Here is a 72,089-nt window from a genome sequence, read left to right on the forward strand (position 1 = left end):
GCATCCTTTTGATTTACCCGCTTCACCTTGGTTTGTCAGGTTTTGGCTATCGGCCACTCTGATCCATTTCCTTGGGTGAACTGACAAAAGAGGAATTGAGGCTTGGATTTGGACAATGGATGGTTCATTATTTCAACTGATTTGTCGCTTGCTTGAGCATTGTTGGGGATAATGGCTGGTATAGTGATGCAATGATACAATTCGTGGTTATAGTTGTGATTAAGTTGTAATTGCACATGTACATATGTATCTTGGCATATCTGGCGTCAGGCTCCATATGCCGACCAGTCAACTAATAATACTATAATACTATAATACTAATACTATTTATGACTTTACGTCTGCGTCTGTTCGCGTACCCTTACTCAATGTGTGCTTAAATTAAACTTAAATTAAACTTAAATTGAACTCAAATGCAATTCATACTCTTATTAAACCTAAACCTTGCTTACATCTAGCCTATCGCTAGCCTATTCTTAAGCTGCGCCCTTCGCGTTGCTGTAGTCTAATCTATTTTATTAGGAACAGATAACTTAAATTTATAATAATAATATGAAGTTAAACAATGCAGATTAAACCTACCACTAACCTACTTACTTTGCTATTAACTTATCACTAAATAACACTATTACAATGTTAGCGGGGATGTGACGGATAGGTGTACGCTGGGGGGGGATATGAGGGTGGATAGGTGGGTGCGTATAGCTGGTTGTATGGATGCGGTGCGGGGTAATGCGGGGGGTACGGATAATGCGGATAGGCCGTATAAGTCGAATAGGTCGGATATGGGTAGGATGGCTGATAAGTTGGGTATTGGAGGTGAATTGGCTGTGGTTGTTGATGTTGTTGTTGATGTTCTTGTTGTTGTTGTTGTTGCTGGCCTGGCGGGTGTGTTTGCATCTCCATTAGGGGTGGAGGCTGCTGATAACGTGGCTGCGGTGGTGCTGAGGCTGTTCTTGTTCGTCTCGGTCGTGTTAGCCTTCGGCGAGACCATCGATATGGGTTGCGCCGCCCCGAGAATGCCTGACTCAGATGCACCACTGCGGCCGCGTGTCGCATCATCTCTTGCTGGATGCATTCTACCCGGGCGGACACTGCCCTTTCTACTGATCCCGAGATGACTGCATCCAGTTGCTGTAATGACCAATATTAGGGTTAATTAACTATTGCAGCTATTGGAAATTGTTGTATTACTGTATTTACGGATTTACGGTTATGGTCAGGGGTTACGAGTATTTCGCATTTAGGATACAGTGTTTTCATCCGATTTATTATAATCAATTACGGTTAATCATTGAGTATACGTTAGTCATGCCTAATTTCTTTGGAATTTGGGTACAGCCCTATTAATACTATTATCTTAAATTTCACTGATACTTAGGGTCGATGCTAACTTTGTTCCGGGTCTGATCCAATAATCATTCGTCCTGATTTCAATTCAAGCTGGTTTGTTTGTTTGTTTTGTTAGACCTAGATCTCAACTACTAGGCCTCTAAACTACTTGGCCTTTAAACTATGCTGTTTGGAATTCAGCTTCCTTGAATTTTGATTGGCTGACATTTTCAAGTTAATTGTGAGTCAATTGCACTATGAATCCTGATTTGTGACTCGAGGTGGTTCCGGATTAGGAAGTGGAAGTTTTTAACCCCGGGCTGTTACATTTGACTCGAGGAACATGATTTTGATTTATTATTACAATTTCATTTGGTTTGATCTAAATTGCATTCCGGCATTGATCTTGATTCTAATTGAGCTGAATTGGGGGTCCTGGCCCTATTCTCAGTTTGTGCGTTACTTGCAGTCCCGTCACGTAATTTAATTCCAACTTACTTGAGTTACTCAAATTAATTGATTTTATTTTACTCTAGCGATAGCCTGACTCGGATTTTAAGACTTATGACTTATGGGAACCTTCAATTTATTTAGTTAATCTCCAATCTTAATCTTGTAATTAAGTCGATTTCGTGGCAACTTTCGCTGCACATCCGAACTCTCGCTGATTTTAATGTAGGTGCTTTAGTTGTTGTCTGATCCTGCTTGTGCACATTTATCTATTTCTTTATTTTCTGTCTATCTATTTGATTTTAATGGATTTATTATTAATTCGACTTCGACCTGGTGCTGTTATAATTTCATTTTGCTACTTTCACGCCGTGTAAGGCGCTTTTGTCTAGGTATGCTTAGGGGGGGCTGTGTTGTGAGTAATTTTTTAATGATACTTACGTTCGGGTTTACTATGATTGTTCCTGGCCCAGTGCCTGTACCTGCGGCGGAAGTCGAGCATGAGGCTTCGGTGTTGATATCTGCCCCCTCTGTTGTGTTGGGCCCTCCTCCGCTCGCTCCGATAATTGCAGGTAACAGGTCGTTCTTCATGCTCTCCATTTTAATTCGCCTGTTGATACCGGGCTTGAACTGTCAGCGGACCTGTTGATCATTCACTTGTTTAGGTATTTATTCACTTCCTCACTTATCAACTTATTCATCTTACCGTGTATCGCTTAGTATTACTCTTATTTATTACTTAAACTAATTTTGCTAGTAACCTAGTCTGCTGACCCTACTCGTTAATCACTGTTTTGTTTTGTTAAGGTATCGATGTGATTGCGTTGCACTTCATTCACTGGTATGTACCCATGTCTTATTGAAGGTATTTCCAATTACCTTCTGTCTTCCTTTTCTCCCTCTCTTCACTGCACCCTTCCTGTCACCCAGCTGTTGATGGCTGCGGCTGCCTTATTGCTCCTGCTTTCTTCTCTTCTATTTCCCCTTCACTTTCTGTTAATTGTTTCATTACTGGATTATTGGACTGTTATGTGGGTGCTGTGAGAATTGTAAGGATGAGTATGGCAGTGTAATTATGTGATTGAGCATTGACTGGCTGGCTGGCTGGACTATTGGTATTGGTTTTGTATGATGGGATAAGGTAGTCGTTGGGGATGGCAATCATGCCATTGTATGAGTTAACAGTAGTGGGCTGGTGATTGGCCTACCTGTTGTAGATTGACGATTATGTTGCTTGCGGCTCTCGATGCAACAGGTTGACGATGCGTGGCGGTGGTAAGTTGGGAACTGAGCAAGCGAGCGCCCGAGGATGCTGTTGGCAATCCCCTCCGTGGCTTTCATAGAAGGATGGATCTTAGCTGAAACGGCTGGCGATTGGTGGCCATGACGATGCGCCCATTGGCTGGGACGGGTGCATTACTGAGGTTGGAACGAGGAATGGTCAGGGAGGGGCGCGCCCTTCCCTTCCCGCCGTTTTCTGGGTTTGTGGTGGGCGACATCCTTCGTTAGCCCACGGCCTATGATTGTGTGAGTAACTGAATAATGGATATGTTTTATAAGCTTAGTGGAATTGATTATGATCTTCAGTTAATTATGACCTGAATCCGGCCTTAATCTGTCTTATTATTATACGGCAATGTTCGACAGGAAATTGGCTTAATTTCAATTTAACTTTGATTTCAATTGATTGACCTTATGTAAGACTCTTATGTAGTATGCAGTTTCACAGCAACCACATTTTCCCTCCCACTCAATTTCACTTTGGTTAGTCTCAATCTCATATGCTCTTTATTCATTCACTCATCGTATTGTACTTTTACTTCAAGTCAATGCTGTCATCCATTTGACACTATGGTGATCTCCACTGCAAACTTCGTTTCTACTCCCTTAATTCCAGCGGAACTACATTTAATCCATTGGTTGTCCCCGACGGTAAATTCCTTTAACTTTTACAATTCTGATCTCAATATTCATTCATTGGACCTTGATTTTGATTCTTTATAGTCATGTTCTCAGTCCTGGCGCCTATTATGGATCTCATTTACCTGCGATTCGCACCTTGTTGGGAGCGAACCGAGTTGATCTGTTTTATTTGTTTTGTTTTATTCATTTTATTGTTTTCATTTAGATCTGACTATGTTAAATTATTGAATTAGATGGGATTGCTCTGCTCGTATGGCTCGTCTTCATTTATTATTATCTTTCATTTATTATTCTATTTCATTCTACTTCTAGCCTGTTTTATTCTTCATTTACGATGCTGTGTCTACCATTGTATTCACCGGCGCGGCCCATGCCAGATGTAGGTCTTTCACACTATACCTGGGGTTGACCTTGCCTGTCTATTTATTTCGGCATTTTTAGCACTTTAGAATTCCAGGTCTATGACCGCTCGGATACTTGACTTGCGTACCCGAGCCATAGAGCCTGGTCGTTGCACGTGTTGTTTTGATGATATTTCACTCGACTTAGACTGATAGCTTATCTTGGCTATACACTTTAAACAGAGAATATAACGCCTAACTTTTGACGGGCTAATTTCAAGTCAATTTATTGTACCTCATATTGCTGGTTGGTCTCCCTAATTGTTTATCGTATATGCGCTTGCAACTATTACAAGCATTGCATGATTCTATTTGTATCTTTGGAATCGACTTGATCGGAATTTAACTTGGTAATAATTGCAGTTTGGTGAATTCTAATTGAATCTCATTCTGTTATTGTTAGTTATTTCAATTAGCGGCAATTGTCCTAATGGCAATTAGGCTGATCAAATTTAATTTTCGAATCTTCCAATTTTCCTAATTTTCTAATCCCTAATCCCTATCTTCTTGTCTCCGCCTTGTCTTTAATAACAAATTTCATTTCACTTCATTTCATTTTGTTCATTTTATTTATTTGTCTGTGACCCCGTTTCAGTCTCTTTGAATCCTGTATTATTCACTATCATTAAACATGACTTTTGTACGGCCGATTGCGATTAATTAAATCTGCATTTGACTTTATCCTGGTGTGTTTGTACCCTTCTCGGGCTGTAGTCGTTCCGGTACTTGACTTAATGATCTTGGGTAGGTATAGCTGTCGCATGGGTGGTAGGGGTCGTATTTCACTCGACCCTAATCGGCGGGGCGTCCGTTCTGAACGGCTGTTTATCGTCGTGTTGAGGGACGACGCTTGATGATTGTGGTGTTTGGTGAGGTCTTGGCATAAATCTCTATTTCTTCCCTTGAACAACTGCGCGCTGCCCTGCCGGCTGGCTGCCGACGGGTCCTATGCGTCCGAGCGCGCGTGCGAGCTTAAATACGGGGCTTGCGCGTGCGGCGGAATCCTCAGTATCGGCGGATGGCATTAGATGCCTATGGGTGGGTGCTGGGTATGGCTGATTAGGGCTGATGGGGTAATTACAATAATACTGGTGTTACATGCGATGATGAATTGTATGGTCTTCCAATTGATATATGTGAGTGATATTTGATTGATTGCTGTATGTTGCTTGTTGCACTGTACGGTAATGTGCTGTATTCTTTGGCTTAATTACATTACTTGATATTCCTATTAATACCTGCTTTGTTGCCTTAGCTAACTTCTCTCTCTTCCTTCCTCCTTCTCCTCCTTTACTATAATTAATGCTATCATCTCTCTTATCTCAACCTAGTACAGTATTGCCTCGAAATAAGCAAGTGGTCTCGACTTCGAAATAAGCAAGTCGCTATCCCCTCTTCTTTGTTTGAAGTCGCCCGCAAAGTGAGAGGTACGAGAAATGAGTGAGAGGTCCATGAAAGCGCGAAGCCGATGTTTAGGGTAATAAATTTCACGCTTGACTGAGCAGTGACATCGGTTAGTAGAAGAAGGATGGAATATATGTATATCATGCTTTCTATCCTTGTTCAAAAAATAACATCGCTGCTCGGCCGATCACTTTATGATTTGCCGCTACCTCGCGTTTTCTATCGTCCCGTTTCGAGAACAAAGTCAAGCCGAATAGCTACCTCCCTCGAAATAAGCAACGGTTCGGTCCCGAGCCACTTGCTTATTTCGTGGCAATACTGTACCATTGTAAATTAAGCGGCTATTGATGGGTGTTTATAGGGCGTGTTGATTTCAGTTAACTCTTCATGGGATTTAGGACGGTCTGTGTTGATGGAAATGTAGGGAGTTGTTGATGGTTTAAATTACCCTTCATTATTTCAATTTAAATTATTTCATTTTATTTACTTATTTGATCAAATGTTCTTTGTTACTATACTATACAAGGCGGTCTGTCCATCCCTCATTCTGGTTGGCATCGCTTTGGTAATCTTAGAATCATAATCTTAAATTATGTCCTTTAATCTATAATCTGTAATTTGTAAAGTGGTGGTGATGGAGTTAATGATGTGTACGGTCGCATTTGAAGTATAGTTCACTTGTATTTAATTCAATTTATTTTGTCTTACACTTACATCGTATTCCATGGCGGTCATGTGTGACACGCGTTTCACACTTTCATTTTGTGTTTCTCCAAGTTGTCAATGCCTTTAGCGGTTTCACTCGCGTTCAGTTTCATTCATCCATTCGCTCTTCATTCATTCATTAATGTTGATTAAGTTACATTGATTGATTTGGTTTATTTGGTTTATTTTATTGACTGGTTTTATTCTCTGATTTTCCTCTGGGCTAGCACAATGTGCTGTATATTCTGTCTATTCCTCTCAGATGTGATAGTAGTTGTGCACGGTTCCTGTCGGTGGTTAAGTATTAATACACTGCAATGGCTTTACTTTATTTATTTTATTTGCACATTACCTTGGTTTTGACATACGATACTGGTCTTACTGGTGTCTTATCCTTCTTTATTATTCCTTGCATATTCTGACATTTCTTATGATGGTTTGTATTGCCATTTGTCTCTACTAAGTTACTCTAAGCTTGTGTCACGCTTGACGCTATTATTTTACCATCTCTCGGCCTGACATCCGCTATTCGACTCTGGATATTGGTTCAGTGCAATTCAATTTAAATTTAGTCACTATATCTGTGCATGGTTGGACTGTTCTCCATGACGACACGACATAATAGTGTGGTGTTCCTGTAAGAGTTGCGCCATCAAGATGTACCAATCCGGTTATTTATTATATGACTTTGCAATTGCAATTGCTATATTACCTTACCTTCTCCCTCTCGCTTCTTTCATTCTTCTTCTTCTCCTTGAACCCTCTTGAACTCTCCTGAACCCTTTTTGGTAACCCTTCCTCTCAGCAAATCTTTAGATGCTGGTTTTGTAAATCCTGCTGAATCTCGCTGACACTTTCCTGTTTTGACACATTGGGTTAAGATTACCTTTTGTTAATGACCCCACCCATCATTTTAATATGGCTTCTCATGGTTTATTTTATATATTATTTTACTTAACCTTCATACTTTATACTTACTGGTATTCTGTTGTTTCCTCTTCTTGATTTACTGCAATTCATCTTCAATGGGCTAGTTGATTCTCGTCTCTCTTTATGTAGGCTCTTGTAATTTTATGACCTCCACATCTATCTACGCAGTGCGGAATCTACGGCTTTCAATATGTATGTTTCCAATACTAGAATTGTTGGCTCTGCTTTAACATAATATGCTATATTGATTTATTGTGGGAATCACACAACTTACTCAACTTGATGGCATTAACTATGTTCAGCTATTATACACTGGTTCATCGTTGGTATTAACTTTACTTTGGATGTAATAATTATTTCATGCACTATTTTAGTAGACCTAATAATTTATACTTACAATTCGTTCTTGCTATTGTTAACCCACTTAGTTATTGTTTATTGTTTATTATGTAGGTCCATGTTTTGCTCAGTTCCTCCATTATTGTTCTTTCCCTTTATTATTATTATTATTATTATTATTCTAATTGTAAATGTGAATTGAATTGGTTGATTGATACAGCTTTCCTGATTGACTCGGCATGGTTCATGCATTTATATTGAGGTTCGGTCAATTTTGGGATCAGTTCATCTATTTCATTTCTTTATTCATTCTTACGATAATGCCACCTGTGTATACTTTGCTGACGACGGCTGCAAATGGTTTGGCAGTATAACGTTTGAATTTCCTATAATCAGGCATTATGTCGGACTCACATCCCATACTTCATGTTTCTTTTATTTACTTGTTGTCTTCATTTATTCTAGTTCTATTTATTATTTTATTTTATTAACTAATAATATTATTTGGTCGAGTATTGTTTGTATGGGCATATGGGACTTTCCTGACCACATGCGTCATGTGTTATTTGACGTTATTTCATTTACTGATCCGATTTTGTTAAACGTTTTATTCCTGCGGCGCGATTTGTAGTAACACAATGTGCCCTGCAAATCACGTAGTCTGTGGATCTTGATTGGGTTGATTCCACTTGATTTTCTTCCCCCAATGTTTCGCAGTTTATAGTTCATCTCATTTCATCCCACCCTATTATAAATATATGATGTATATTATATAATTAATTACTACTGTAATAATAAATTACAACTATAGTATTGATTCTGATTTTATTAACTAAGGTATCCCCCGCGTATCTCCGGAAGTCTATTTGATGTTCACGTGGTCATACCTTCTGCGGAAAGTACTGTATACCAGACTTATCTTTGATGATGATAAGTATGATAAGTTTGATGATAAGTTTGATGGTAAGAAGGGTCCCTAGGATTGTGCGGCCGTACGATGGATGGTTTTTGCGAACGGTAATTGTGTTGTAGCGGGCGGCTGGTGCGCGGTAGGTAACTACTGCGCGACAGATAATTGATCGGTGGATAACCGTTACCGTTACGAAGTTAACGGCCGAATACTATATGGTGGATAGGATATTTGCGGTTGGCGGTTGGTTGGTAATATTTTGGGACTGCGGTTGGTTACCGACTAGGGTTAGGGATAGGGTTAGCTTTCGGCCTATCTTCGGGCAGTATTATGTGCTTTATTACGTGCTTAATTCATTATGATGCGTTTGATACCATTACCTTTGTAGATGCCTTACTTCTGGTTTCCATCGCGATGATTTATTTATTTATTTTATTTATTTATTTCATTTATTTCATTTATTATTATTTCATTATTTTTATTTCGTTTATTTCGTTTATTTCGTTATTTCGTCTATTTCGTCATTTCGTCTATTTCGTTATTTTTATTTCGTTTATTTCGTCTATTTCGTCTATTTCGTCTATTTCGTCTATTTCGTCTATTTCGTTTATTTCGTTTATTTCGTTTATTTCGTTTATTTCGTTTATTTCGTTTATTTCGTTTATTTCGTTTATTTCGTCTATTTCGTCTATTTCGTCTATTTCGTCTATTTCGTCTATTTCGTTTATTTCGTTTATTTCGTTTATTTCGTTTATTTCGTTTATTTCGTTTATTTCGTTTATTTCGTCTATTTCGTTTATTTCGTTTATTTCGTTTATTTCGTTTATTTCGTTTATTTCGTTATTTCGTTTTTCGTTTATTTCGTTTTATTTTCGTTTATTTCGGTTATTTCGTTTATTTCGTTTATTTTCGTTTATTGCGGTTATTCTTATTTCGTTATTTCGTTATTTCGTTTATTTGTTATTCGTTTATTTCGTTTATTTCGTTTTTCGTTTATTTCGTTTATTTCGTTTATTTTCGTGTTTATTTCGTTTATTTCCTTTATTTCGTTTATTTCGTTTATTTCATTTATTTCATTTATTTCATTTATTTCATTTATTTCATTTATTTCCTTTATTTCGTTTATTTCGTTTATTTCGTTTATTTCGTTTATTTCGTTTATTTCGTCTATTTCGTCTATTTCGTCTATTTCGTTTATTTCGTTTATTTCGTTTATTTTATTATATTTATTTATTGAAAGTCTGTTGGAAGTCTATTGAAGTATTTCGTGTCTCGTTTTTCGTTTCTCACTTTCGAATGTTACTATTCTGTATAATTAATTGATTAATTTGACGGTTTGATGGTTGGTGGTTAATTTGATGGCCAATAATCATTACGGTATGAACTAGGGAATTTTATGAACATTAGGTGTCTATGTTCTATGTTCTATATTCTATATTCTTTATTCTCTATAGTTTATGATCGCACTCCTTATCTGCTTCGCCCGGTTTCCTATCTTAGGTGGTGGTATGATCATCGGTCACCGGTGATGTGGTGCGATATGAAGTGTTAAGTGATAAGTGTTAAGTGTTGATTTTCTAATCTTGTAATTATGTGTGCGGATGTGTGCTGTGACAGTGCGCGTTTCAGTGCGCGTTTCAATATGCTGCACTGAGATATATTGCGATGCATTGCAGCGTATTTGTTAATGTGCTGCCATTCCCATTCCCTTCTCCTCAGTTCTGTGTTTATGCTGTATTATATATTATACTATATTATATTGTGTTATGTCATATAATTGTGATTATGATTATTATTGTATTATATTATTACATTATGATCATATTTATACATTTATACATTTATACATTACATATTTATTCATATTCATATTTACTTATGTTTATACTTATATTTACATTATATTACTTTTAACCTTCAATTTACAATCCGCGTTCAATTGTGTTCAATCTATTACCAATTAGGTATTGAATATATTACATATTATTATATTATTATCTCAGACTTTGGATTGTGTTCAGCTATTTAGGTTATATTAGTTATTAGGCCATACTTAGTCAGCATTCTGCGCTAATTGTATTGTATTGTATTATAAATTTTATCTCCTGTTATATTATTATAATTAAATAAATGTACAGGGTGACTAATGATGACGTATGACATATTAAACTGCATTGAATTAAATGACTGATCCTGATCATTAACATGTGTTTGTTTCATTCACTGCATCTGCGGTGATTATATCCTTGATCTTCGATCTCTGATTATATTATCTGTCTCAGTCAATGGGTCTTATATTATATTATACTATGAATTTAGTAGAATTTATCTGGATTGAATGGTTTAATGAGTGTATATTGTACGCGTATACTGCGTTTACAATCCTGTTACATATCTTATAAGGATGGGTTTGATTTTGGCTTCTTGGTTTCTTAGCTTCTCTTATAATATCACACATTGTTCCTAAGCCTTCGGGGATACTTTGGGTTCCTGGGCATTGTCAATCAATGTACACTACACTTTAAGATGTAAATGTATCATACATCTTTAGCGCTCTGAGATATGAATGACGTTGACTTGGTTATTGGCCTGCTGTTTGTTGCTCACTATTCTTATTCTTATTCTTATTGGTCATTCTGACATGATATGTTCCAGGGACTTCTTTTCTTCAATTGAGTATTGAGTATTCATGTCTCGCGGTCCATGTTTCTATAATAGCGTTCACTGCTCATCTTGTAGCTCTTCGTACCCCTTCAGGATAATGTTTTGTTTTGCATGTTTTGCATATTTCGCACATTTTGACTAACGCAATTCCAATGCTGCTGTGACGGATGGTGGATCTGTAAATTTGAATTTGAATTTGAATTTGAATACTTGCGGTACCTCATGCATTGATTTATCGTATCTTAATTGCAAGTCTAATTATGATTTTGATTGGGAAGTGTTGGTTCAGTATTGGTTAATATGGTGGGTGTTCAGGGAAGCATACGCTGCAGTAGTCTTTTCTTTTCTTTCTGGCGGGATACAATGTCTTCATTGTTTTCTATACATACATATAGGCACCATGGTTCCTTAAATTCTTTGAAATTCTTGATTTTTTGGACCTTGGATTTCATTGATGGATCTCATTGATTTCCTTATAACAATGTCCGGTTTGGATTTAGTACCCAGGATTGGGGGTTTAATGGAATTGTATCATTTAAACTGACTATAGTATGAGAAGTTGAATACGTTACTTACATTAGTATGCTTTATTGAATTGACTGGATTGGCTACATTTGCGTGTTCTTGTTACATATTATATATATACATGTTTGTAAATTTTGAGCTATTCTCTTCATATTAGGGATTAGTTGCTTCTACTTCCATATTATGGTTCGGTAGCACTACGGTTGTATGTGGTGTTTTATTATTGATTAATTTTGTTCATCATGCGGTTTATTACATTGACTTACTTGTATCTGTATCTGTATTAAGTTTAACTTTAATATCATACTTATCGGAGCGGTATGATGATTCAGTAACAAACTGCGCAATTTGTGGCCGTTTAGATTGATTTGATCTGCTTTGTTTTATGCTGATTTACGTCTCGTGTTGCTCCTTGTATTGTGTCAGGTGGATACTTTCTTCTTCTATTAAGCGTTACATTTGCCCCACTTCTACTGGCTGGCGTAGGGTTTTCTGCAAACGGATTAATATTATGATTTACGGTTTTGAATTATGAGTTTTGAATTTTGAATTTTAAATTTTAATTTAGAGCTTGGGATTTAGAACTTAGTATCATGATGCTCTATGGTGTTAACAGCTATCTCTTCTTATTATGTTTATTATATTTATTATCATTCACGTCAGAGGATATACATTGCTACTTATCTGTTGCTGTTGGTGATTTGCTAACAATAATTAATAATTTATTTATTTTGTTCATTAATAATTTATTTATTGTTCATTACCATCATTTGATGATCTGATTGTTTCTTCACCATCTTCGCTTATGAATCAAGTTTGGGGTCGTGGTTGTGTGGAATGCTCTTGCAAGCAGGTTTAAGCAATGTCAATAATTTCAGACAATAGTTTTAATTAATAGTGTTATGCTCACCATCTATTTCTTTCTTTCTGCTTTATTCCCAGCCGATCTTTCTTCCTTCCTTTGAGGATGTGGTACTTCTCTCATTAATTGATGTGATAGGAATATATTATATTACGTATTGCATACAATGTTTGGCGTTAGCATCATTGACTAGCCTGCTCAATTTCGTGATGCTCGTCTTCTAAATGCATCTGATTCATTGCAGGAATACTTGGTCACGTGTGGCACAGTCTAGTAGTTTATAATCATGATCATAATCTTGGGGGATTTAATCTACATTATTTCAGTTATCTTGGCTATCTGGGCCTCGCAGGAGGGATCCTCAGCTTCGCTGGTCTGAGCACTTCATTCAGCTCTCGGTTCACTTCTTATTATCTGTAATTATTCTTCTGTAATTATTCTTCTTCTTTCAGTCACCTTGATAGTTCTAATAAATGATTATGAGGAATTCCCTGTCGCACATGCATTTATTTATTATGGGGTGAATTTGTCTCTTCGTTTTGAAGTGATGCGTGTGCCTACCTCATATTAGAATCCGCTGTTTGTCATACTCCATACTTTATATTTTACTTTTACTTCTGACAATAATTAGTATCATTCTATGTTTTACTTCCTTCTCTCATGACTGGCATCTGCTATCTGCTATCTGCTATTGTCTGGCATCTTTTACTCTTTTCTTTTACTTTATGTTTCGCATCCTGGTTTATTTCGTTTATAATTCATCTTGAATTTTATTTTAACGAGGTGATTATTTTGTGTGCTAGTACTCTTTACTATTATTCTATTATTCTTATTCTTCTTCTGCTGCTAGGTTGTTTGGTTGTATGTTGACGTTTGAGGTTATTTGCTTTTGCTTTGCTTATGTCGAGTTCACACATGCTCGCTTGCTTATTCACTCACTATGCTTGTTATGTTTAGTTCACATGTCTTCATGTCTTCATGTTCTCATTTTATTTATTTATTTATTAATTATTTAATTTTATTATTTATTTATTATTTATTATTTATTATTTATTATTTATTTATTTATTTATTGCTGCTTATTACTGTTTTTAACTGTTCATTAATTGCTCTGTTGCATTAGATGCAGATGCATATATATATATATGCCGATTTTCTGGTTTGTTACCTACCTACCTACTTACGTTTAATCACGATTAATCAGGTTTATTATGTTTATTATTTTATTATTCATTTGTCAGCTGCTATGTATGGTCTGTTTATGGGCTTCATGGGCTTATTGATTATTCACTATTTATTGTTGCATTTTGGGGTATTGGGGTTTTGGATACGCTATGCCTGTTGAGCGTTTGTGTGTGTGGGTGAAGTATGTAAGGAACAAGTCATCGAGGGTAGCAGCGTAACAAGACACGGCACGGTCTACCGTGGTAATATGGGGTCGCGGGCCATGACCGTGCTGAAGAAAAATGGCCTGTCCTGGTAAGTTTTGGGACAGGTGGGCGTGATGACGTCTAGGATAAGCCACATTATCATTATCAGCCTACCATGGTGGACGAAGATTGGCACGATCAGCCGTGGAGATACGATGTCCCGGTTCATGATCGTAGCTGAAGAAAAATATGTTCCTGCCTTTATTGGCAGGTCGGCGTGATGACTTCAGGGATAAGGCACATCATCAGCAACCTACAAGGTGGATGAAGATTGGCACGGTCTACCGCGGAAATACGATGTCTCGGGCCATGACCGTGCTGAAGAAAAATGGCCTGTCCTGGTAAGTTTTGGGACAGGTGGGCGTATGGCACGACCACCCGTCGAGTGGGAATCCTCCGGTTCCTGGCCGTGTCGAAGAGCAAGCTCCTGCCCCGGCAGGTGAACACATGGCGCGACCACCCGTTGAGTTGGATTGGGATTCCTTCAGTTCCTGGTCGTGGCCGAAGAAAAATCCTGTGCCTTACCGTAGCAGGTTGAAAATGTCCTACCACTGGATCGGAGGTGCAGCGGCGTGGATCCTCAATCCCCAATGGCTGCCTAGCGCATGGCGGATTGAGGGAGGACAGAATAACGCGAAATGCGTTGAATTGCCAAAGCGCCGTTGTGGCTCTACGTTGGTACACTTTATATATTCTAACGAGTGCAAAGGTACCGGCGGCCCACGTTAGGGGAGAGGTTTCAGTGGGTAGTATGTCTAGCCTCGGGCGTGCCCACTCTAGGCTGCCCGTCTAGGTCGCCCCTTCAGGGCTGTGGCCTATATTCTCGGGCTAGGCTCAACCCCTTGAGGGTTGGGGTGCCAGGTTGCCCCCTCAGGGCGGACATGAGTCCCACACTGCCCGGGGCCCCTCTAGACGAAGGCCGAAAGGGGATCAACCCGCGCGTGCGCAAACGCATGTCCTCTTCCAACAGAAACAAAAAAAAAAGGATCCACGGACCTGGCCAAGTGTACTGGCCGGGCGGGGAGGTGATACCCCGACGTGGGGCGTCCCCAAGTGGCGGATAGGGGAATGCTCGCCATGCACTTTTCGGAGTGCATGGAGGATAGGAGTGAAATAAAATAGCTCCCGCGGACCAAATACCAAGGGCAGGAAAACCCATCAAAACCTCCCCTGTGACTGGGGGATAGAATACAGACACGGTAACCCCTGCCTGTCGTACAAGGCGACTGAAAGGGGGGCGTTTGCTGCTGTCGGAGTAGCCTCGCAGATGACCCGGGGCGATGCCGGTGGGATCTACGGATCCTGGCAGGGCCCCCCTTGCCGGTAAGGCCTGGGTCGGAGAGGCGAAAAGGCGGCTGCAGCGTCGTTGAGTTCTCCAGGGGCCAGGCAGCGTGGCGGTTTGGTGCGGGTAGCGAACCCGGAGTGCCCAAGCAATTACACCGTAACCCTGTGGTCCCGTCTCGCTGGAACGGGGGGCTTGCCTTCATTGGCCGGCCTGCGAGGATGACATCCTCTATAAAAAATCCCTAACCCCAAGCTGCGGTACGCGGTGACGAGGGGGCCCCTGGAGTCAGCGCGAGGGGTGGCTGATGGGTGCATCAGTCTCTAGCGGTCAACCGCGGGGTATCTGGCGACCCCCCGGGTGTACTAGCCTTACCCGGGTAAGGCGGCTCTGCCCGGGTGGACCCACAGACCGACCCACTCGTGGGAACACTATGGATGACTTGAAACTAAAAACACCAACAACAACAACAAATACTGAACGGGTCATACCGACGACGACTGCGGCTGTTCAACAGGACGCGAGACGGAAAACGGGCGCGGAGGATATGGCGCAGCCCAGCACTAGCAGGGTAACGGATGCGCGCCGCCTATCCGTCCGATTAACTAGGGCGGATGTGGAGTGGCCTCCCCTGAGGCCGGTACGAGGAAGGGCCGGAGTTCCGCCGGCGGCCTCTGATGCCCCCGCATCCAGAGAGCGTGAGATGGACTTGGACTCGGACATGTCACTCGCCTCGGCAGTATCTCCGGAGGTACGGCGCACGAGCAAGAGGGGTCGCACGCCGACCACGGGCCAGTACTCGCGGCGGCTAAGCAGAGAGTCCTGGATGTCCAGCGCCGGGAACTTGACCTGCTGGAGGAGAGGAGGGTGCTCGATCCTAACGAGGACCCTATAGAACCCAGTCGGGGTAGCAGGTCCCTCCCGGACCCTGAGGACCTGGCGGAGGAGGTCAAGAATGTCCCCACGCGCGACCTTATTGCGCAGTCCTTGGAGTTCTGTCGCGGCATCAACAAGGTCCCGGGCGTCACCAAGGGGCTGAAAGGGACATTTGTTCGCAAGCTGAGGATGGCCTCCCGCTACCTTAAGGCCATCCACACGGAAGCGGGAATCAGGGCTGCCCCTGCCAGGGCCGATAAAGAGGTGAAGGAGCTTCGGGAACAGCTGAAGCTGCGGGAGGAACAAGTGGCTGCCCAGGAGGCCCAAATCAACATCCTGCAAAATAGCCTGGCAGACATTTCGTGCAGGGTCGCTGCCACAGAGGTGCCGGCGCCTGGAGGCCCCGGGCCTTCCAATAGGTCGGCGAGGCCCGGCTCGCCGTTGTCTGGCGAAGAGGCGGGCAGGAAAAGGAGGAACGACGCAGTCGAAGCTTTCGACTTACCGTCTTGCCCGCCTGAATGTCCCGTGGTTCAAGTCCCGATCCCAGCTGCTGCACCTGGAAAAGAGGAGGGAAAGGTTGGTGGCCTCGAGTCCGACCTGATGAGGGGACTTGCGGCTCTCCTCGAAAAGGGCCTGTCGGGGCTCCGGGCGGAGTTCAAAGCCGCTATTGCAGCTGTCCAGCCCCCGCCTAAGAGGGCGGAGCATGTTAAGGCGGGAGCTGCGGCTGCAACCATCCCCACTGCATCGAGGAAGGAAGCTGAGAGGCGGCTGCGGAATAGGGCCCTGCCCGACACGGAGCCGTTGCGGGGGCCCTCCTCAGCACCCGACCTACCGGCATCATTTGTGGAGGATAGAATGGCCCGGATTGTCGAAGAACATCGGAAGACGGCGGATGGGACCTGGGTGACGGTGGTCGGCCGCCGCGCTAAAGCTGCAAAGAAGAAGGCGGCAGCGGTCAAGGCCCCTCCCTACCAGAGCTCCAAGGTGGTTGCCCAGAAGGGGCAGAAAAGAGGGGCGGCACCGGCGTTTAAGGGGCAAGGGGCCCAGCCTGCCAGGCAGAAGGCCCCCCGCCCTCCTCGTACTGCGGCGGTCACCATCAACCTAGCTGCCGAGGCTAAGGTCTCATACGCCGAGGCCATGCTCATGGCCCGGGAGCGGGTCAAGTTGGAGGAGCTGGGCATCACGGCGTTGATGCCCAGAAGAGCTCGGACCGGTGGCTTGGTCCTCGAGTTACATGGGGAGGACAGGACGGAGAAAGCTGCCAAGTTGGCTGACCGACTCCGCCAGGTGTTCAGTGGCACCGAAGTGAGGGTTGCCCGCCCCATAAAAATAGGCGAGGTTAGGGTAGATTCGGTTAGACTCGATCACCCCGGCGGAGGTGGCGGCCGCATTGGCCGCTGCGGGGGGTTGCTCCACTGAAGAAATTAAAATGAGGGAGATTCGCACCTCCCCCCAAAGGATGGGGACTGTCTGGGCGAGATGCCCTCTAGCGGCACTCAAAAAGTTATCCGTCTCTGGGAGGGTTCTGGTCGGGTGGTCCTCGGCCAGAATACAGGCGCTACCACCGCGGCAATTGCAGTGCTATCGCTGCCTGGAAAGAGGGCATGTTAGGCAGAGATGCACTTGCGAAGCTGATAGGACCGACCGCTGCTATGCGTGCGGAGAGTCGGGCCACGTGGCCAGCAAGTGTAGCGCCACCCCGCGGTGCCCCCTCTGTGCGGACCTGGGGCGGCCCGCGGGGCATCGATTGGGGGCAAAAGGTTGTGCCCCCTCCTCCTCCCAGAGGAAGAAGAAGAGTGCCGTTGAAGGGGCAGGAACAGCCCCCAAGGAACAGGCATCAAGGACCAAGCCTGCGGAGTCGAAGAAGGGGGGCAAGAAAAATCCCCCTGCCAAGTCGGCGAGTAAAAATGCCGCGGAGGCGGCTCGTAAGGCCTAGGTATGGGGCCCAAGGGCCCTATACTTCAGGCCAACTTGAACCACACGGCCAGGGCTCAGGACATGTTGTTCCAAACCCTGGCCGAGTGGAAGGCTGGGTTGGCGGTGGCCGCGGAGCCGTACCGAGTCCTCGACAGACCAGATTGGTTCGGGGACGAGGACGGCTCCGTGGCGATTATTGGCACCGCAGTGCCCCCACACGCCGCCCCACTGGAACGGGGCCGGGGGTTCGTCGGCGTGCTGTGGGGTGAAATAGCGGTGGTGGGGCCGTATGCCCCGCCCAGATGGGCTCTCGCGCAATATGAACAGTACCTAGACCGGGTGGGGGACTTTGTCTCCCGTTGTTCCCCCCGGCCAGTGCTAGTCCTCGGGGACTTTAATGCCCATGCGTCACTTTGGGGCTCCCCGAGGACAAACGCGAGAGGCAGGGCGGTCGTAAATTGGGCGGCGGTGCTAGGACTCCACCTGCTCAATGTGGGGTCCGTTAGCACCTGCGTGCGCGCCCAGGGGGAGTCTATAGTCGATTTGTCTTTCGCGAATCCCCTGGCCGCGCGTATGGTGCAGAGATGGAGGGTGGTGGAAGAGGCGGTCACACTTAGTGACCATCTATACATCTGCCTCGACCTTACCACCACCGCCCGCCTCCCCTGTGGACCACCACCGCTACGGTGGGCGCTGAAGAGAATGGACGAGGACGTGCTGATGGCTGCAGCCCTCGCTCTGGCCTGGCTGCCAACACCTGCCGGGCCGGTCGCGGACATTGGGGAGGAGGTAGAATGGTTCAGGGGAGCCATGAAGGCGGTGGGCGACGCCGCCATGCCCCGGGCCATGAACCTCCCCAGGCGGGCAGCCTACTGGTGGACGGGCGAAATTGGTGATCTGAGACGAGATTGTCTCGCAGCCCGTCGCCAGTGGCAAAGGGCCCGCAGAAGAAGGACATTCCGCGACCCAGCGAGGGAGGAGGATCTGTACGGGCAGTACCGAGTTTTGGAAATTGCCCTGCAGACGGCCATCATGGAGTCTAAATCCCGGGCATGGGACGAGCTCCTAGGCTCTCTCCAGAAGGACCCATGGGGGCGCCCATACAAAATGGTGATGTGCAAGCTTAGGCCCTGGGCGCCCCCGGTCACGGAGCGCCTCGACCCCCGATTTTTGGGGCGGGTAGTCGACACTTTGTTCCCACGAGAGAGGGAACACACCCGCCCCCCGCCGGACCACGGAGAGGTGGTTTGGTCCAACGAACTGGGGGTCACGGAGGAGGAGATGGCCGGGGCGATTAAACGGATGGGGGCCCGAAACACTGCTCCGGTCCCCGACGGCGTCCCCGGCCGTGCCTGGGTGAAGGCTCTACGCGTCCTCGGTCCGAGATTGAGACGCCTCTTCAGCGCCTGCATTAAGGAAGGAGTCTTCCCAGAACAGTGGAAGACGGGGCGGCTAGTCCTCATCCGGAAGGATGGGCGACCCGCCGACAGTCCCTCGGCCTACCGGCCCATCGTGCTGTTGGACGAGGTGGGGAAGTTGTTGGAGCGGATTCTGGTATCCCGCCTCGTCCAGCACCTGTCCCAGGAGGGTCCCGACTTGGCCGAGTCGCAATATGGCTTCAGGCGGGGGCGCAGCACTATCGACGCAATCCAGTCGATGCGCTCCCGCTGCGACTCGGCCACGTCCCGGGGGCAGGGTGGCGTTAGGCGTTAGTCTAGACATCGTCAACGCCTTCAACACCCTGCCTCACGGGACGATAAGGGGGGCGCTGATACGCCACAAGGCGCCCCCCTACATGAGGAGGATCGTCGGCGACTACCTCCGGGACAGGAAGATAGTGTACAGGGGCCGGGATGGCCAGATGCACGAGAGGGACGTGGACTGTGGCGTACCCCACGGTTCTGCGAAAGGTCACACACCTCGGGACCTGGGGTGCGACCCGGTCTTGCGGGTCGAGCTCCCGACCGGTGTGAGCCTCACGTGCTTCGCAGATGATACGCACGTGTTGGCCGTCGGTCGGGGGTGGAAAAGGACTAGCCGCCTCGCCGAAATTGGCATCGCTGCCGTTGCCGCGGGGATCCGGCGGCTGGGGCTTCAGCTCGCTCCCCACAAAACCGAGGAGATGTGGTTTTACTCGCCTCGGCGTGGGGTTGCGCCACCGCCCTAGTCGGTAGTCCATGTGAGTGGAGTCGACGTCCAGGTGGAGAAGGGCCACAGGTACTTGGGCCTCTACCTGGACAGCCACTGGCGCTTCGAGGAGCACTTCGGTCGTCTGGCCCCCCGACTAGACAGGGCCGAGGGACTGTCGGCGGGTCGCCCATCCTTCCGGAGGAGGACTAGCTGCCCCGTCTTCCACTGTTCTGGGAAGACTCCATCCTTAATGCAGGCGCTGAAGAGGCGTCTCAATCTCGGACGGAGGACGCGTAGAGCCTTCACCCAGGCACGGCCGTGGACGCCATCGGGGCTCGGAGCAGTGTTTCGGGCCCCCATCCGTTTAATCGCCCCGGCCAGCTCCTCCTCCGTGACCCCCAGTTCGTCGGACCAATCCACCTCCTCGTGGTCCGGCGGGGGGGCGGGTGTGTTCCCTCTCTCGTGGGAACAAAGTGTCGACTACCCGTCCCAAAAACTGGGGGCCGAGGCTCTCCGTGACCGGGGGCGCCCAGGGCTTAAGCTTGCCCATCACCATTTTGTATGGGCGCTCCCATGGGTCCTTCTGGAGAGAGCCTAGGAGCTCGTCCCATGCCCGGGATTTAGACGCCGTGATGGCTGCCTGTAGGGCAGTCTCCAAAACTCGGTACTGCCCGTACAGATCCTCCTCCCTCGCTGGGTCGCGGAATGTCCTTCTTCTGCGGGTCCTTTGCCACTGGCGACGGGCTGCGAAACAATCTCGTCTCAGATCACCAATTTCGCCCGTCCTCCAGTAGGCGGCCCGCCTGGGGAGGTTCCTGGCCCGGGGCATTGCGGCGTCGCACACCGCCTTCATGGCTCCCCGGAACCATTCTACCTCCTCCACAATGTCCGCGACCGGCCCGGCAGGTGTTGGCAGCGAGGCCAGAGCGAGGGCTGCAGCCATCAGCACGTACTCGTCCATCCTCTTCAGCACCCATCGCAGCGGTGGTGGTCCACAGGGGCGGCGGGCGGTGGTGGTAAGGTCGAGGCGGATGTATAGATGGTCACTAAGTGTGACCGCCTCTTCCACCACCCTCCATCTCTGCACCATACGCGCGGCCAGGGGAGTAGCGAAAGACAGATCGACTATAGACTCCCCCGTGGGTACGCACGCAGGTGCTAACGGACCCCACATTGAGCAGGTGGAGTCCTAGCCCCGCCGCCCAATTTACGACCGCCCTGCCTCTCGCGATGTCCTCGGGGAGCCCCAAAGTGACGCATGGGCATTAAAGTCCCCGAGGACTAGCACTGGCCGGGGGGAACAACGGGAGACAAAGCCCCCACCCGGTCCAGGTACTGTTCATATTGCGCGAGAGGCCATCTGGGCGGGGCATAGAGCCTCACCACCGCTATTTCACCCCACAGCACGCCGACGAACCCCCGGCCCCGTTCCAGTGGGGCGGGATGTGGGGATACTGCGGTGCCAATAATCGCCACGGAGCCGTCCTCGTCCCCGAACCAATCTGGTCTGTCGAGGACTCGGTACGGCTCCGCGGCCACCGCCAACCCAGCCTTCCACTCGGCCAGGGTTCGGAACACATGTCCTGAGCCCTGGCCGAGTGGTTCAAGTTGGCCTGAAGTATGGGGCCCATTTAAATACAATTCATATTGTATTTAAATAAATATTTAATAATATTTAATTTATATATTATAATGGGAAAAATTAATATTATTTAATTGTATTGTATGTCTTTATTCAATTCCCAATGGGATTATGAGGCGCTTTTGCTAGGAGCGGTCCTGAACCTTTACAAAAATAATACTCCGCTTGCCAAACCTGTATCAAAAATATAATCTAAAAATGAATTAATAATAACAGGCACTTACGCCATATGTCTTTACCCAAATATACCTTTTCGGTCAAATGCTATATTTACAATACTGCATCTGTATCACCTTATCACTCTATGCCCTATCCTACCTATTCTTGCCTTCCCCCCTTTTCCTTTTTATTCTATCAGTCTTAAACTATCTTCCCTCCATTTATTTTCCTGCCTTTCTTATTTCTACCTCCTTTCTTTTTACTTTCCCTTTTCTGTTCCTCTTACTTTCTGTTTTGTACTCAGTCTGGTACCCTGAACTTAAAATGAAAGTAACAGTGTAAATAAAAATGAAATTAGAAATAAAAATAAAAATAAGAATATTATAAAAACAAAAAAGGGTAAATAAAAAACTAAAGAAAAACTAAAGAAAACTATAGAAGCGTCTTGCTATAAATCACCATATCGAAAAAGTAAGAAAAATAAAATAACATAAAAATAAAAACAGTACAATGATAATAAAAGTAACGACCTATTTTCTGTCCTACAAAATTAACCTAAATTGTCCCTGAATTCGCACATACTTTGCTATCCTCAGTTATTCTATTCTTTTCTTTACTTATGCTAAACTTAAACAGAGAACTTAAGAATAAAAATAGAAAAAGAAACTATAGAAACGCCTTGACCGTAAATCAAAATCAAAATATTCAATGAAAACAATAATTGTGATAATATCAATAACAAAACTATAAACTGTCCTACAAAACTAACTTGGATTGTTCCTGATTTTGCACCTGCTTCACTTGCCTTAGCTAATCTATTCTTTAATTCGTTTATACTAAAACCAAAACCGAAACTAAACCTTTAGTTTTAAGCTTTCACTCTCTTCTTACTCTTCTCTGCGCTCCGTCCTTATTTTCTCTATTCTCTTCTCTTCCTCTCCTTGTTCCTTTCTTCTCCTCCTTCTTCTTGTCCCGTCTTCATCACCTTTTCGATCCTGTCCCCCGGGAGTTCCTTTCTCCATCCTCCTTTCTCCTCGCACCATACATGTTCTTCTCCTTCCACCCAGATTCTTCTATTGTTATAAACTACCCATCTTCCCCTTGCCCTCTCTTGTTTTGCCTTTTCCTTGATCAGCCATCTGATCTTTCTTTCTTCTCTTGAAAGGTCCTCATCCACCTCCACCCCCCACCTTTCCCAGATTCCATTCCTCATCCAGACCATTTCTTTCTTTCTTTCTTCTTCCTCCAGCTCTGTTATTACTATTTTTCTTCCCCCATCCCCTTCTCTTTCTATTGCGGCCTTTATAATTGCCCTCGCCCCCAGTTCTTTTCTTAGGATCTTATTAATGTTTGACATCTTTTCCTCCAGGCTCTCTCCCTGTACTCCTTTCCAGACTAAACTTTTCTTTCTTCTTTCACATCTCACCCTTTCCATACTCCTGCTTTCTTCTTTTTCTGCACCCTTGCACTTCTTTTCTTCATCCTCCTTTTTCTCTTTTCCTTCTTCTTTCTCCCCTCTTGTGTTCTCCGTTCTTTCTCTGCGCTCTTCTAATCTCCACTCTCTTATTTCCTCCCTTAGCTCTTTTATTTCCTCCCTCAGTTTTCTCATCTCCCATGTCTGCGCTTCTCGCGAATCCATTTCTTTCCCTCTCGTTCCCTTCTCGTTTCCTCGCTTGTTTGCAATTTACAAATTTGTAATTTCAATTCGCAGTTTGTTTCCACGTTAGATTTGCCACGTGTCTTTTGTGCGAATGCCTCGAGTTGCTTCCTCACCTCCTGAAATCTTCGTGATTCCACAGTGTTGCCAACCTGTTTTTACTTTCTCTTGTTGCCGCTCCTCTTCTTTTCCATCTCCCTTACTAATTGGTACCGTCAGTATAGTCGGTGTCTCTCCGCTCGACTTCCTCTACTTCTCTCACTCTTCTTTCCTTTTCCACCTCTTCCATCCACGTTTCCCCCTCTCCGTTCTCCCCCAGCAATTCCTTTACTTTCTCTTGCCATCCTTCTTTTCTCTCCTTGTTTGAACCGCACCCTTCCCACACATGCCCCCACGATTCTTGCTCCCACTTGCAGTGTCTGCATACCTTCTTCTCCTCGCTTTCCTAGTATTTTGCTTCTTTTACCTCATTTCCTAACCTGAATCTGGCGACTCTTCTCCATCTTTCTTCCCTCCAGCCTTTCTCTAGATATTTTGGAATTCCTTTACCCTTGATCGCTTTGTACCATTTGTTATATTTCGACGCTCTAATTTTGTCCCATCTCTCTTCCTCCTGTAGTCTTAAGTCTGCTTCTTCTATTTCGTCGAAGCTCATTTCCCCTTCCCTCCTTTTTGTTTCCAGCTGCGCCAATTCTATTCCCCTTTCTGCGAAAAACTTTCTTCTCTCTTCCTCCCAATTGTTCTTTGCTGCCTCTCGCTGTTCCTCTCTTATTATTTCCTCCCAGCATTTTCTTGCCACTTCTCCTCCCCTCCCCTCCCACTCGCTCTTTGTAGTTCCTCTCTCAGCATGTAACCCGGGGTGCACGATTCCACCCCTAATATCCATCTCAGGTACCTCTCCTGCAGTCTTTCTACTTCTCTCCATTCCCTCCACCCCCACACTTCAGCGCCATACGATATTACAGTCCATACTAATCTGTCCCATACCCAAATCCTCTTCTTCCAGTCTTTTCAAAATCTTCTTTTCCCAATCCCCCACACTTGTCTCATTACCACGCTAGCTCTGCTCACTCTGTCTTTTACGTGTAGTTCGCTCCCTCCGTTTCTTTTAAACGTGTATCCTAGATACTTGAACGCTTCCACCTCTTCCATTTTCTTTTCCTTCCAGAGCCAGTCTCTCTTCTTCCATCTTCCTCCCCCCTTTCTGAATCTCATCACCTTTGATTTTTCCCTATTCAATTCCAGCCTCTTCTTGTCCAGGTATCTCTCTAGCTTCTTTAGTAGCACTGCCATATCTTCTTCTTTCTCCGCCATTATCACCACGTCATCTGCGTAAGCCAGTGTGCATATTTTCCTCCCCCCATTCCTCCTTTCCTTATTTCCTCTTCCATATCCGCCGTCAGCAGATTATATAGAATTGGACTTAGCGGGCACCCTTGCCTTAGTCCTCTCGCCGTCCAGAAGGGTTCTGACATCCCTTCGCTCGTCCTTACCCTGCTTTTGGTTTCTCTCAATACTTCTTTTACCCTTTCTCTTAACCCTTTCCTTACCCCTCTTTCCCTTAGAGCCTCCATCAGCACTCCCCTATCCACCGAATCGAAGGCGGCTTTTAGGTCGACAAAGCACGCCACCACTTTCCCTTTCTCTTTCTTAATCTGCCTGTTTACTACATAGTTCAGTGTGAATATATTATCCATGGTTCCCATTCCTTTTCTGAATCCTGTCTGGCTGTCTGGTATCATTCCTTTGTCTTCAGCCTCTTTCCTTATTCTCTCCGTTAGCACCGCCGCGTATATCTTGTACAATGTTGGCATCAGGGTCACTCCCCTGTAGTCACTGGCTTGTTTTCCTTTCCCTTTCTTTCTGATTGGTGCAATTATACCCTCCTTCCATCCCTCTGGCCACCCTTCTCCCTTCCATACTCTGTTGCAAGTTTCCCAAATCCATTTCGATACTTCCTCCCCTCCGTACTTCCATACCTCATTCGGTATTCCATTTCCGCCTACTGCTTTCCCATCCTTCAGCTTTGCTACCGCTCTTCTGATTTCCTCCCTGCTTATTTCTTCCTCTTGCGCCCCCTCTTCTTCCTCCTCCGGCTTTCTCTCGCCACCCATCACTACTTTTTCTTCTGTCCCACCTAACAGGTTCATAAAGTGGATTTTTCACTCGTCCTCCTTTATATTTGCGTGAACCTGTTCTCTTTTCTTCCTTTCTCTGTTCACTATTCTCCATACCTCTCTGTCTGTTCTGGCTTCCTCCACCTCTTTTATGAACCTCTCGTTTTCCTCCCTCTTTTTATCTTTGCATAAACTGTTGTATTCCCTCTTTGCTTTCCTATAGCTTTCTCCCTCCGTCCGCCCCTTCCTCCACTCCCTTAGTACTCCCCTCAGCTCCCTTTTCCTTTTCTTGCATTCCTCATCCCACCATCCTTTTTTCTTACTCCTCTGCTCCTTTTCTCTGCTTTTTTCTAATCCTCTTTTGAATTGCTCTATCATTGCTTCCATATCCTCTTCAATTTTGCCGTCCCTGCTTCTCCTCCAGTTTAGTTCTTCCCTGAACTTTCTCCTCCCCTGTTCCGTCCAGTTTCCTCTCGTTGTTGTTCTCCTTTTCTTTTTTGCTTTCGTCCTTTGTATACCTCCCGCCCTCAGTTTCACTATCACCGGGTGGTGGTCTGAGTCTACACTGTCCCCCACTTCCATATATACAATTCCTTCCCTCCCCACTACTTCCGCTATCACATAGTCAATCACCGTGTCTCCTCTGGCCCCTGTGTAGGTAAATTCTCCCTCTTCATCCCCTTCTACGTTCCCATTCACAATTGACCAGCCCGTCTCCCTTAAAATTTCCAGCAATTTTTTTCCGTCCCCGTTGATCTTCTTGTCCTTGGATCTCCTATCTTTTCCCCCTCCTCCTCCTACCCTTTTTCTTGTGCTCCTCCTTCCTCTCCTGTTCTCGCATTGAAGTCACCCCCAATTATCGTCCTTCCTTCCCCCTCAATTTCCTCTAGCCATGGTTTCAGCTCCTCTATCTTTGTTTCCATGTCTCCGTTTACGTACACCCCCACCAGCCTCCAATTCTCTTTCCCCCCCTTGCATTCTGCCACCAATATGCCCTCTTTTTGTTCTCCTTTTCTAAACTCCCCTTCCTCCCCTATCATCTCTTCTTTTACCCCCATTAGCATCCCTCCCATTGCTCTTACTTTTTTGTTCCTTCTGCTCGCTAATTGTACCTCCCACCTGTACCCTTTTGGTAGCCTGTCTTTCATATTTTCCCACCCCCTTTCCTCCAACCATGTCTCTATGAGTATTACCGCGTCCCATTTCTTTATTGTTTCCCAAAAATCTTCATCTTTACTCCCGCACAGTTCCAGAATCCTACTGCCCATACTCCCCCTTCCTCCTCTTCTTTGTTTTTCTTCTCATCTGTCCTTTTACTTATTTTTCTATCTGTTGTTCCCTTCTTCTCGTCCCTCCTTCCGCTCTCTTCTTTCCCTCCCTCGTCCGCTGTTCCTTTCCTTCCTCTTTTCTTTTGCTTGCATGGTCTTTCGAAGCTTTCTTCCGCCTCTATATCCCCTTCTCCCCTTCCCCCTTCCTTTGTCCTCCTTCTTGGTAGGCCTTCCACTCTTTTCCCTCCCAGTCTACCAGCGCTCCTTTTTCGTCATCCCATCTCCACCATTTCCCCTCTATTCTTATTTTCCCGTGGTCTACCCACACGTATTTTCCTTTCTCTCTTTCTTCTCTTCCGATTTTTCTTCATGTCCATTGGGTCTTCCTCTCCGCCCACGTTAAGTCATCTTCTATCCTTTCTTCCCGCCCTTTTAGCCTCTTTTCATTTTCCATTATTCTCCTTTTCAGCTCGCTCGACTTTATTTTTACAAGTATCATGCTAGCGTATTTCCCTTTTTCCACCCCGCCAACCTCTTTCGCTTCTTCTATTGCGTCCTCCACCCCAATTATCTTTAGTATCTCCTCCGCCTTCTCTTTCACCCCCTCTCTTCTCACTTTCGTTCCTCTGATTATTATGTTTTTCTTCCTCTCCTCTCTCTCTTTCTTCTCCCATTTCTTTTCTAGCTCAATGATCTTCTCATTGACCTTCTCACCTCCTAGCTCTTCTTTTCTTTTTTCTATGGACTCCTGCACCGTTTTATGCACTTTCTGTTCTATTTCATTCCATCTTGCCCCCTCTTCTCCTCTCTTTTCTAATTCCCCAATCTTTTTTATCAAAATTTCTATCTTCCCTTCCATTTCTCTCTTTTGCTCCGCCCACATGACCTCTCTTCTCATCGTATCTTCTTTTAGTTTCTCCATTTCTCCTCTTATTTCATTTCCCAGGGCCCTCATATTTGCCTCCACCCTTCCCATCCTCTCTCCCAAATCTTTTCCTAAATCTTTTATTAACTCTTTTATTTCCCCTACTCCTCCTTCGCCTTCTCTTCTTTCTTTTTTCTTCTCTGGTGACCTCCCCGTCAAGCTACTTTCTCTAAACATCCAATCATTTGTTTGCCTTCTCTCTTCGTCCCCTTTTTCTTTCGGGAGTCCCTCTTCGTTTCCTCCCTCTGTTTTCCTTTTCCAGATTTCCTCTAAGTTTGACATACTTCCCAAGCTTTGCTTTCTTTCCTTTCTCAGGACCTCTATATTGGAGGGGCTGCCTCTTTTCCCCCTTTTTCCGGTTTCTCGGGTTCCTCCCTCGCCTCCCCTTCTTTCTTTTCCCTCGCCTCGTCCTCCATTCTCTGTGTTCCCGTCCTCTTCTCTGCTCCTTCTTCTTCTTTACCGGCCATCCCTTTGTTCCTGTGGCCACCGCCCTCCCTCCCCCAGGTGTCACTACTTTCGGCCTCTCCTCTCTGCTTGCCGCTCTTTTCTATCCTTTCTGGGTTCTAACCTCCAAACACTTCACTTTCTTATCGTCTAATTTCCTCTCCTTTCTCTCAAAATTGTTTTCTCCCTACACCTTCACACTATCTTTTCCCTTCCCGCTCACCCTCCTGCTGTCTTTATACTTTATTTCTTCACTTTTACGGCTTTCTCACTCTTTATTCGCACCGCCTGGCTAAGCCCACGTTCGCACACGACCGTTGCCACAACGGAACTCCCTAATATTATTTAATTAATATTGTATTTAAATAAATATTTAATAATATTTAATTCATATTATTCTGAAATAAATATTGAATATTTTAATTCTATTTATATTATTTAATTTATATATTATATATCTGATAGATATTGGTCTGTGGGAAGGAATATAATATTATTTAATTAATATTGTATTTAAATAAATATTTAATAATATTTAATTCATATTATTCTGAAATAAATATTTATTATTATTATTATTAGTTGTTGTGAGGCTAGCCGGGCACTCAGTCCTTGTGGACCATTGTACCCGGGCCGCTAGGCAGCCTCCTTACTGACTGTGCCTTGGCAGCTGGGCTTCTGTTGCGAAATTTAGAAGCACCGGCACCAGGCCAGCCGAAGTGCTTAAAGATGCGGGTTCCGAGGTCCCCAGGATTGATCCTCTCAGGGCCCTCAGCTCCCTGCATCTTAGAAGTACGTGGAGAGGTGTTTCGTCCTCCTCCTCGCACATCGGGCATTTCGACTCCTCTATGAGTCCCATGCGCGCGAGGTGTTTCCTCGTGTACCAGTGTCCTGTCACTAGTCCCACGAGCATGCGCAGTTGCGCTCTGTCCAGGTGGGTTAAGGTGTCCCCCAGCTTTTGTGACGGTCCCTCAAGTAGGGCCCTCGTGTGTCTCATGCCGTTAGCGTTATGCCAGAGCCTGGTAAATTCCTGGTTCAACCGGTCCTTAGCCAGGCCTTTCAACGCGTGGGTTGAGACTCCAATGGGGTACTCATGGCATGGCTGGGAGCTTATCGCCCCTGGCGTGCCAGTTCGTTGGCCTGGGATTCCAGCATGACCTGGTACCCATATCAGCTTAACTCTGTTTTTCAGAGATAGCTGTCTCAGTGTCAGTGCACAGTCCCTGACTAGCTTCGACCTAACTTCCACTTTGTGGAGGGCTCTTAGCGGGGCCAGGCTGTCACTGCAAATATAGATGTGTTCTCCTGAGTGGGCCCTATCCAAGTTGTATTTGGCGCAGGCCCAGATGGCAAACACTTCTGCTTGGAAGACCGTAACGTGGTAGTCCAGCTTGTGGGTCATTTCGACCCTTGGGCTTTCCCCCGCTACCCCGGCTCCGGTGCCAGATCCGGTCTTGAAACCGTCTGTGAACCAGACTAGTCCCCCCGGAGTCAGGATGTCGTTAGGGTCTTCCAGCCATTCCTCCTTTTCTGGGATGATTAGGTCGTATTCCCGTCTGAAGAGGTACTCCGTCCTGCAGCGGTCTCCCCCGTGGGTCAGAATTAATTCCGATCCCTGATCCCTTAAGATCTCGGTGTGCCCACCGCTCGACGGGTACCATTCTTCAGCTTGATACAGGCGGATGGCCGCTCTCCAAGCCGTTGCCATCACTACTAGATGGGGTGGCTTGATATCGAGCAGCGCACCCGTTGCCATGGTGGGCGTGGTGAGTAGCGCACCTGTTATCCCCAGCAACGCTATTCGGTATACTTTTTCTATTGTCCTTTTGTGTACTCCCCTCTTCATGGAGGTCCACCACACAATCGAGGCGTATGTTATAATAGGTTCAAGGATGCCCTGGTATATCCACCTGACCATCCTTGGTTTGAGTCCCCATGTGGGGCCAAACATTCTGCGGCAGGCCCAGTAGCTGCTAATTGCTTTCTGGGTCTGCTTATTCACATGGTTCTTTCAGGTGAGTTTTTTATCTAGTGTTACTCCAAGATATTTTACCTCATCTGTGAGTTGTAGTTGCGTCCCAAAAAGATGAGGAGCCTTAAAATAAAAGCGTCTTCTTCTTGTAAATAGGACCAACTCCGTTTTACTCGGGTTTACCGAGAGCGAGTGTGATCGACACCAGGATTCCACAAGTGTGATTGCCTTTTGCAATCTCCTCGCTAAATCTAGTGGGTATCTGCCTCTGACCGTGATCGCAAGGCCTTCGGCGTAACCCTGAACCTCAAAGCCTTTTGTGGTGAGTATACGCATGAGTTCGTCAACCACGAGGGTCCACAGCAGGGGGGACAGGACTTCTCCCTGCGGGCAGCCCCTCGCGACGTCGGCCCTCACCGTCTCCTCTCCCAGGCTTGCTGTGACTGTTCTATTCGTCAGCATATTGTGGATCCATCTTACGACGGAGTCCTTAATATTGTATCTCATCGCGGCTTCCTGTATAGCATCGTGAGGGGTATTGTCAAACGCCCCCTCGATGTCGAGGAAGTTGCAGGGAGCAGTTTCACCGTTGGACAGTGCACCTTCGATAAGACCTACCAGGTTGTGAAGTGCCGTCTCGGTGGATTTGCCGTTTTGGTAGGCATGTTGGGAGGGGTGCAGTGGTTTGCTGGCCAATACCTCGTCTCTGATGTACCTATCAACCAGCCTCTCCAGTGTTTTGAGCAAGAAAGAGGTGAGGCTGATGGGTCTGTATGACTTGGCAAGGTCATAGTTATTCTTCCCTGGTTTCGGGATGAACACCACCTTGGAGTATCTCCAGGCTTTGGGTACATAGCCCTTCGCTAGGCAGGATTTGAAGATTTGGCCCAGGCGCCTGTACAGGTCCTCTCCACCCTCTTGAAGGAGTGCTGGGAAGATTCCGTCAGTGCCTGGGCTCTTGAACCTTTTGAAGGAGCCGATGGCCCACTTCACCTTGTCCGTATTTATCACCTTTTCAGCTATTTCCCAGTCCGCTGGAACAGGATCGGTGCGTGCGGTAACGCTACGGCGCCGCTCCCGATCCTCTGTTACTGAGCCTGGGAAATGTGTTTGAATAAGGTGCTCTAGTGTTTCTTTGTGGTTGTTCGTTAGACTTCCGTTGGGAAGTCTAAGGCGATCCAACCTCGGTGAGGGGCCTATCGTGACGACCTTCCTTAACCTGGCAACTACACGTAGTGCCTCGGTTTCTTTGCAGAAGGTCTTCCAGGCCGTCCTCTTACTGGTTCTTATTGACTTTTTGTAAGCTTGCTGAGATTTCCTGTAGTTGTCCCAAGCTAGCTCCGAGTTGGCCTTCATGGCTTTGTTCAGTAGTTTGCGGGTGTCCTTCCTGGCTTGCTCCAATTTTTTGTTCCACCAGGGGACCCTTTTGCTACTGTTTCTGATTTTAGCCGGGCAGGCAGCCTCGTAGGCTTGAGTGATGGCGGAGCTCAGATGCTCCACCGCTTGCTCAATTTCGCTTACGGTCAATTTAGCCTCCCTTCCAGGCCCTCTTTATAGAGTGCCCAGTTGGTGGCCTTTGGGTTCCTGTAGGCCTCATCAGTGCCGCCCTCCCTGTCGTCTTTTAATTCAAAAGTGATAACGCGGTGGTCCGAGAGTGTGCTCTCGTCCCGTACCTTCCAGTGTTTGATGACCTGTGTCACCTTGGCAGAGCCTAGGGTCAAATCAATCACCTCCTGTCTACGGGAGGTGACAAAGGTGGGGGAGGAGCCTATGTTAAGGATCTCCAGGCCCGTGGTGGCGAGGTATTCCAGCAGTGCTGTGCCTCTGCCGTTGGTGTTTGTGCTGCCCCATACGGTGTGGTGCGAGTTGGCGTCGCAGCCGATCACCAGGTGCAGACCATTGACCGCACAGTGATCTATCAGGGCTCTGAGTTCCCTGAGGTTAAGTTTAACCTTAACCGCTGAAAGATCAGTTGTACAGAATTCATTGAGTTTCAGGGCCGTTATCTCCTTTTTAACGAAGACGCAGGCCCTGGGCCTTGTGGATGTGATATCATAGTAGAGTGAGCCACACCCCGTGTTTAGCCCTCCTACACGTTCCTTGTGGATCCAAGGTTCCTGTATGAGGGCTATGTCTGTCTGCCCCATCGTTAGGCGGTACAGGAGGATGTCTGTTGCCGCCTTGCAATGTTGCAAATTGATTTGCGAGAATCTGGTACCTTCTGGCACCTTGTTGGTGTCAGATGTGGTCCAGTCTCGCTTGGTTAAAGCAGGTGTGTTATGTTCCCCGCCGGGGCCCATTACGCCTACTTGTGAAGGGGGCCCTTGCCGGGGCCCGTCCCTCTTCTGCCTCTGGTACCGGCCTTCAGGGTGTGTGTCAGGGTGCGTTGGCTCCCCTTTTGCACACCCATTAGCCCGGTCCTTCTCCTCGCCTCCGCCGCGGTCGGCCTTCCCCTTGGCATTGCTGCCTTGGGGATGCTCCCGCTTGACGGAGGTCGCGTTTCGGCGGCCTTCGGTCCCTGGGAGGATCCGGCGGCCGCCGTCTGTGTGTTGCAGTCCCTGGGCTGTCGGCGCAGGGGGCGAGGGTCTCCGTGGGCACCGTTGCCAGCGCCCTAGGCTCCCCTTCACCTCCATCCACGCCACTCACCCCCGCCTTCCCTTCCTTCATCACCGGGGCTGTTGGTCCCGGTTTGTTCTCTGGGACCGTGTTGGGGTTCTTCTTATCCTTATCCTCCGTGGTCCCGGCAGGTCCCTCTCTGAAGAGTGCCCTGCGCAGTCCCACGTGGACCTCAGAACCCTGCCTCTTGATGAGGCTGTGTGACACAGGGTCAACCACCAGGACGAGAGTTACCGAATTCGGTCCCTCTCTCCTGCTCCACACTCTCCAAAGGTTTGTGCGGAGCCCTGGGTTTTGACCCTCCATCAGTCTTAGTAGGGCCTCCGTCGCCACCAGAGGTACGGAGATGACTGTCACCATCCTCTTTCGCCTTGGGAGGTGCCGGCCATCCAGCACCTGGCGGTCCGCTCCCTCCCAAGGCCTGATTTTGGAGGCATTGGCCCTCAGCCACTCCACCGCTCCGGTGTCCGAACAGGTCACGAGAAGCAGGCCTCCCCCGAACCGCCACTCGTCGAAACGCGGTATGGTGCTTCCTTTTTGGAGCCCACACAGCATCCCGACGATCGCCTGCTCGACAGCGGAAGCCTGCGCCTCAGTGAGGGTCGATTCCGGGTAGTTGGCCGGCGCGATAGCCAGCCTCTTCTTCGTCGTCAGCGCCTCCCTGAAGCTTATCGGCGAAGGAAAAATTCTTTGCCTTTTCTTGGCACAAGGCTGGGTATTTGGGGATATGGATGGTCGGGTCCTTTTGAGCCCCTTGCCCTCCATAGCTCCCTTACCGCTCGCCTGCGACGTCTCTGCGCGGGGTTTCCCGGTTACCGGGCCTCCTCTCACAGCGGCCGTCGCAGGGGCCGTCCCCGCCTTGCTTGTGTTCACAGCGGTGGCCGACCCGCCTGAGGTCCCTGGTTGCGCTGAGCGCGCCCTACGGGCTCTCTTCTTGGCGGCCCCGCTGAGCCTTACCTTCTTCCATGCTCCCGGGTCCTTTTCCGGGATTTCTCCCTGGTCGGCCCCGGTCGCACCGGAGGAAGGCTCCTCGTTGAGGGTGAGCATGTCCAAAGCCGGCAAGGTTGTGACCTCGCCTGCCACGGACATGCTCCCCCCAGAACCGCCCGTCAGTGGTGTATCGGAGGCGGTCCCCAAGATTGGGTCCCTTCCCTCCTCAACCAGCCCGCTTTCGGGTGGGTTCGTGTATATGTCTGTGGCTGTTGTTTTGTCCGTGTCCATGTTCGTTTCCGTGTTCGTGTCCATGTTTGTCTGCGTGTTGTTGTTGTCGTTTTGTTTTTTTAAGTTTTTGTCCATGTTAGTCCCACGAATATTCGGGAAGTATGGGTCCACCCCTGCAGAGCCCGCTTACAGGGGTAAGGCTAGATACAATGGGGGGACGCCTGGTACCCCAAGGGCATCGTTCGTGTCATCTTTACACCGGTGCCATCCAGCTTTCGGCACGATTGCTTACACCTTAGCTTGGGGAGCTGGTCCGCGACGGGGCTTTAGTTCTCCTGTGAGGGTTTTTGGACCCTCAGGGGTCCCTTATAGCTCCCGTAGGCCGGGGCACTCCGTAGGCGCACCTTTTCCGTATCCCGGTCACCGGAGGCGTCCCGTTCTACGGTACTTGGGGCCCAATTCACGCGCCCGGTCGTCCTCTTATCCGCCACCCGGAGACGCGCTCGGTTGGGGCTCAGCCTGGATCGACCGAAGGTCGTCCTGGTTCCCCGCATCCCTTTCGGGGGTTGGGGAACTCCGAGGAAGTAAATATTTAATATTTTAATTCGATTTATATTATTTAATTTATATTATTTTAAAATTTGTTAATTTAATTGTATGAATACAAAACAGATCAAATTCTATTATAATATCGTAAAATATTTAATAACGAGCCGCCTCCGCGGCATTTTTGCTCGCCGACTTGGCAGGGGGATTTTTCTTGCCCCCGTTCTTCGCCTCCGCAGGCTTGGTCCTTGATGCCTGTTCCTTGGGGCTGTTCCTGCCCCTTCAACGGCACTCTTCCTCTGGGAGGAGGAGGGGGCACAACCTTTTGCCCCCAATCGATGCCCCGCGGGCCGCCCCAGGTCCGCACAGAGGGGGCACTGCGGGGTGGCGCTACACTTGCTGGCCACGTGGCCCGACTCTCCGCACGCATAGCAGCGGTCGGGCCTATCAGCTTCGCAGGTACATCGCTGCCTAACATGCCCTCTTTCCAGGCAGCGATAGCACTGCAATGGCCGCGGTGGTAGCGCCTGTATTCTGGCCGAGGACCACCCGACCAGAACCCTCCCAGAGGCGAATAACTTTTTGAGTTCCGCTAGAGGGCATCTCGCCCAGACAGTCCCCATCCTTTGGGGGGAGGTGCGAATCTCCCCCATTTTAATTTCTTCAGCGGAGCAACCCCCCGCAGCGGCCAATGCGGCCGCCACCTCCGCCGGGGTGAGCGAGTCGTCGACACCGGTCACCCTAACCTCGCCCATTTTTATGGGGCGGGCAACCCTCACCTCGGTGAAGTCACCAGGTGACTGAACACCTGGCGGAGTCGGTCAGCCAACTTGGCAGCTTTCTCCGTCCTGTCCTCCCCAGGTAACTCGAGTACGAAGCCACCGGTCCGAGCTCTTCTGGGCATCAACGCCGTGATGCCCAGCTCCTCCAACTTGACCCGCTCCCGGGCCATGAGCATGGCCTCGGCGTATGAGACCTTAGCCGCGGCAGCTAGGTTGATGGTGGCCGCCGCAGTACGAGGAGGGCGGGGGGCCTTCTGCCTGGCAGGTTGGGCCCCTTGCCCCTTAACCGCCGTGCCGCCCCTCTCTTCTGCCCCTTCTGGGCAATCACCATGGAGCTCTGGGAGGGAGGGGCCTTTGCCGCTGCCGCCTTCTTCTCAGCAGCTTTAGCGCGGCGGCCGACCACCGTCACCCAGGTCCCATCCGCCGTCCTCCGATGTTCTTCGACAATCCGGGCCATTCTAGTCTCCACAAATGATGCCGGTTAGTCGGGTGCTGAGCAGGGCCTCGGCAACGGCTCCGTGGCAGGCAGGGTCCTATTCCGCACCCGCGTCTCAGCTTCCTTCCTCGATGCAGTGGGGATGGTCGCAGCCGCAGCTCCGCCCTTAACATGCTCCGCCCTCTTAAGCGGGGGCTGGACGGCTGTAATAGCGGCTTTGAACTCCGCCCGGAGCCACGACAGGCCCTTTTCGAGGAGAGCCGCAAATCCCCTCATCAGGTCGGACTCGAGGCCACCAACCTTTCCCTCCTCTTTTCCAGGTGCAGCAGCTGGGATCGGGACTTGAACCACGGGACGTTCAGGCCGGCAAGACGGTAAGTCGAAAGCTTCGACTGCGTCCTTCCTCCTTTTCTTGCCCGCCTCTATTCGAAGGCCTGGGGCCTCCAGGCGCCGGCACCTCTGTGGCAGCGACCCTGCACGTAATGTCTGCCAGGCTATTTTGCAGGATGTTGATTTGGGCCACGAGTGGGTCGGTCTGTGGGTCCACCCGGGCAGAGCCGCCTTACCCGGGTAAGGCTAGTACACCCGGGGTTGGCCGTTAGAGACTGATGCACTCATCAGCCACCCCTGGCGCTGACCCCAGGGGCGCCCTCATCACCGCGTACTGCAGCTTGGGGCTAGAGATTTTTTATAGCGGTTGTCATCCTCGCGCGCCGGCGAATGAAGGCAAGCCCCCCGTCCCAGCGAAACGTGACCTCTGAGTTACGGTGTAATTGCTTGGGCACTCCGGGTTCGCTACCCGCACCAAACCGCCACGCTGCCTGGCCCCTGGAGAACTCAACGACGCTGCAGCCGCCTTTTCGCCTCTCCGACCCAGGCCTTACCGGCAAGGGGGGCCCTGCCAGGATCCGTAGATCCCACCGGCATCGCCCCGGGTCATCTGCGAGGCTACTTCGACAGCAGCAAACGCCCCCCTTTCAGTCGCCTTGTACGACAGGCAGGGGTTACCGTGTCTGTATTCTATCCCCCAGACACCGGGGAGGTTTTGATGGGTTTTCCTTCCCTTGGTGTTTGGTCCGCGGTAGCTATTTTATTTCACTTCTACCCTCCATGCACTCCGAAAAGTGCATGGCGAGCATTCCCCTATCCGCCACCTGGGGACGTGCCACGTCGGGGTATCACCTCCCCGCCCAGCCAGTACGCTTGGCCAGGTCCGTGGGTCCCCCTGAAACCTTTTTTTTGTTTTTTTTTGGTTCAGTTGGAAGAGGAAATGAGTTTGCGCACGCGCGGGTTGGTTCCCCTTTTCGTCTATTCGGCTAGAGGGGACCCGGGCAGTGTGGGACTCGTGTCCGCCCTGAAAGGGCAGCCTGGCGCCCGTGAGGTGAAGGCAAACCCAAAGAGGCAGCGCCAGAAGGGGGCAACCTGGCAACCCAACCCTTAAGGGTTGACTTTAGCCGAAGAGTAGGCCACAGCCCTGAAGGGGCGACCTAGACGGGTAGCCCAGAGTGGGCACTCCCGGGGCTGGACATACTACCCACTAAAACCTCTCCCCTAACGTGGGCCGCCGGCACCTTTTCACTCGTTAGAATTCTTAAAGGAATACCAGCGTATAGCCACAACGACGCTTCGGCACTTCAACGCATTTCGCGTTATTGCGGCCGCCCGCAAGAACGCCATGCGCTAGGCACATGGGGCATCTGCGGATCCACGCCGTTGCACCTCCGATCCAGCGGTAGGACATTTTCAACCTGTACGGTAAGGCACAGGATTTTTCTTCGGCCACGACCAGGAACCGGAGCTCCTGCTCAACGGGTGGTCGCGCCATGTGTTCACCTGTTTTAACAGGGCTTGCTCTTCAGCACAGCCAGGGCCCGGGGCGAGTCCTTTGCCCGGTTGACTGTGCCACATCTTGGTAGGCTGCAATCCACGATGACCTGTCCCAAACGTACTTTACACACACACCCTCATGACAAGCATAGCGCTTCGAGTAGCGCTTCGAATGCCCCAAATATGCAACGATAAATAATGAATAAATAATGAGTAAAGAATAAATGAATAAATAAATGAATAAATGAATGAGTGAATGAATAAATAAATAATGAATGATGAATAGGTATTAATTAGCAGATGAAGCCCATGAATATAATAGAGGAGCCCATACATTCAATAACAGCTGTCATAATAAGCATATTAAACATACTGAACATACTAAAACTGGTTAAATGAAATCACAATTACAACGGGAAATAAATATATATATGCATCTAATGCATCTAATGCAATAGAGCAGTTAATGAATAGTTAACAGTAAACGAAACAGTAAGCAATATGAGAACGTGAGAAACTGTGAAGTAAACATAAGTAGTATTGCACGCAAGCAGGCAAGCGATCATATGTGAATTGGACATAAGCAAATGACCAACAAAACCTCCAAAACCTAAAACGTCAAACATACATACCTACAGCCGAGCAGCCAAATAGCAGAAGAGGAATATTTAACATTCAACACTAGTGCACAATATAATCACATAAAATTCAACTCAAGATAAACCATAAATTTGAGATGAAATAAACCAAGGATGTGAACCGTAAAGTAAAATGAAGTCGCCAGACAGATAGCAAATAGCAAGCCAGCTATGAGAGAAGAGAAGCAAACATAACATAACATAGAATGCTACTAATTATTATCAGAGGTAAAGGTAAATAAGGTACAGTATAAAATATAGAATATAGGGTATAACCAGAAAGTAAGCTGGGAAGAAAATAAATAGGTGAGCGTAATGTAATACTAATAATTGAAACCATTCATTAAAACTATTAAGTTACTTAAATTTACTTGCAGGAACATTTACGCGAGCACAACCTCAACGTGGTTGGCAAGCGAACATGATGGAGTACAATCAATGATCAAATGAAGGCAATAAAAAACAATTAGAAATTATTGCGAGCAAATCATCAATAAAAATAAGTAGCAACATATACCTCATAATGAGAATAATAGGAAGAGACAGAACTGTTAACATCAGAAATTAACCATAGTATTAAATGTAAAATGTAACATAATCCTAGTCTATTTGCAGGGAGCCCTAACGCCAGCCAATGGAAGTGGAGGTAGAGTGTAATTAACGGATGACAAGAGAAGAGAATACCCATCTGATATAATATGGGGAGGACATGAGACCTGAATCGGCATAAACCATAAGGCAGATCAAACAATTCAAATAGTTATAAATTGAGTAGATTATATTGTTACTGGATTATAATACCGCTCCGATAAGTATGGTATTAATACTAATACTGATACAGGTAAGTCGATGCAATACAGCGCGTGGTGAAAACTAATCAATAATAAACAATCAATAATAAACCCTACATACAACCATATTACTACTAAATCATAATATAAAGGTACAAGAAAACTAAACTACACCACAATAGATCAAAATTACTATGAACATATGTGCATATATAATATGTAACGAAAACACTCCAAATATAATCAATTTAATAAGTATACCGATGTAGATAATTAATTAAACTCCTCATACCATAGTCAGTTTAAATGATGCAGATCAATTACACCCCCTTTAATACCAATTAATAGAAAAGGCATATAGGTGCTAATCCAAGCCAGACACTCCTATAAGAAAGTCATATGAGATCCACGGTCAAGAAATTCAAAGAATTTAAGGAACCATAACGCATATATGTATGTATAGAAAACCATAAAGACATTGTATCATGCAGGACGGACTACCGCAGCGTATGCCTCCCTGAGCACCAGCCGTATTAACCAATACTGAACTAACACTTTCCAAATCAGAATCAAAATCAGAATCAGAATTGTAATTAAGAAAGGGTAATTAATGTACAAAAGATTGCATAAAGTACCGTAAGTATTCAAAATACACAGATTCACAACTGTCACAGCTGCACTGGAATTGAAGTAAACATAGTATGCAAAACATTATCCTGAGGGGGGGTACGAAGAGCTACAAAAGAGCAGTGAATAATACTATAGGAACATGGAACGTAAAACGTAACACTCAATTGAAGAAGAAGTCACTGAAACATGGCAAGTGACCAAGAATAAAAATAAGAAAAGAATAAAGATAGTGAATAGTGAACGGCGAACAATAAACCAATAAACCAATAAACCAATGCCGTTACACGTCATTCATATCTAAATTGCTAAAGGATATATGATATATCTTATAGTCTACAATTAATTGACAATGCCTGGGAGCCCAAACAACCCCCGAAAGCTTAGAAACAATGCATGATACTACAAGAGGAACTAAGGAGCTAAGAACTAAGAAGCAAGAAACCAGAATCAGAATCAAATCCACCCTTAAAATATGCAAAGGGATTATAAACGCAATATACGCATATGATATAAACTCATTAATCCATCCAATCCAGATAGACTCTTCTAAATTCCATAATACAAGACCCATTAAACTAAGTCAAATAAATATAACCGCAAATATAATCGCATATATAATCATCACAGATATAACCACAGCTATAATCACAGCAGGTAAAATAAAGCAGACACATAGTAATAATCTGTATCAAGTAATTTAATTCAATGCAATTCGATATGCCATATGCCATTGTTAATTACTCTGTACATTTACTTACTCAATTATAATAATATAATGCAATAGAACGTTAGGAAGTTATATAATAATAATGCAATACAATACAATTTAATACAGAATACTGGTTAAGTATAATCTAACATAGGTAACTAATATAGCTGAATAACTGGACACAATCCAAGGTCTAAAATAATAATATTATAATATAACATATAATATATTCAATGCCTAAAATGGTCACAGATTGAACGCAGGCAAATCGCAATTGAACGTAGATTGAACGTAGCTTGGATGTAATAACATTAATAACATAAATAAAATAATACAATATTATCATGGTATAATTCAATACAATAACAATACCATAATACAATATTATAACATAATATAATATAACATAATACAGCATATAATATATAATATATAATATATAATATATAATATATAATAGTAAGTAATATCAATGCACCGAATTCATAAAATGCACAAAACGGAGCTAATGATACCACATTAACAAATACACTGCAAATACACTACAATACAATACCTCCGAGCGTAGCACATTAGTACGCGCACTGTCACAGCAATCACATCCGCACGAATAAATACAAAATTCAAATTAGAAAATTCAAAATTCAAAATTCAATAATTTCAATAAATTCAAATCAATTAATTAATTAATTCAGTTCAATTGACACTTATCACTTAACACTTCGTATCACATCACATCATAGATGACCGATGACCATGTCAACGTCAACTAAGATAGGAAACCGGGCGAAGTAAGATAAAGAGCGCGACCATAAGCCATAAAGGACACAGATACCTAGTGTTCGAATTCCCTAGTCCATACCATAATGATTATCGACCATCAAATTAACCACCAAATCATCAAATTAATCAACTAATTATACAGAATATATAAACGTTCAAAAGCGAAAAGCGGAAATAAAAGCGAAAATACTTCAACAACTTTCAATAAATCACCGCGACGAAAACCAGAAGTAAGGTACCTACGAAAGATAACGATAGCAAAACGCATCGTAATAAGTAAAGCATGCAATACTCTCCGAAGATAAGCCGTAAAGCTATCCCTAGTCGGTAACCAACCGCAGCACCAGAGATATTACCAACCGCAAATATTCCATCCACCACATAATACTCGGCCGCTCGCTCCGTAACGGTTCCGTAACGGTTATCCACAGACCAATTATCTGCCGCGCAGCAATTACCTACCGCGCGCCAGTTACCCGGTACACACAGTTATCGACTGCAAAACCATCCATCGTGCAGCCGCGCAATCCTAGGAATCCATACTTACCATCAAACTTATCATCCAAGATAAGTCTGATATACAGTACAGTATTGCCGCGAAATAAGCAAGTGGCTCGGGACCGAACCGTTGCTTATTTCGAGGGAGGTAGCTATTCGGCTTGACTTTGTTCTCGAAACGGGACGATAGAGAACGCGAGAAACGAGTGAGAGATCCGAGGTAGCGGTAAATCATAAACTGATCGGCCGAGCAGCGATGTTATTTTTTGAACAAGGATAGAAAGCATTATATACATATATTCCATACTTCTCTTACTAACCGCTGTCACTGCTCAGTCGAGCGTGAAATTGATTAGCCTAAACATTGGCTTCGCGCTTTCATGGACCTCTCACTTTGCGGGCGACTTCAAACAAAGAAGAGGGGATAGCGACTTGCTTATTTCGAAGTCGAGACCACTTGCTTATTTCGAGGCAATAGTGTAATTTCACGAAGGTATAAAGCACACGAACATCAAATCATGCTTCCAGACAGATCAAGATGGAGGATAAATCAGTTAGTAAAATCAATCCTACGGTTAATTATTATATATAAATATGAATCATACGTTTGTAATAGGATGGAATGAAATAAATATAAATTACATAAAAATTACAAATTACAAACAATAAGGAAAAATAAAATGAAATCAAATGAATCAACCCGAATAAGATCCACAGATTGCGCAGATTGCAGGACACACTGTATTACTACATATCGCGCCGCAGAGAACAGATTATACAAAACAACAGAACAACAGAACAACAGAATCAACGGAATCAGGAATCGCCACAGAACGAAGGGCCGAATAAATAAATAGAATAAAACATTTAACTTAGACAAAATCAACCAGTAAAGTCAAACAACGTCAACAAAGCATGCGATCAGGAAAGTCCCGTGAACCCAATAAAAACAACTCTCGGTCAAATAATATTAGTTAGTAAAATAAAATAATAAATCAATGAAACTAGAATAAATCATGGTAACAGGCAACTAGCAGAAATGAAATATGAAGCAGAAATGAATCAATAAATCAAGAAAAATCGAATCAGATCAATGTATAGCTTTAATCAATCAACATCAAAATGAAAGAATGAATGAATAATAAATGAATGAATGTACGTAAACTGAATGCAGGTAAAACAGCTAAGGATATTCACAAAATGGGAACTACAGAAAGTGTATAACGCGCAAGATACGTAACCAACATAACTGACATACATAGCCGACATAATGTAATGTAATGTAATGAAATGTAATATAATGTAAAATAATAAATACAGCAAATGAGTTATACTCTAACTAAATATAACCGTAGGCCTTATTGGCTCAATACCCCCTACTTTATAAATTATAGATTATACGGTTATAAGTCATAGTGTTCGAAAATGCGTTGATTTCAACCGTCGCTACACGAACCGCGGCAGCACTCTGCAGCGCGACCGGCATCCACCATGGATGCCGGTCAGGCTGACCAATCACCGAGCTTGACGTCACCGGGAAGAAGCCAACGGCTCTTGCTACGACGAAACCGGCGGTTCGGCCATTACGGTTTTGCATCGTTACGGTAAACACGTGCAGTACTGATTCCAAAAATTTCTAGTGCAATTTCGATTCTAAAGAACTCAGCATCGCAACGCGAATTCTGTGCCGACGAACAACGCGAACTCGCGGTTAATCTAGTTCGTGCAAATCCACGAAATTAGTAGAATTTCGTAGTGACCACGTGTTGAACCAACACGTGGTTCTAATACAGCGCAATCTCAATCGCAAATTCTCCGCGACGCGGGTGAATCTTCACGATCTACGATCATCATAAATTCGTGCAACGCACAATTTATTGTAAATACTGTACATAGTGTATTTGTGCCTGTAAATATACATTGTTTGTTTTGTGCAATCTCAAGTGCATTCATTTTCAATTGCCGTCTCACTGCCGATCCTACATTCGGAACCGGTTCTCAATCGCAAGCTCAAGACCTCCTTACAATCTCGAACACTTTTGAACACATAGATTGCACGTTGTAAATTGCAAATTGTAAATTGTAAGCGATTGCGTCCATACAAATGCAAAAAGGAATAAAAATTTACACCGAAAGATGTATAACGATAAATCAAAGCACACCTCGCAAGCATCCAAGTTTCCGCCACGCGCGCAAATCCGGTCGTAAATAAACACGCTTGTATGCACTCTCGTACAGGGACTCTCCAACAACCAGGCAACTGGGCAGCATGCATCGATTCAGAGTAAAGAAGAGAGATTCATATTGGGGCCTTGCAAGACAACAAAATCCGCCAGCGTAGTCGCTCCAAACGACAATAAACAGCCGTTCAAAACGAACGTCTTACCGATTAGGTAAGGAAGAAGAAACACTGTGGCCCCTTTCTTTGAGGTAACTCGGCACTATTCTAAGCTGTATTCACTATTCCGAGCTGTAAATGCCACTTCCAGCGCAGCTGTGCAGAAGAAGACCAAGAAGATTTTTATGTAACATTTTACCATAGCTCCCACCGGTTGGTAGATATTTGCAGATTTACCTCAAGGAATGGGGCGTCACGCAGATATTCCGAGATATTTCTTCTTCTTCTTGCTCTTCTTCTGCACAGCTGTGCTCGAAGTGGCACTTACAGCTCGGAATAGTGAATACAGCTTAGCATAGTGCAGAGTTACCTCAAAGAAAGGGGCCACAGTGTTTCTTCATCCTTATAATTTTGGTGCGGCTTCGGAACTTTTAAATATCTCGATATATCTCGAAAACTACGCATCTGCTCAAAAAATGGCATTGAGCATAGGCAACTGGGCACATCGATTCAGAGCAAAGGAGGGAGATCCATATTGGAGCCTTGCAAGACAACACAATCGGCCAGTGTCGTCGCTCCAAACGACAATAAACAGCCGTTCAAACGAACGTCTTACCGATTAGGTAAAGATGAAGAAAAACCGTGGCCCCTTTCTTTGAGGTAACTCTGCACTATTCTAAGCTGTAAATGCCTCTTCCAGCGCAGCTGTGCAGAAGAAGAACAAGAAGAAGAAGAAATATCTCGGAATATGTGCGCGACGCCCCTTTCCTTTAGGTAAATCTGCAAATATCTCGGAAACGGTGCGAGCTATGGCAAAATGTTGAAAACCTTTTTTGTAGCAAATTAAATTTCCTTCTATTTATGTTCTATGACATTTTTTGTTCAGATGCGTGGTTTTGGAGATATATCGAGATATTTAAAAGTTCCGAAGACGTACCAACACTATAAGGATGAAGAAGCACTGTGGCGCCTTTCTTTGAGGTAACTCTGCACAATTCTAAGCTGTATTCACTATTCCCAGCTGTGAGTACCACGCCACTGGCGCCGGGCGTGCTGACACTCGGATCAGAGATCCGCAATGCCGCCTGACCACCAGTACACCGCCCTCCGGGGGGGCAGGCGCGGGGCCCGGGGCATGGCCGTGACGCATATTGCGTTCATCGCCTCCCGGAACTACTTGGCCTCCCCCGCAACGTCCGCGACCGGCCTGGCAAGGGCTGCGGCCATCAGCATGTCCTTGTCCAGCCTCTTCAGTACCCAGCGACGCAGTGGCGGGCCACGCGCCGGCCTGGGGGCGGCGGGGAGGGAGTAGCTGAAGGTGATGTATACATGATCACTCAGCGTCTCCCTCGCCGCCACCCTCCAATTTTGCAATGCGCCCGACCACAGGGACGCCCAGCCCAGATCCACAATGGATTCCCCCTGGAACCTTTTTTTTTTTTTTTTTTACGTGGGGGAAATCTTCGAAAGACGCCCCCAGCCCTCGTGGCGGAGTAGTGCCGGATTTTTACCGACTAAAACCCCCACGGTGGCCTACGCTGTGTGTTAGGGAGCTCACCGGGACCTCTGACGAACAACACCGGGGCCCAAACACCCATGGCGCGTTGACGCCGCCTTGCTCGGGGGAGGGTCTAGCTTTGGCCCTCCCCCTACGTGCCAAACTCCGCCGCCATCGGGGGCCACACCCGATGACGGCACTCCTCGGGCCGCGTGCAATAGGGACCGAGGCCCCAGCCTCGGCCCCCTGCGACCCTGCGGCCCCGCATAAGTTTCGCGGGGCCGTGCGACCGGTGTTGGGGGAGGGGCGAACGCCCCCGGTGCTCCTCTTCCGGGGGATGACTGGTGTCCCCCCACAGAACTCCTCTTCATGGGGAGAGGGTGCTCCCCCCATCCTCTTCTCCCGGTTGGGGGCGGTGGGCCTGGTATGTACCGTCTTCACTGCCCACCGCCCCATCTCCCTCAGGTGACGCCGTCAGGGGGTCTCCCCCGACGACGCCCCCTCCTTCTTCTGCGGATGGTGTCGGTTCTGTCCCGACCCCGCTCCGCTTCCTCCTTCAGGGCGATGACCGTCTCGCAGTAATCGGTCACCGCCCTCCACTGATTCTCGCCGGCCAGCATCTCTTTGACAAGTGCCGCCGGCGAGAGATCACCACCAACTTCGCACCGCAGGGCGTGACGGGGCCGCGCAAACGCTGGACAGTGCAAATGTATAATGTATAATAAGTATGAATATATAATAATAAGATATGTTTTTCTTTATTTTCAGAATTTATTCAGACGTTGATGATGGAATTACAATCAAAAAATTATGGAGTAGAAAAGTTGAATAGCTACATTACAGAAATTGAACCGTGTGGAATGAAATACTAGGATAAATAACAGAAACGCACTTCGAAAACAGATGCAATTACTTTCTCGCAGGATATATAAGGAAATATGATTAAGGTAAAAGAAATATTAAATCTTTTTTTTTTTCAATACATTCTTTATTCCAAATTAATGATTTTGAGTACAATGTATCAATATATAATAATATGATTTCTTTTTCTTTATTTTCAGCATTTGTTCAGACATTGATGAGCATTCTCGCAGGATATATCAGGAAATATGTTTGAGGTAAAAGAAATAATAAATCTTATTTTCATTAATATATTCTTTATTCGAAATTAATGTTGTTGTGGACAATGTATCAATATATAATAATATGATTTCTTTTTCTTTATTCTCAGGATTTATTCAGACATTGATGAGGAAATTACAACCAAAAAACTACGGAGTAGAAAAGTTGAAAAGTTACATTAAAGAAATTAAACACTGCGGAATGAAATACTACAACAAATGAGAAAAACGCACTCTGAAAACAGAGGCAATTACTTTCTCGCAGGATATATAAGGAAATATGATTAAGGTAAAAGAAATATTAAATCTTATTTTTTTCAATACATTCTTTATACCAAATTAATGATTTTGCGTAAAATGTATCAATATATTGTAATACGATTTGTTTTTCTTTATTTTCAGCATTTATTCAGAATGGAATATTTCAATACAACTGTTCAACTCGTTTGAGACAAATTCATGACTTCTAAACACAATACAAGCGCTATAAAAAAGATACAAGTGAATGGTGAAATAGAAACTCTGTTTCAAATTATTTTTTTTATAAATTATTACTTGGTAAAACTATTTATTTGAAAGTAGAAGAAAACACTGTGAATTGTAACTTAAATTCTATATTAAGGAAATTAGAATAGGAAGTTAAATTTTAAGGGTTTTACCTACTTTTATTAAACTATTTATTTGAAATATGCTGGTATTACATTGTTTTTAAAGTCTATAACGTGCAAGACAAACTTATCTAATTTAATACTACTCTTGCTCGAATAATTACTGCACTGTATCTATTTCATACATCTACTACATAATATCTCTGTTGCAATTTTCTCCTCCGTGTCTGATCAAACGCTGAAAATAAAGAAGAAGAAATCATATTATTATATATTGTTACATTATACTCAACCATATTAATTTATAATATAGAATGTATTAAAACAAATATGGTTTAATATTTCTTTTACCGCAAACAAATTTCCTATATATCCTGCGAGAAAGTAATTGCATCTGTTTTCAGAGTACAATATTGTTTTTTGTCCTAGTATATCATTCCACACTGTTTAATTTCTTTAATGGATCTATTCAAATTCTCTAGTCCAATTTTTTTTCCTGATCAATGTCTGCATAAATGCTGAAAATAAAGAAAAAGAAATCATATTATTATATATTTATACATTGTACTCAATATTAATTTGAAATAAAGGATGTATTGAACAAAATAAGGTTTAATATTTCTTTCACCTTAAACATATTTCCAGATGTATCATGCAAGAAAGTAATTGCATCTGTTTGCAGAGTACGTTTTTGTCATTTGTCCTAGTATTTCATTCTACGCTGGGAAGTATCTTCAATGTATCTATTCAACTTTTATACTTCATCATTTTTTGGTAGTAATTTCCCCATCAATATCTGAAAATATAGAAAAAGAAATCATATTATTACATATTGATATATTGTACTTAACAACATTAATTTGAAATAAAGGATGTATTGAAGAATATGTACAAGGTTTAATATTCCAACTGTAATATTCCATTGTTCACGCTAATTGGAAAAAGGATTAAAACATTCAGAAACAAAGAAGACTTATGGAGAAAAGATAGGAAAGGATATTCAACTACTTAATGTTAATGAATTAATGTTTTATTTCACCATAGGTAAATATAACCTAAAATCTTACAAAACGGAATTCACTAAATTTCTTGACAATTGTAATAGATAATATTAATTACATGTAGTCCGACAATATACAGGGTGTTTGACAACAGGTGGGCAATATTTTAACACTTCGCCAACCGCACGCGCCACAGCGAACTATACTTTTCTCACCGCGTTCGGATAAGCCAACCTAGTGTATTTTATTATATACTGTACTTTATATAAACAGAAAAAGTCCGCAATTAATTCAGTACAATTCCACATCAACAATAACTAATAATAATAAAAAAAAAGAAAACGCGTTGCTACGGTCAGAATAGGAGATCTCCCCGATCGGTTATGCAGCGACTTGCTTTAAAGCGGGGAAATCTCCCCATTCGGTTGGCTAAGTGTTAAGGGGTGATTCTAGGGATCAAAGTAAAACGAAAATCAAGAATAACGAAATAGCCTTTACGGCTTTGTTTTCCAGTTATTAACGTTTAAAAATTCGAGTAAAAAGTGCCAGAAACCTGCAATCCGCTCAGCACCGACAACCGAACGTCAGCTGAGCAGGGGTCGGTACAGTCATAACCAAGAATCGAAGCCGAATGGTGGGGTACCGAGAAACAGAATAGCACGAGGTAAGTTTCTACTATTGAACGATTCTTGGTTATGACTGTACCGACCCCTGCTCAGCTGACGTTCGGTCGTCGGTGCTGAGCGGATTGCAGGTTTCTGGCGCTTTTTACGCGAATTTTTAAATGCTAATAACTGGAAAACAAAGCCGTAAACGCTACTTCGTTATTCTTGATTTTCGTCTTATTTTGATCCCTAGAATCACCCCTTAAAATATTGCCCACCTGTTGTCGAACACCCTGTATTGTGCCTGTTAACATTTATTTTTGTTGGTAATCTCCAGTACTGCAAAATTTTCCAACGAAACACGTAGCACATGACAAAACGTAACGCGTTATGCAGCTGACGCGATATAACTGTAGAAATCAATAGGAACCGATGATTCCACTATTTTTCCATGCATTTTCACGATCAACCCCTTTTTTTACCGAAAATCACGAGTACTTTCCAATTTGTTAACGTGGGAAGGTGCCTATCATGAAAAATATGTTATTCTAAATATGACGCAATAAAATAGTAAAAAATCGAAAAAATCATTATTTCCACTATTTTTCCATATATATGCCTGATCGTCCACTCTTTTTACTGAAAATCGCGAAAACTTTTCACTTTTTCAATGAGGAAAGGTGCTTATCATAAAAAATAAGTTGTTCTATATATATATTTATATATGACGCAATAAAATAGTAAAAAATCGAAAAAATCAATGTGTCACTATTTTTCCACGCATTTTCATGATCAACCCCTTTTTTTACCGAAAATCACAAGTACTTTCCAATTTGTTAACGAGGGAAGGTGCTTATCGTGAAAAATAAGTTGTTCTAAATATGACGCAATAAAATAGTAAAAAACTGAAAAAATCATTATTTCCACTATTTTTCCATATATTTGCATGATCGACCACTCTTTTTACTGGAAATTACGAATACTTTTCAATTTTTTAGCGAGGAAAGGTACTTATCATGAAAATAAATTGTTACGTAAACGGTTCAATAAAATTGTAAAAACCGATAAAATTGACAATTCGACTATTTCTCCATGCATTTACAGATGTCCAAGTAAGAGCAAACTGAAGGATGAATCGCTTATTTCATGAAGCAAATACAGTCAGGGAAACTACGTATAACTTTTGACAGGTATAGGTTAGAGTGAACCATATCTTGAAAGTACTTATCGAATTTCATATTGCAGGAAGTAGAATGCAGGATCGAATAATGTTGTCCAGTAATAAACACGCGAAAGTTTATTTGAGTTTAATAGAACTTTTTATGTTGCTGACAATGGCATGGCATGGTACGTACATTCATACGTACTCTTGGCTACTCTTCCTAAAGTAGCATGTATCTCTGTACAAAAAGAAAAAGAGCATATAACAGTGGCTTTTCAATAATTGAATATGACAATCAAAATCAAAATGGGGGTATATTTGCCATTATTTGGTACGTAATTTGGTGGATTCCAAGTATGGGTGCAGTTGAATATAATGTATCAATATATAATAATACGACTTCTTGTTCTTTTTCTATATTTTCAACATCTGTTCGCACATTGATGGAAAAATTACAACCACAAAATGATGGAGTTGAAAAGTTGAATAGATACATTAAAGAAATTAACCAGCGTAGAATGAAATACTAGGATAAATAACAGAAACGTACTTCGAAAACAGATGCAATTACTTTCTCACAGGATATATCTGGAAATATGTTTAAGGTAAAAGAAATATTAAAATGTTACGTCCGGGTTAATTTTCCATAACCCGACCTTGCGTTTCCCGTCTTGTGCGCTGCACTCGGAAGAATTTCTCCTACGGGAGGCGCAAGGAAGGGCATTTTTCTTGATTTTTCCCATTTTCGTATCTTGTTCGCGCTCCCTCTAACTTGTGTCTCTTCGTTGAGTGCGCTGCACTTGAAAATATTCCACACGAGGAGCACAAGAAAGGGGTTTGAGATTAAAATAATAATTCTTCCTTTTCTTTTCTCTCATTAGCTTCAATAGTTCAACCGTTAGTATACCAGATTTGTGTACCTCGCCAGTGCGTAGCATTTGGAAGTAATCCCAGGCGAGGCACACAAAGGGGGCTATATTTAGCTCTTTCAAATAATACAAAGTCAACCTTTCCTTGGGATGATTGCCTAGTCGAAACTGCGTAGTTCAAAACTTCGAAAGTCAAAACCGTTAAGGGAGAGGTATCATAAACATCCTTCGCCGCGCGGTTAAGCAGTGCGACCCACTTGGAAATTTCCCATCTAACCGCGCCGTTTCAAAGAAAATTCTTGTTCGACCCTGCTAGCGAGATACCTCTCCCACCTGCGAAGCATGCGTCAGCCGACTCTTCCACAAAGAATGAATGCAATTAAGATCGAAACAGCTAGCATGAAACGGAACGAAACTGTTTGAATGACTATAGAATGCGAGGGTTTGCGTGACGACCACTGAGGTTTGAAATTGTCGACCGACGTTCAAGAACGTTCCAAGCGAAGGTCGACTAAGGCAATAAACATCAACAATGAACTAAACGTTAAACGTAGAGCGTTTAGAAAATACGAAAATCATTAAAAATTGATGTATGCGGAACAAATAACGATTAAATGCAGTAACATATTTGCATATATCCGCGATCTGATAATAACTATGAATATCGATTACCTTTCTCCGTAAACCGCCGGAATACAAATAAGAACGGAAAAATTTCGCGTTATTCATTACTAGTTATTCAATATAGTAAGTTAATCATCTATTAAAGGGCAAATGTTCTTCGTTACCGAAATATCATTTATAAATATCATCTATAAAAGCCTCTTCTTAATTAATAAATTCAAACAAGTAAAGTCGTAACAGATTTCGAACATTCTAGAAACTTTAGAATTGCGACGCATGAAATCCGCGTAGCGTTAGAGGGGTAAAAGAAAGAGATAGCTTACGGAAGATAGAGTCGGAAGAAAGGTCAAGAAGGGATGAGAACTCGGGAAACGCGCCTAGACGAAACCAATACGCGCGGCCCTTCCCCTTCGACACGTATCCTGATTTGCCAAATGATGTCCCCACTTTGGGCCCATGATCGCGGGTCGAACCCTGAGATACGATCGCTTGACTGAGGCAAATCACTCTTCGTCGAAAAATCGTGAGGTACGTGACGGGGAGCCCGTGTTCGCGTTAAGCAAGAGTTGTCGTGCGAAAATCGTTGTGATTAGCTGCCCGGTAAAGTCCTTGAAAAAGGCAGAGTGCCGGGAGATTGCAGTTCGCGTTTTCCGCGACAAAAGACTTTACGAATACGTTAAACTCTTTTCATACTTTTCATTTTCTATCTTTTCACTTTTGCTTTTAAATCGTTCGATAATTAATATATTTTCTTTTTCCGCGTCGCGTCGTTTGTAATAATCTTGCAATTGTCGTTTCGTTTTCGTAATCGTAATACCGTCGAAAGGCCGATCGCGAACGCGTAGTGCGTGTGACAAAGTTCTCATCTTTTCTTCGCCTTCCAGATTTCCAGACTACACCAGCAACCGTTAAGATATCCAAACTTATTATCGTGTATTATTTTACAACGAGCTTGGTGAGTTATTTATTTCATTTTCTCCACTACGACGAATCTGGATATAGTGAGGCAAAACGGGCGATCTTGAAACCGCGTGTCCTGGAAGTTTTCCCCCAAGATCGTTCTGTTCAACATCTTATTAAGGTATCGAAGAATATTTTGCAATTTTAACAATAATTCCGTTGGTTATAACGAGAGGCGGCCCATGATACCGTTGGTTCTGGAAGTTTTTCCCCTTGGAACCGTTTCCTCTCAACGTTATTTAACTGTTCATCGAAATCGCCGCTCGAATCATTTTTAAATTCCGTTTTACAATTCAATAGTTTTCAATATAACCTATTTTCGCCGATCTTGTTAAAACATATATTTAAATTGCATTTTTCCTATATTTTCAACAGCTCGAACTTTTGTAAACCACTTCATTTACTGTCTATGCTTTACTTTTTGAAATTATACTTCTTTTTGTTACACATAACTAGTTTCCGATTCATTTTAGTTTAACACACTTCCTTCCTAACATTCACGCTAACCATCTATGCATAAATTCGCACGAGGGGCCCGTATGGGACCAGAGCATTGACGAACTCTATTAATCAATTCGGAATCTTATTATAAATTTTCGATTCTTTTAAATTGTTCCAATCGTTAACGACCCAACATCGTCGAGCGCGATTGGGACTGGTGGCAGCGATAATACCGTTCTCATCCGCGTATCAATCTAGAATTTGTTTTATTTTTGTACGTCGCCCGCCGTATCACGCTCGCGACGCAACAAAAACATTTTTTCTTCAATATATCTTTTATTTCAAATTAATGTTGTTGAGTATAATGTATTAAGCTATAATAATATGATTCCTTTTGCTTTATTTTCAGCATTTATTCAGACATTGATCAGGAAATTACAACCAAAAAATTATGGAGTAGAAAAGTTGAATAGATCCATTAAAGAAATTAAACGGTATGGAATGAAATACTAGGACAAATGAGAAAAACGTACTATGAAAACAGATGCAATTACTTTCTCGCATGATATATAAGGAAATATGTTTAAGGTAAAAGAAATATTAAGTCTTATTTTTTTCAATACATTCTTTATTCCAAATTGATGTTGTTGAGTATAATGTAGCAATATATAATAATATGAATTCTTCTTCTTTATTTTCAGCATTTATTCACATATTGATAAGGAACTTACAACCAAAAAATGATGGAGAAGAAGAATTTGATAGATACATTGAACAAATTATCCAAAGAAGAGGATTATTAAATTAGATAAGTTTGTCTTGTAAATCATAATGTCAGAATATTTTAAATAAATAAATTAATAAAAGAAAATGAGACCTAATTTGTAATTTCCTGGTCCAATTTCCTTATTATAGAATTTAATTTACGGTTCGCATTGTTTTCTTGTAGTTGCAGATAAATACTTTTGTCGAGTAAAAATTGATAAATAAAAAAAAGAAGTTATAATATTGTTGTAGTTACTTCACTCTTCACTTTCATCTATCTTGTATCAATTATATTGTATTTACAAATCCCAAATTAATTTCATCCGACTACAACAGTCCAACTGAAATATTCCACTATTCAGATCAATCAGAAAAAGTATTAATACATTTAGAAACGATCTTGTTCTATGAAGACTTATGGAGAAAAGATAGAAAAGGAAATTCAATTACTATGAATTAGTTTCATTTGACCATAGGCAAATATAACCTAAAATCTTACAAAACGGAATTCACTAAATTTCTTGACAATTGTACTAGATAAAATTAATTACATGTAATCCGACAATATATTGTGCCAGTTACAATTCTTTTTCTTGATAATCTCCAATATTTCAAAATTTTCTAGCGAAACAGAGAGGTTTTGTTAAGCTCCTGTCGAAACCGAGAGTGTTTACTTTCTCAAACTGTCAGCTGCTTTCAGCTGTCCGCTAGGCCAACAAAACATGAGATGATGTCGTCTCTGTCAGTCATAGATCGGCGACGTCATCGGGTCAACAACCTCGCCAGCTGATCGACAACTTAGTAACGACAATTTTCGGAAGAGTCGACTTTCGAGAACTTTAAAACATCTAGTAACTGGAATCTGTAAATATTACAGAGATGTCACATTACAAAATGCTGGTTGTGTTTTTTGTAGTTTGACACATGTTAAGTTATATGTGTATAAATTACGAATTTTCCAATCGAATATTATCAAAGTCTCAAAAGAAGCAGTGGATTCCAAAGCATAAAATTAGTGTTTTTGGAATTTACGTGTTAAATACTGTTGATAAGATCGGGTCACGGAATAAATATATATGGATGTGTATTTAGATTAATAGATTTAATATCATAATGGCATAATAATGGCATACAATCGATATTTTTGAATTCTACACATCAAATACTACTGAAGTGTCAAAAAGGGTTAAGAATTTAACGTCTCTCAAAATGAAATTCAACCAATGCTCGTAAAAAGGTGCCTGATTTGTTGTCTATAATGTCAATAATGTTATTACACTAATAATAGTGTGTCCAATATAAAAAAGGAACATTCTTTCGAATGCGTGTTTTTTTCAGTTTGTATTATTCCATTATGTCATCTGTGTAGCAACTTATTTACCATGATAAGCACCTCTCCTCGTTCAATAAATGAAAAGTACTCCAGATTATCATTGAAATAAAATGTTGTTAACGTACTACATTGTTGGCCTACCATTAATTAATATTATCTAGTATAATTGTTCAAGATAATTTCGTTGTACGACAGGCAGGGGTTACCGTGCCTGTATTCTATCCCCCAGCCACAGGGGAGGTTTTGATGGGTTTTCCTCCCCTTGGTGTTTGGTCCGCGGGAGCTATTTTATTTCACTCCTACCCTGCATGCACTCCGAAAAGTGCATGGCCAGCATTCCCCTATCCGCCACCTGGGGACGCGCCACGTCGGGGTATCACCTCCCCGCCCAGCCAGTACACTTGGCCAGGTCCGTGGGTCCCCCTGAAACCTTTTTCTTTTTTTTCGTGGGGGATATCTTCCAAAGACGCCCCCAGCCCCCTGGGGAGGGGCCGGGGCAGTGCCGGATTTTTACCGGCTAAAACCCCACGGTGACCTGCACAGGGCTGTGGTAAGGGCCCCGGGACCTCTAACGAACAACACCGGGACAACCCCACCCTTGGCGCATAGCGCCCCATCTCGGGGGAGGATCTAACCTTTGACCCTTCCCTATAGTGCCTGCTCCGCCAACGTCCGAGGCCACACCCGACGCCGGCCACTCCTCGGGCCGCGTGCAATGGCGACCGGGGCCCCAGCCCCGGCCACCTGCGGCAAGCGACTCCAAATGGGAGCCGCTAGATCTGTGATAGGGGGAGAGGGCTAGCCCCTCCCCCATCCAATCCCCCTGGGGGGGGCCGGAGCATCCCCCACTACATCTGCCTTGGGGAGGAGCCTGGCGCCCGTGAGGTGAGGGCAAACCCAAAGAGGCAACGCCAGAAGGGGGCAACCTGGCAACCCAACCCTTAAGGGTTGAGTTTAGCCCAAGAGTAGGCCACAGCCCTGAAGGGGCGACCTAGACGGGCAGCCCAGAGTGGGCACTCCCGAGGCTGGACATACTACCCATTAAAACCTCTCCCCTAACGTGGGCCGCCTGGACCTTTTCACTCGTTATAGTTCATAAAGGAATACCAGCGTATAGCCACAACGACGCATCGGCACTTCAACGCATTTCGCGTTATTGCGGCCGCCCGCAAAAACGCCATGCGGTAGGCACATGGCGCACCTGCGGATCAACGCCGTTGCACCTCCGATCCAGCGGTGGGACATTTTCAACCTGTACGGTAAGGCACAGGATTTTTCTTCGGCCACGACCAGGAACCGAAGTAAGCCCATTCCGGGTGGTCGCGCCATGTGTTCACCAGCCAGGGCAGGAGCTTGCTCTTCGACACGGCCAGGAACCGGAACATCGTATCTCCACGGCTGACCGTGTCCATCTTCGTCCACCATGGTTGGTTGATAATGATGATGTGGCTTATCCTAGATGTCATCAGGCCCACCTGACCTTCCACGAGGACAGGCCATTTTTCTTCAGCAACGATCGGCACCGGGGGGACATCTTCCCGGCGTGACCGCGCCACCTCTTCGCCTGCCTAGCACTATTGCCAGGACAGGGATTCCTCTTCGGCCACGACCAGGAACTGGAGCTCCTGCTCAACGGATGATCGCGCCATGTGTTCACCTGTTTTAACAGGGCTTGCTCTTCAACACGGCCAGGAACTGGGACATCGTATCTCCACAGTTGGCCGTGTCCATCTTCGTCCACCATGGTTGGTTGATAATGATGATGTGGCTTATCCTTGCAGTCATCACGCCCACCTGACCTTCCACGAGGACAGGCCATCTTTCTTCGGCCACGACCAGGTACCGGAGCTCCTGCTCAACGGGTGGTCGCGCCATGTGTTCACCTGTTTTAACAGGGCTTGCTCTTCAGCACAACCAGGGCCCGGGGCGACTCCTTTCCCCGGTTGACTGTGCCACATCTTGGTAGGCTGCAATCCTCGAAGACTTGTCCCATACATACTTTACACACACACACACATGCTCATGACAAGCATAGCGCTTCGAGTAGCGCTTCGAATGCCCCAAATATGCAACGATAAATAATGAATAAATAATGAGTAAAGAATAAATGAATAAATAAATGAATAAATGGATCAGTGAATGAATAAATAAATGATGAATAATGAATAGGATTTAATAAGCACATGAAGCCCATGAATAGAATAGCGCAGCCCATACATTCAATAACAGCTGTCATAATAAGCATACTAAACATACTAAACATACTAAAACTGGTTAAATCAAATCACAAATACAACGGGAAATAAATATATATATGCATCTAATGCATCTAATGCAATAGAGCAGTTAATGAATAGTTAACAGTAAAAGAAACAGTAAGCAATATGAGAACGTGAGAAACTGTGAAGTAAACATAAGTAGTATTGCACGCAAGCAGGCAAGCGAGCATATGTGAACTGGACATAAGCAAATGACCAACAAAACCTCCAAAACCTAAAACGTCAAAAATACATACATACAGCCGAGCAGCCAAATGGCAGAAGAGAAATATTTAACATTCAACACTAGCGCTAAAGTTCCGAAGCCGCACCAACATTATCAGGATGAAGAAACACTGTGGACACTTTCTTTGAGGTAACTCTGCACTATTCTAAGCTGTATTCACTATTCCGAGCTGTAAATGCGCCTTCCAGCGGAGCTGTGCAGAAGAAGAACAACAAGAAGAAGAAATATCTCGGAATATGTGCGTGACGCCCCTTTCCTTGGATATAATGATATTGTTATTAAATGTACATTGTTCCGTAGGAAGGAATCAGCATATTACTTTATATCTAACGTAGATATAGTAGTAATGATATTGTTATTAAATGTACATTGATCTGTAGGAAGGAATCAATATATTACATTATATCTAATGTAGATATAGTGATAATAATATTGTTTTTTAATGCATATTACATCTCTAATGCAGAAACAGTAGCGATGGTATTGTTATTAATTGTGCATTGATCTGTAGGAAGGAATCAGTGTATTACATTATATCTAATGCAGATATAGTAATAATGATATTGTTCATAATTGTACATGGTTCTGTAGGAAGGAATCAGTACGTTACATTATATCTAATTTAGATATAGTAATAATGATATTGTTATTATATTTACCTTGATCTGCAGGAAGGAATCAGTATATTACATTATATCTAATGTAGATAGAGTATTAATGATATTGTTATTAAATGTACACTGATCTGTAGGAAGGTATCAGTATATTACATTATATCTAATGTAGATATAGTAATAATGATATTGTTATTTAATGCATATTACATATCTAATGCACATATACTAATAACGATATTGTTATTAAATGTATATTACATATCTAATGCTGATATAGTAATAATGATGTTGTTATTATGCGTATATTACACATCTAATGCAGATATAGTAGTAATGATATTGTTACTAAATGTACATAGATGTGTAGGAAGGTATCAGTATATTACATTATATCTAATGCAGATGTAGTAATAATGATATTGTTATTAAATGTATATTACAAATCTAATGCAGATATAGTAATAATGATATTGTTACTAAATGTACACTGATCTGTAGGAAGCTATCAGCATATCACATTAAATCTAATGTAGATATAGTAATAATGATATTGTTATTAAATGTATATTACATATCTAGTGCAGATATAGTAATAATGATATTGTTACTAAATGTACATAGATCTGTAGCACGGTATCAGTATATGACATTATACCTAATGTATACATAGTAATAATGATATTGTTATTAAACATGTATTACATATCTAATGCAGATATAGTGATCATGATATTATTACTAATTGTACACTGATCTGTAGGAGGGTATGAGTATATTACATTATATCTAATGAAGATATACTAAGAATGATATTGTTATGAAATGTATATTACATATCTAATGTAGATACAGTCATAATGATATTGTTATGTAATGTATATTACATATCTAATGCAGCTGTAGTAACAATGATATTGTTATTAAATGTATGTTACTTTTGTAACGCAGATACAGTAATAAGGATATTGTTATTAACTGTTCTTTGATCTGTAGGAAGGTATCAAGTTATTACATTACATCTTATGTAGATATTGTAATAATGTTGTTGTTATTTAATGTATATTACATATCTAATGCAGATATAGTAATAATGATATTATCACTAAATGTACATTGATCTGTAGGAAGGTATCAGTATATTACATTATATCTAATGTAGATATACTATGAATGATATTGTGATTAAATGTATATTACATATTGTTGGGGATCTTAATTACCGACGTATCGGTAACACTTACTTGAAATTACATTAATGTCACTAATGAGGCGCTCGCTCTCGTCGCTCTCCCCACTCTACCAAACTTTCGAGCTCACTTGTGCGACCACTGATTCTCACGAGAATTATTAGAAATTCAGACGACGAAGAGAACGGTTAAGTGAAAGAACGACAAGAGCGAGCTAATAAAATCAAACTGGTTTATTATAAATCTACAAGATCTAACACTTTACAAATCTAACAAATCTTCAATTGTTAACTAAACAAAAACTAGAAACTAAAGCTATAATTAATCAATTAAAACCTAAAGCTATAACTAATTAAAAACTGGAGTTTATTCTACCTAAAACCTCACTCACCATCCGATTATTCATTTTAATTTTCGAACTTTAAACATTGGTCCTTCGAGCCGGATAAATCGAGGTGAGTGAAGCCTTTACAATTAAATCTAATCGGCTTAAAATTAACTGGATTAATCTCTTAACGAGATTAACGTTCGAAAATAACGGACGTCCTTGACCTCGCGCTCGGCAATCAACACCTGGTTGGAACTCGCGACTCGCGTGTGTACAGTTTTTGTATCTGAAACAATGGAATCGTTCGTTACAAAGCAGGCTGAGCTGTTTAAACGGATTAAATTAATGGTCGAGAACATGAAAAAGATGGGTGCGGCAAAAATTACAAAAGGAGTGATAACGTCGCGATTGGAGTTACTGGAACGAAACTGGACATCCTTTTCGGAGAATCATAATGGAATACTGGACGCTTACTCGAAGACTGGATCGGAAAGCCCTTACTTTAAACAGGATTACATGGGAACATGCGAAGAGGCCTACGTGCAACAAAAGGCAATACTGCTGGATCTGCTCGACGACGTTCCTGCTGGTAAGGCCGTTCCAACTCAATTAAACGCAACTCCGCGTTCCTTACCAAAAATAGACCTTCCGAAATTTTTTGGGGACTACAGCTGTTGGGCTAATTTCCGTGACCTATTTCAATCGCTCGTAATAGAAAACCATTCGCTCTCTAATGTCGAAAAACTCCATTATCTAAAGACATGCTTAACGGATGAGCCCGAGCTCTTGATTCAAAATATACCGGTTACGGACAACAATTTCAAAACGGCGTGGGCCGTGCTAACTGAACGTTATCAAAATCTAAGAGTTCTCATTAATTCTCACTTAACCAATTTAATGTATCACCCCTCTATGAAGAAGGAATCGGCTCGAGAACTCAAAAACTTGATGAACCGGACAACCGATGCCGTTCAAGCTCTGGAAGCTCTGAAGAGGCCAGTTCAATACTGGGACGACTGGCTCGTTTTTATTACGACCGAAAAACTGGATCAAAAAACACGCATAGCCTGGGAGACCTCTTTCGAATCGACTGCAGAACCGTCAACCTTCGACCAACTACGTACCTTCATGACCTCCCGGTCACGAGCGCTGGAAGCGGTGGAGGGACCTACTGGACCGTCGACCACACCTACTGGACCAAGCAACACTCTGAAACAAGAAAAGAAGCAACCTATTAATTCTAATTTACGGTTTAAGGCACACGCAACGCACACCGCTGGAGAAGGGAATCGTCGCTGCGCTATCTGTAACAAGGAGCATTTTCTACTCTTCTGTCCGACCTACAAGGGCATGAATCCGCGGGAGAGAAAGCAGATTGTAACCGACAAGAGACTATGCTATAATTGCTTAGCTCCACATTCTTCCGCGAATTGTAAGTCTACCAAACGCTGTCAACTGTGCGTAGGTAAGCACCATACTTCTCCTCATCATGCTTGCGAACAACCTACTGCTGCTCGCAATTATTTTCCTCCACAGGTACCAGAATCTAATACTAATGCTTCCGAGAATCTACCGTTGGAACGGGTTTCCGATGTAACTGAGAGATCAACTCACTGTGCTATGACTTCCTGTTTGGCTATTTCTTCGGTTTCTGTCGTGCTCGCAACAGCTGAACTTATGGTGGAGTCAGACCGAGGAGATAAAATAATCGTTCGCGCCTTGATTGATCCTTGCTCTGAGGTATCTCTTATTGAGGAAAGCATGGCTCAGCTCTTGAACTTACGCAGAGTACCTGAGAAAATTCCTGTTATCGGTGTCGGCAAGACACAAACTTACACTAAAGGTAGGGTCTCTGTGAGAATAATGTCTCGTTTGAATAAATCTATCTCGTATAATCTCAATGCTTACGTATTACCGCGGTTGTCTTCGTATCAAACCGCTAAATCTTCTTGTTCCGCCTCGCTAGCTTACTTGGAAGGATTGACACTGGCCGATCCTAACTTTTTGTCTTCAAGACGAATTAACTTAATTCTGGGAGCGGACATCTACGCTCAAATAATAACTGCGGGCTTGAAACACGGTCCACCTAACACTCCTGTCGCGCAAGCAACCACGCTAGGGTGGATATTAACTGGGCCATTAAGGCAGTCTGAGAATTCGGACACACAAACTAATTCGGCTATATCATTACAGTGCTTGATGAGAGAGTCGGAATTAGTAGAGACTTTAACTCGTTTCTGGAAGCTCGAAGAAGTTCCCTCGACTTCCCATCAACTGACTGAGGAAGAGACTATCTGTGAGGATCACTTTTCTAAAACACATAAACGAGATAAATCTGGCAGGTATGTCGTTCGCTTACCCTTTAAATCTTCTCCTGAGAAACTAGGCGAGAGTAGGGGAGCTGCCTGTACTCTTCTAGCTAAACTTGAAAGACGTTTTCGACTGAACGTCGATCTGCAAACCGCGTATCGAGAATTTCTAAAAGAATACGGCGATCTAGGGCATATGGAGCGCATCCCTGAACCTATTCAAACTCCGGGTTCGACGTATTATTTACCACATCATGGTGTTATGCACGAATCAAGTTCAACTACTAAACTCAGAGTGGTTTTCAATGCTTCATGTAAAACTTCTTCTGGCGTTTCGCTAAACGATCTGGTCCACAAAGGTCCTAATCTCCTCCCCGAAATCTTCTCCTTACTATTACGTTGGCGCAAGTACACTATAGTTTTCTCGGCAGATGTCGAAAAAATGTATCGGCAAATTCGGGTAGCGGGTGAGGATTGTGACTTTCAGAGGATCGTTTGGCGGGACACTCTTGACGAATCTTTGAAAACTTATAAACTTACGACGGTAACTTATGGGATGGCTTGTGCTCCATATTTAGCTATTCGAACTTTGCATCAACTAAGTCGGGAGGAGAAAGAAACATATCCGCTTGCAGCTCATTGCATAACTCGCGACGTTTATGTGGACGACGTAATATCTGGCGCTGATACTAAGGAGGAAGCCAGCCTTCTTCAGCGACAGTTAATATTGTTGATGAGGGCGGGCGGCTTCAATTTACGAAAATGGACGTCAAACGAACCCGAACTCTTAAAAAATCTTCCTGTAGAATACTTAGCGTCTTCTTCTAATCGTTCGTGCAATTTCGATGAAGTTTCTTCTCTACTAGGGTTGAAATGGGACTCCACGCAGGACTGTTTCCTATTTTCAATCCGATCCCGCTCTCAAGAGGGAATGGTCACTCGAAGGTCCGTGTTAAGAGAAATCGCTGGTCTGTTCGACCCCTTGGGACTCTTAGCTCCCGTAATTACTTTAGCAAAAATATTTATGCAATCCTTATGGCTTCTTAACATAGATTGGGATGACCCTCTGCCCGAACAAAAGGCTAATTTCTGGCGTCAATATTATTCGGGACTCAGTCTGCTTTCCTCACTAAGAATTCCTCGCTGGATTACGGTGAAACGCGACGACAATTCGTACGAATTACACGGTTTCGCCGACTCTTCGGAGAGAGCTTACGCTGCCGTTATATACTTAAGAACAGGTTCGAAACATGCAAAAACTAAGCCTTGTGTTAATCTGGTCGTAGCAAAAACACGCGTCGCTCCTCTTCGACAAGTTTCTCTACCACGCTTAGAATTATGCGCCGCTACGCTACTGGTTCGCTTAATGAAATGCGTAAAGGATATTCTCGACTTACCTAATTGTAAACTGCATCTCTGGTCTGACTCCTCCATAGTTCTATGTTGGTTGCAGCAGCACCCCTCGAAATGGAAAACCTTTGTTGCAAATCGGGTTTCAGAAATCCAAACTTCTCTGCCCGAAGCTACATGGCGACATATTCGGTCGTCCGAAAACCCCGCTGACGTCGCTTCTCGGGGTACACCTGGAGAAAAAATAAAATTACATAAATTGTGGTGGGAAGGACCCTCTTTTCTTTCTTTGCCAGAACCTAATCTAGATAGCTATCTTCTATCGAATATGACTACTGAACAGGAAGTAGGCGCAACAAAACTTAGTAACGTAATCTATTCTGGTATCTCGTTTCTGGAAGAGTTCGCGAGTAGGTATTCTTCAATGACAAAGCTTTGCCGGGTCACTGCATGGTGCTTACGATTTATTACACGGCATCGCGATTCAAAAAACGAACAGAGAAACGGGCAAATTCTAAGTGCTCTCGAACTAAAAATTGCTCGACTTACCTTAATTAGATGCCTTCAAGAAATAGATTTCGAAAAGGAAAGATCTCTTCTATCGCAATCTGCTATTATCTCTCGTGGTCCCTTGGCTCGGTTGAACCCTTTTCTGGATCCCTACGGGCTTCTTCGAGTAGGAGGTCGACTAAAAAACGCACTTCTGGATTTTCACGAGAAGCATCCTATCATTCTTCCTAAAAAAGGACATCTCGTTAATCTATTAGTTCGAGAAGCACATTATAATACTCTTCATGGCGGAGTACACTTACCTTGGGAACGCTTCGCCAAAACTACTGGATTCTGTGCGGACGACGCGCAGTTCGGAATCACATTCACACTTGTATCAAATGCTGGCGATGGCGAGCTAAGACGGCTCAACAGCAAATGGCCGACCTCCCCTCTTCGCGAGTCCGGCCTTCAAGACCCTTCTCGAATTCTGGCGTAGATTACGCAGTGCCGTTTCATACAAAAATCGCCCCCGGAAGAGGTTATAAAACTCGGAAATCCTACGTGGCTGTTTTCATCTGTCTATCCACACGCGCCGTGCACTTGGAACTAGTATCCGATTACACTACCGATACCTTTCTTGCAGCGTATCGCCGCTTTTCTTCTCGTCGCGGCAAATGTTCAACGATTATCAGCGACCAAGGCACTAATTTTATCGGCGCCGACCGCGAACTACGAAGATTATTCAAGGCAGCAAACTTCGAGCAGGAGAGATTAACCTGCGTGCAGGCGCAAGAGGGGACGACATGGCGTTTTAACCCTCCTGCCGCTCCCCACTTCGGAGGAATCTGGGAGGCTGCCGTTAAATCTATGAAATTTCACCTCAGGAGAGTCATCGGAGATACAGCACTTACTTTCGAAGAAATGAGCACTGTCCTCGCACAAATTGAGGCGTGCCTCAATTCTCGCCCCCTTGCCCCGTTGGGGGACGATTCTGACTCCTTCGAAATACTAACCCCTGGTCACTTTTTAATAGGTGCCGCTCTCACTGCCGTACCGGAACCGCCTCTAGTAGAGGAGCAGATCTCTAGGCTGACCTGCTGGCAACTTTTACAACGGCTCAGAGATCACTTCTGGAAGCGCTGGGCAACCGAATATCTGCAGCACTTGCAATCTCGAACGAAGTGGACACAACCTCAACCGAACGCGAAATCTGGCGACCTTTGTCTGGTGGTCGCGGAAAACATCCCTCCTTGCAGCTGGATCGTCGAAGCATACCCGGGAGACGATAACCTCGTACGCGTTGTCAAAGTCCGCACGCCGACCACTACTTTAATGCGACCAATAACGAAAATCTGCTTGTTCCCTGAGAATTAGCCAACTTCACGATTATTCGTACTACCGACGAAGGCGGGCGGAAATGTTGGGGATCTTAATTACCGACGTATCGGTAACACTTACTTGAAATTACATTAATGTCACTAATGAGGCGCTCGCTCTCGTCGCTCTCCCCACACTACCAAACTCTCGAGCTCACTTGTGCGACCACTGATTCTCACGAGAATTATTAGAAATTCAGACGACGAAGAGAACGGTTAAGTGAAAGAACGACAAGAGCGAGCTAATAAAATCAAACTGGTTTATTATAAATCTACAAGATCTAACACTTTACAAATCTAACAAATCTTCAATTGTTAACTAAACAAAAACTAGAAACTAAAGCTATAATTAATCAATTAAAACCTAAAGCTATAACTAATTAACAACTGGAGTTTATTCTACCTAAAACCTCACTCACCATCCGATAATTCATTTTAATTTTCAAACTTTAAACACATATCTAACGCAGTTATAGTAATAATGATATTGTTATTAAATGTACATTGATGTATATTAGGGAATCGGTATATTACATTATATCTAATGAAGATATAGTAATAATGATATTGTTATTTAATGTATATTACATATCGAATGCAGATATAGTAATAATGATATTTTTATTCAATGTACATTGATCTATATTAGGGAATCAGTATATTACAGTATATCTAATGAAGATATAGTGATAATGATATTGTTATTACATGTATATTACATATCTAATGCTGAAAATGTCTCGGAAACGGTGCGAGCTATGGCAAAATGTTAAAAGACCTTTTTTGTAGGAAATTCAATTTCCGACGATTTACGTTCTATGACATTTTTTGATCAGATGCGCAGTTTTCGGGATATATCGAGATATTTAAAAGTTCCGAAGCCGTACCAACATTATAAGATAGAAGAAACACTGTGGCCCCTTTCTTGGAGGTAGCTCTGCACTATTCTAAGCTGTATTCACTATTACCAACTGTAAATGCCACTTCCAGCGCAGCTGTGCAGATGAAGAACAAGAAGAGGTAGAAATATCTCGGAATATGCGCGTGACGCCCCTTTCCTTGAGGTAAATCTGCGAATATCTCGGAAACGGTGCGAGCTGTGGCAAAATGTTAACGAACCTTTTTTGTAGGACATTAGATTTCCAACTATTTATGCTCTATGACATTTTTTGATCAGATGCGTAGTTTTCGAGATATATCGAGATATTTAAAAGTTCCGAATCCGCACCAATATTATAAGGATGAAGAAACACTGTGGCCCTTTTCTTTGAGGTAACTCTGCACTATTCTAAGCTGTATTCACTATTCCGAGCTGTAAATGCCACTTCCATCGCAGCTGTGCAGAAGAAGAACAAGAAGAAGAAGAAGTATCTCGGAATATGTGCGTACAACCGACAGAGTTAATAAACTACTTCGGAAAGCATGTAACGATTTTATACAATCACACGCAGCATCAAAAATTCAATACGAGTGTATGTGGACAACTCTGCTTGCATTTTTTAGCTGGAAATGTATAAAATAGTTTCGATGCACATAGTCTTCACAGTTGCAAAGATGTCGTTGACGTTTACGTTAAGCGGCAAAAATTCTGTGCTTAGCACTGATTACTTTCCACCTATAGACTTGAAGGATGATAATTACGAACTCGGACTCGTTGATTTTCAAGCTTTCAACACAATACCGAACGTTGACTTTATAAACAATAAATTTTACTTTGATCCCAATGGTGAGATCACGATACCGGATGGTTCGTATGAACTCGAAGCGCTAAATAAATACTTGCAAAAGAAAATAATGGACAAGACAAAAATCATTTTATTTCGTACAAATAACAGCACTTTGAAAAGTGAAATATATAGTGATTATACAATCGATTTTACCAAACCAAATAATATAGGATCGCTTCTCGGGTTTTCTACATATCGCATATTACCGCCGGGGCAATGGCACGAGTCGGATATACCCGTAAATATTATGAAAGTAAATGTGCTGAGGATCGAATGTAATATTACGACTGGCGCGTATAGCAACGGTCAATGTGTTCATACCATTCATGAGTTTTCACCGCGCGTGCCACCAGGACATAAAATTTCGGAAAGTCCTACGAACGTCATTTATCTTCCAGTTATCGTGAGAGCCATTGATCACCTTAGTATACGCATTACCGATCAAAACGATAATCTGATAAATTTCCGTGGAGAAGAAGTGACAGTGAGGCTTCATATTAGGCGGTGTAAAAAATAACATGAATATAAACATAATAATCAATGGCCTGTTGAACGGCACGAACGGCTCGAACGGCCAGCGAACGGTTCGAACGGCTCGAACGGTCCGCGAACGGCTCTAACGGCCCGTTGAACGGCTCGAACGGTCCGCGAACGGCTCTAACGGCCCGCTGAACGGCTCGAACGGCTCGTTGAACGGCTCGAACGGCTCGAACGGCTCGAACGGCCCGTTGAACGGCTCGAACGGCCCGTTGAACGGCTCAAACGGCCCGCTGAACGGCTCGTTGAACGGCTTGAACGGCTTTCCGTTGAACGGCTCGAACGGCTCGCTGAACAGCTCGAACGGCATGCTGAACATTTTACGGCAGCTGCAGTAAGGATAATGATGTAAAAACGATAACAATTATACAATCATTCAGTAGAGGGAATATATCCAAATCGGACACATCGCAAGAGCACATAGTCGAACGCTCCGACGACGCGACCGTTTAATATACGTTAAATATCCGTTCATTTAATCGCCTTTCAAGAGAACAAGCAGCACTTATGCCAAACATTACTAGAAATAATGCTGTTGTACACAGATGCTAAAACTCAACCGATCAACAATCCGCCGAATGCATTATTGAGCACCCCGTTGAACGAGTTGCTAAAAGGATCGTTAGAAAATGGATGGAACCAGAACTTCAATCACAAACGCACAAATTGTACTTGCAGCAGCAGCAATTACCACGGTTGCAGGAATAATAATCATGTATTAAACGGTGATGACTCTTTACAATCATTTAGTAAGGACAATATCTCCACACTGAACACATCGCAAGATTTGAGCGACAAAAACACGCAATTTCTGCAATCGTTGGGTTTTGTGATTAAGAAACGAAAATGATGGACCCATTGAACATTGCCAGTTTACCGATTTCTGACGATCGAATTACAAAGCTCGAATTACATAGTTACAGCCTATACGCCAACACAACGTTCGGAAACAATGATGAAATACGAATTCCCATCCAACAACAAGATTTGTACACGTTTCCTAGTGAGAGTTACCTTTACGTCGAAGGAAAACTCATTCTCAACGATGAGAATGTTGCAGGAACTTCAGTTGGACTAGAAATGAATTGCGCAGCATTTATGTTTGATGAAATTCGATATGAATTAAACGGCGTGGAGATCGATCGTTGTAAAAACGTTGGAATAACAACTATGATAAAAAATGGAGTATCGTTGACAACGACAAAATCAAAAATGCTTGAAAACGCTGGTTGGATAGACATACCCAATGCAGGAGGCTACTTTGACTTTTGTGTTCCTCTAAATATGCTGCTCGGTTTCTGCGAAGATTACAAACGAATAGTGATTAATGCGCATCATGAATTGATTCTGATTCGATCGCGAGACGACAAAAATGCTGTTTATGGAACAGATGGTGCAAAATACACGCTGCAACTATACAAAGTACAGTGGAGGATGCCACATGTCACGCTCGAAGAAAGACACAAACTTTCATTGTTGCGTATCCTTGAAAACGGTCAAACGATAATTATGAGTTACCGTTCCTGGGACTTATACGAGTATCCAATGTTACAAGCAACCACTAAACATACATGGAGCATCAAAGCAGCTACGCAATTAGAAAAACTGCGATATGTAATATTTGCATTACAAACGGATAAAAAAAATAAGCTCAATAGACATATCACCAAATTGGATGACTGCAAACTCACCAATTTTCGATTGTATTTAAATTCGGAATCATATCCGTATGACAATTTGAATCTTGACTTTAATAAAAATAGATACTCTGTCCTTTACGACATGTATGCAAAATTCAGAAAGTCATATTACGGAGCAATGTGCAGTAATGGTGATGACGGAGCTCTATACGATACGATACTCTTTTTCGGCTACGGCCCATTCGTTGTCATTGATTGCGCGCATCAGAACGAATCGATAAAAAGCGCTACAATCGATGTAAGAATCGATTTTGAGTGTAGTGAAAACGTTCCTGAAAATACTAGCGCTTACTGTTTGATCATTCACGATCGTATCGTGCAGTACAATCCACTGACCAATGTAGTGCGCAAACTCTCTTAAGTGAAAGAGGGTTTATATGATCATTCCGCAGTAAAAGCGGTCATTTTTCGCCACAAATTCAACTAATCAAAATGAATGTACCAACATTCGTGGACGTTCAAGGCTTCAAAAGCGATACGAACGAGTTTTTCGTAAAGGAACTTGCTATCTTCCAGAATGGGAATCGTGTACAATGTTTCATCTTTGCGCCACCATTTGCTAAGAAAAAATTGTCGAAAGCAGAATTAAGACAAATAAAATGGTTGACGCAAAATCATCACGGTTTTGAGTGGGACGATGGTACCGTGCCGTATTCATGCCTTCAAGAGTGTGCCACTTCGTGTTTGAAAGATAGTATTCATGGATCCGTATACGTCAAGGGCATTGAGAAAGAAAAATGGCTGAAGAAACTTTATCCTTCAGTCAGTCCAATCAATATAGAGGTTTTGAACAAAGATGACGATCTACCGAATTTGCCAACCACGAGCCGGCATATTCAGGATGGATGGATGGATAAACATATGGCATGCATCGCGCACAATGGGGCATGTGCTATGAGAAACGTATCGATATTAAAAGAATGGTGGTTAAAAAAAAGGAAGGAGGAAGATGAAGAGCTATGCATTGAACATTATAACCGGCCGGGGAATGACACGCACATAGATGGACCTCCACCGAAAAAGAAAAATTGTTACATTTGTCTTAAAACACGAAACATTTAATATCATTTATTAATTTTGTTCATTACTGTAAAATAATAAAATCTATTTAGTAAAAATATACTTTATGCGTCTTAATGTTGTTTTACCTAGAACGATTGTATGTGTAACGTTTGTGTTTCATATTCCAATGTAGGAGATACAAAAGGAATGATCTTCTATTTCAAAGACATGAGGGATGTAACGACCCAGAGTGAGTTCGTCACTGCACCGACTTGTAGGGAGAGCGGTTCCCTTAGAAGGCGACTCGTATTCTGTGTTTTAGGGATTACGGGTTCGTGTGGTGTGCGGTTAAGGAGTGAAATCCAAACACTAATGTGCTAGAAACCGAATGAAAATATGTTTATTCAAAAATATAAGGTAAGTGAATTGAAATATAATATAAAAGAAAATCGCTGGTATCACAAATAGTGCGGCTAGAAATAGGAATACAGTAAGAAATTATAAGTTGTTCGCCCTAAATTGGGAATACAATAGGAAATATGTAATTTGTAATAAATATATGTAAGTAGAAATTAATAATAAGTAATTAATTGTAATAATCGATAGCGCTAACGCGAATGCGGCGTGGTCTTCCTGTACAGTCAATACTCTGTTTGGTTTTCAACAATGATTATGGAAACTAAATTCCAGAGGTTTGTGCTAGACTACTAGAATCCAGTTAACCTTTCCTATAGGTCGCAATCTGTTTCTGGTTGTACCAGAGCTGTGTTAATCGCAGGCCGTTCAAGGAGCTCCGCTCCTCGCTAGCTCTTTACACTTAAATGTAGGCTTAGCGTAACACCTGTGTAACACGTTGCGAACCGTGGATATGAGGTCCACTGATCTGCGGTACTGCACGCCACCAGTGGAAGAGTAGGAAATAGCTGTAGCTCGCGCTCTATCGCTGCCTAAACAGTTCAGCGCAAGCTTTTCTCTACTGTTCAGAGTATTGTCTGCTTCAGACCGAGGCCTGAGAAGATCTGCTTCGAAACTGTGCGGAACGCCTCTATTTATACTTAGATCTTGCTGAGTCGGCACTTTTTTTCCGCATAGAGTTCTTGGGGTAGCTGGGTGTTTCCCATCACGTGGTAGTCCAGCATCCCCACTCTAGAATTCTACCCCACCGTATGCTTACTGGGGTTGCGCTGGCGCGTGCGCGGTCAGACGTCGATAATTTATCGATAACTGTTTTACCGTCTGACTTATCGACCAAACTTTTACCGACGAATTTAATAGACTTGGTTATCGACGAAAATGAAAATGTTTATTACAAAAATTTATACATTAAATATTAACAATAAAAATAAAATACTCTGTATGAAATATATAAAAATTAATTACAATAAAGAAAATAAAATGAAAAAGATATTGTTTTTTCATTATCGGGTCGTTACAGGGAGTAGGGCAAAATCCATGTTTACATGCAGGCACGTGTTGATGTGCAATCTGGTACAGATAGAGAGAGCATCGTCGACACAGACTTTTGGTCACGTTTTGCTTGGATGCCTCTTTGACGGCTTGCTGACGCGGTTAACATGAGGGGTAGGGTGAAATGTTTACAGGTAGACACGTGTCGAGTGCAATCTGATACATATTGAGCGAGCATTGTCGAGACAGACTTTCGGTCACGTTGTTGCTTGGATGCGTATTTGATGGCTCGGTCACGAATTACATCCCGCGTGCCCGCCACCACCGCCCGCCGCCGCCGCCGCCGCCGCTGTCGCCGCGTTGCCGCCGCGCCGCGGAGAAAAGGGTTAATCGCGGTTAAAGCGCGTTATCGCCGCGGAGAAAAAGGGTTAATCGCGGTTAAAGGTCGTCTACGGCCGCGGTTAAAGCGCGTTCACGACGCGGACAAGCAGCTTTTCCGCAACCTATAAAGAGGCTGAATCATTAAGTATATGGTTATTATATAGA

The 72,089-nt window shown here is 43.9% G+C and overlaps 3 protein-coding genes and 1 long non-coding RNA gene across 4 annotated transcripts; all 4 read right to left on the reverse strand.

Moving 5' to 3' along the window:
- Positions 1–636: 636 nt before the first annotated feature.
- LOC123988760 (rac guanine nucleotide exchange factor JJ-like) lies at positions 637–23,490 on the reverse strand. Its single transcript, XM_046289507.1, has 2 exons — positions 23,308–23,490; positions 637–1,134 (listed from the first exon to the last, which is right to left on the reverse strand). The coding sequence occupies exons 1-2, from the start codon at positions 23,488–23,490 to the stop codon at positions 637–639; spliced, it is 681 nt and encodes a 226-aa protein (XP_046145463.1).
- A 5,451-nt stretch (positions 23,491–28,941) lies between these two features.
- Positions 28,942–30,048, reverse strand: LOC114882432. The gene has a single exon (XM_029199321.2). It carries the CDS (start codon positions 30,046–30,048, stop codon positions 28,942–28,944), a length of 1,107 nt encoding a protein of 368 aa, XP_029055154.2.
- A 1,739-nt stretch (positions 30,049–31,787) lies between these two features.
- On the reverse strand, positions 31,788–32,564 carry LOC123988761. Its single transcript, XM_046289508.1, has one exon. The coding sequence runs from the start codon at positions 32,562–32,564 to the stop codon at positions 31,788–31,790; it is 777 nt and encodes a 258-aa protein (XP_046145464.1).
- A 15,287-nt stretch (positions 32,565–47,851) lies between these two features.
- Positions 47,852–48,383, reverse strand: LOC123988759. The gene is made up of 3 exons (XR_006830292.1): positions 48,366–48,383; positions 48,139–48,177; positions 47,852–48,042 (listed from the first exon to the last, which is right to left on the reverse strand). It is a non-coding gene; the product is annotated as an uncharacterized LOC123988759 (long non-coding RNA).
- Between the last annotated feature and the right edge of the window lie 23,706 nt (positions 48,384–72,089).

The sequence above is a fragment of the Osmia bicornis genome, unplaced genomic scaffold (assembly GCF_907164935.1).
Source record: "Osmia bicornis bicornis unplaced genomic scaffold, iOsmBic2.1, whole genome shotgun sequence".
Taxonomy (NCBI): domain Eukaryota; kingdom Metazoa; phylum Arthropoda; class Insecta; order Hymenoptera; family Megachilidae; genus Osmia; species Osmia bicornis.

Bases quoted from the DNA above. Each gene is read 5' to 3' on its own strand.
- LOC123988761 (XM_046289508.1), bottom strand. From the start codon at position 32,564: ATGGGCCCCGGCGGGGAACATAACACACCTGCTTTAACCAAGCGAGAC.
- LOC114882432 (XM_029199321.2), bottom strand. From the start codon at position 30,048: ATGGCAACGGGTGCGCTGCTCGATATCAAGCCACCCCATCTAGTAGTG.
- LOC123988760 (XM_046289507.1), bottom strand. From the start codon at position 23,490: ATGAGAAAACTGAGGGAGGAAATAAAAGAGCTAAGGGAGGAAATAAGA. The intron at 1,135-23,307 runs GTGAGATGTGAA...TGGTCATTACAG, and splicing joins AAAGCAGGAGTATGGAAAGG to CAACTGGATGCAGTCATCTC.